A 70,898-nucleotide genomic window follows, 5' to 3' on the forward strand; every position below is an offset into this window, starting at 1 on the left:
CCTGAGCCACAATTTAAGGAAAAAAGGTTTATTTTGGCTCAGAGTTTCAGAGGCTTCAGTCCATATCACTTGGCTCCATTGTTCCTGGGATCACAAGGGAACGGGGAGGCTGCTTAGGTCGTGGTGGCTGGAAGCAGAGACAGGGGCGTTGCCAGAAGACTGTGCCTCTGGACTCCGCCTCCTCCTGCTTTTGTCCACCCTGGAACCACCCTTGCAGACATGCCCATCGGTAAAGTGTGCTTTACTTCCCTGGGCTTCTTCATCCCCCAAGTTGAGAATTAAAATCAATCATTACAGCAGGGGTGGACATGTGTCCGAGAGTAGGCCCAGGCCGCTCTGCCTGGCCTCCCCACCCTTCAGATAGCCCAGTCTATGACACAGATCCCACAGCTGTAGGGAGGCCATCACCCTCTGCGAGGGGGGACAGATGGACTGAGCACCAAACCATTCTGCGCAGGACACAACAACCCCGCCCCAGCTACGGCTCCCACTACCAGCCTGGCTGCTGTTGGTTGTCATGGCAGCATGTGGAACAGAGGAGTCACCAGCAGCCTCTCTAGCCAGCTGACCATGGTGGGGATACCAGCCACCCCAAAATCTGCTGACTGTGACATCTGCCAGGCTATGGAGAATGAAGAGTTTGGAGGACTGAGAGGAGCAGAGGGGGTGAGCATTGCCCCCTGGATGGTCAGGATTCTAGACAGGCCAGGTCCTTCCCCCACAGGGGCTGAAATGTATGCCTCTCTGCACCCCCAAGAACCACTTCCAGCTGAGTGGAGGACGTTCAACCATGCTGAAGTCACACCCAAGACACCTCCAAAACTAACCACTCCTGGACACAGCGCCCTTAAGATAATGACATCTTAACTTGTCACAGGTCTGCTTCTCTGCAAGTCTCATCTGGGAATTGGTATCCCGTAGAGGTCTCAAGTGTTCCTGCTGACAGGTCTGAGTCCTTGTCCTCCTTTGCCCTCCTTTGTTCCCCCAGAGGACCCTGGGAGTGTCTGGGCAGCAGAACGGCCTGGGCTTCCTTACTGCATGGCAGCGGCTTGGGGAAGACAGAGGGAAGCAACCATCTCTTAAGGGCTGAGCCTGGACCCCGAGTAGTGTCACTTCCACTGCATTCTGGTCCACACAGGTCACAAGGCCCAGCCAGACGGACACCTCTGGATGGCAGGAGTGGTGAAGACTCCCTGGCTACCCAACCCACCTGAGAGACCCACGCCATCAGGAAAGTCGGGACAGAGCCAGGCTGCCTGGTGGAGACGTGGGGGGTTAGACAGGGGCAAGACCAGTGGCATCAGCTCCAGCCTGTGACTTTCTCTGTCCTTCACTCACAGTGGCCTCGGAGGCCTGGTCCATGGTAGGAACGGTGGGGCAGAGCTGGATGGGAGCTGGAGGAATGGGTGGTCTGTGTCCCAGCTGCAGAAGCGCTGAGATCGGTCTGGGGATGGCCGCTTGGCTGTGGGATGTGGCATGGGTGTCACTCATACTGCGAGGCCCCGCTGTCCTCTGATTTAGCCCTTTGACAAAGGTGTGGCGGCACCTGTGAGATCCCAGATTTGCCCCTGGAGATGAGTCTGGTTAATAAAGTGAGACAGGAAGTTCCTGTCCTCTGGGAGCCCAGGGCCAGGCTGGGGGTGTTTATGGGCTGTCCCTGTGTCCCTTAGCTTGTGGTCGCATGGCTGAGATCTTTAGGAGTAGGGAGGGAGATCGACCTTCCAGGTCACACCCCTAGTGTCCGACTCCTCCAACAGCACGTTCATCCCTGGATTAAACACCTCCCAAAAGGCCTGCCTCTGAGCACCTAAGGGTTTTATGTCACTCTTGACCTAAATTATATCAGGGTGCCAGGGTAGGGCAGGGAGATCAGGTAGCATTGTTAAGTAGGGTAGTCAAGGAAGGCCTCACTGAGACAGTGGTATCTGAACAAAGACCTTGAGGTGGTGGCTGAGCCATGATGGTGTCTGGGAGAATAGCATCCAAGCAGAAGGGACAAAGAAGGCCGTGCAAAGGTCCTGCAGCAGGCATGTGTCCAGCACACCTGAGAAATGGGGAGGGTAGAGGGGAGCGGTAAGGAGCAGGATGGTAGTGGGGTGCGATCACAAGGGACCTCACAGGTCACAATAGGGACTTTTTGCCTTGATATTGAGAGATGTAAGAGTCAAGGGGACAGGAAGTGACTTTTTCTGGCTTCTGGGTTGGGCACAGAGGCAGCACTTGACGCTAACTCAGCTGCCGAGCGTTGGCCCACCCAGGCTACCCACGAGCAGCAGGCCCCCCGCGTGGAGAGGCGCTTACCCACAGGGCTCAGGTTTCCTCGAGTCAGCGCTTGGTGCCCACCAGGCCCTGGGAAAGTCAGCTTTCCGGAAAGATGTCGTCATTTTCCATTCGCTGCTGCCCATCTGTCCCGCCCCTGCAGCCGCACTGAGCAAGAAGCCCCAAGACCTGGGGCTCACTGGGGTCCCTGGGGACCCAGGGACCCACAGTCATAGGCCTCTGCCTGGAGAGCTGGGCACTATGGCTGGTGTGGGCCCCAGGGCTCCCTGGAAAGGCCGACCGCCATGGGAACCAAGCTTCTACCGCCGATGCTAAGGGAAGGGGACAATTCCTTTAGTGCCAGTGCTGTAATGGTCCGTGTTCCCATAACCACAGAGGCCGTCACCATGAACATGAGTGTCTGCAGAGGCTGCCTGGCCCCACAGCCCCTTGGCGTTTGTGGATTCTTCTGTTCCTCCGGAGGCCTGCACCCCTGCACAATGGTCGGTTGCTAGAAAAGACCCTCTCTCTGCCCACACCTGCTCAGCCCTCCCCATGCTCCCTGGGGTTCCCCAAGTATCCACAGGACTTTTCCCCCAAGGCCCTGAGACCTGGACCTCTGAAAAGCTCAACAAAAATCTCTGTGCTCTCCAGTGGAGCCCCCCATAGGCCTTGCACAAGCTGAGGTGTGTGTGGAAGGCTCCGTCCCCGAGGACACACAGGGCCACCCCTCCCCAGCTGCAGCCCTGGAGAGAAAGCCAGGCCTCTGTTACTCCTTGTTATTGGCTTTAGTCTCCAGTTTCTGAGGCTCAGTGTCCTCATCATGAAACATGACAGTGGTGAGAGTTCCCTGATGTTCCAGGTGAGAGGACACTCTGTTACAGCCAAATAGCAGCTGGTGTCACTTACCTCGAGGAGGCATGGGGCATCGAGAGGACAGAGCTGCATCCTCTTTAGACCAAGGCTCCCCAAGGACAGGATTCAGCCCCAGGAGACACAGCCCAGGCCTCCTGCAGCCCCTGGGAGACCAGAAGGAAACCCAGCTCCCATGACTTCCAGCTTTGACCACCTCGGCCCCTATCAGGGACGAAGGGCAAGAAGTCCCTGGGCCACCTTTTGCCTGGGGCACCCCCCACTCACCCCAGGGGTGGCCAGGCCATTGCTGGGAGGGGAGGGAGCTGACCAGTCCCCAATCCAGCTTACCTTTGGCAAGCAGACCCCTCCAATCACTGTTGGCCCAGCTAACCTAGGACTCTGCTAAGGTACGCTCACTCCTTTGCCATGTAAGGGACCTCAGAGTGGCTTCCCTTGCCCAGACACTGACAGGGCTGGGGTTCCTGGGGGAGAGGGGGCTTTGGAGCCCTGTAAGCTGCCCCCCTGTACTGTTTCAGCAGCCTGCTCTGAGGCCCAGGATGAGAAGGGACAGGAAGTGGGGCCCCTAGGCCCAAGAGACAGCTGTGTATGGGCAGGACGTTCTCCAGGACTCCCTCCACCCCGTGTCCCCACCCACCAGGCCCTGGGCCTCCCCACAGCTCCCCCCCACCTGGCTCCCCCATGTCCCTGCTACTCTCCCATCCAGAAACCATGCCACCCCAAGTCCACGATGTCCAGGGCACAGTTCAGAGGGTCCACCACAAGCTGTGCCTTAGAGGACAGTGGGAAACCCTTGTGTGTGAGGATGGCGATCTGGTTACAGGGGAATCCGCTTTGGTGCTTTAGAACTGTGTTCGGAAGTGATCAGGGTGACGGGGAACAGGGTCGGAAATTTTTAAAAACTTGAGCACAAAGGCAATAGAGCAAAGCTGGCAAAATGTCTGTGGTTCTATACTGGTAATGGATACTTGCACGTTCATTGCATTGTTCTGTTTGTTTGAATGTTTACATTTTCTCATAATAAAATTCTTTTTTAAAAAAGGAAAACATTGTCCTAACCATTGTGCTAACTCTTCCACCTCCTCACTGCGTGACCTCAGAGGAGTCTCTCTGGGCTTCCCTCTCTCTCCCATTACGTGGCTCAACTTTACTCTTAATGGTGGGCCATGAGGCTTGACCGGCATAGCACGATGCCTCGAACATAGCAAGTGCTCGGGTAAACATGATCATTTGTGAAATGGATGGAGAGTGAGCTGTGTGGGGGGAACTCTTCTCAGACTCTGAGCCCCAGATTCTCTGTCAGCAGTAATCAGTAGCAAATGATGTCACGTGGGACCCCAGCCTCAGGGTTGTGCTGGACGTGGGGAGAGGGAAGGCTGGGGAACACAGGGCCCCCCTAATGGGGACAGGAACGCCCTCTCTGCCTCCAGCCCTGGGCCACCTTCTGACAGCAGCCGAGGAAAGTTGCAGCGAAGGTCAGTCCCCTCCACCGGGGACAAGGGCAGTGGGGTGTGCACCGTAACGGGAGAAGGCCAGCCCTTCCTATTTTGGGAGGCGGAGGCAGCAGGTGGTGGCTGGTGCTTGGGACATGTGAACCCTCCAACAGGGGCCATGTGGCCGGCGGCAGGGCAGCCGGGCACTGCCAGGCCCCCAAGAACCCCCACCAGACTCACTTGCAGCCACGGGAAGGCAGATCTATTTTCTCCACACCAGGGACACCTCTGTGACACAGCAGGAGGGGACACTTCCCAAATTCACAAAGGCAGCTCCAGGGGCTGGGTGGGGAGCTGCAGCAGTGCTCGTCCGGGACTTGAGGGACAGAGTGGGCTGGGGCGCCCTGCTGGACTGATGGCCACCTGCGATGGTTCAGGTCCCGGCAGCAGCTGGGTTATTTTGGGGTATGCAGGAGATTTCCCAGACCAAAATATCCCTTCCTGGGTGTCATTCCTGAGACAAGCTGGTTCTCAGCAGCATGCCCATCACATGGCTGAGTGCCCGCCGCCTTGCCCAGGCCAGGTGGGCAGTGCCAGAAAGGCAGCCAGGACAGGGCCCTGGGGGGCAGAGAGGAGCCTTGCTTCCTAATCAGGACAGCATGGGGACAAAGCTCCTGTCTCCAGGGCCATTCAGGGCTGCCTGACACCTGCCTGACTCCTCCTTCCCAAAGGCTATGAAGCCCTCGGGCTCCACCTGCCTCCCTCTGGGGGGACAGTCGGGCTCCCTTAGGATGGGACTGTGTCCCCACCAGGCCGGAAAAAGGCCAGTTCTCTCACCCCGTGTTTCTGGTGCAATGCAAAATGTTGACAGAATGTTGCGGACTCTGGCACCTCCCCCTAACACAGATCCCCAGAGTGGGGGGTGCTTTGCCCACAGATCCAGATCCAAACCGCAGCCTGGGCACTGCCAGCTCCCTTCACCTCCGCCATTTCCTTTGGGTCGGGGGGAGTTATCATGGCCCTTGGAAGCCCATGGCTTCCACGAGACTATGTGGAGCCTAGGGGAGACCTGGGGGGAGGGGAACAGTCCTCGGGCACTCACATGTGACCATCAAGGCTGGGGCTAGAGGGACTCAGGTCACTGGGACTAGGACTCCAGCCGGCAGCTCTAGGAACAGAGCACAGAGGAGCTCTCCCTGGTGGCCCTGTTCCCCTCCCCTGCTGCCATTCCCACAGCCCTGATCCCTCAGACACCAGCTGCACGGTCTCTCTGGTCCCTGTCCCCACTCCCACGCCCATCATCACATAGCGAGACCCAGACGCCTTGCTCACATGATGTCCAACGTGGTCTGACCCTTTCGAGCTGGCAGGGGACCCAGCCAGCCCCAGACAACATAAACACATCTCAGTCATTTACATTGTGGGGCCAGGAGCATGCAAAAGCTTCTGTTTCTTCCTGGGGTTCATGGCTGGGTGCAGCAGAGGAGAAAGGGGGGAGGGCGAGGGTCCTGGGGAAGCTCCAGCTGTGTGGACATCAATGGACATCGGCGTGTGAAGGATCCTGGGAGAGGAAGCCTACCAGGCTCCCCTGCCCTGTCCCTGCTCTGAGTCCCATCTCCCTGGCCCAAAGCCCAGCCCTAACCCAGCTCGGGGCTCAGTGTCCCTCCGAGCTCAGGCGGAGCGACCGCCTGGGTCGGTCACTGCTAAGGCTGCCCAGGAATGCATCCACTTCCCGCTGCTCAGCGCCCTCTCCAGTGGCCCTCAGAAAAGGCTGTGGCAGAGTTGTCCTTTGTCTGTGAGACAGTAGGACTCCGAAGGTGGTGCTGGCCCCAAGCCATGTGTGCTCTGAGTTCAAGATCACACTCAGCGAAGCCAGCAGGGATGACGGCCTCTCACGCCTGCCCAGTGACCCACTCGGCTGCCACTCGGCCCACAGGTGACATCAGGAGCTCTGTGTGGTTCTGACTTCCCCCACGTGTCCCTTCCCTGCCACAGCCCACCTGAGCCTGAAGCAGGGAATCACCTTCCTCCCCATGAGATGCTGGAAGGCCCGTGGGCACACACAATGTTACTGTTCACCACAGGAAAAAGTCCTGGCCAGCCTCGGACCAGCAGAGGGACAGGGCCATCACTGTGGATCTGAGCACTCAGGACGTCAGGGACACTGTCTGGGGACCTTGACACAGCTCTATAAGACCTGGTATCAAAAGGAAATCCAGGGGCCCAGGGATTTAGCTCAGTGGTTCCTCGGCCTGCCTCGCAAGTGCAAGGTCCCGAGTTCGATCCCCCGTACCCCCCAAAAAGGAAATCCAATTGCTGGCTCAGGAAACCGAGGCACCCAGAGGGAAGGTGACCTGTCCAAGGTCAGAGCTAGCAGCAGAGCTGGGACCTGAACCCAGAGCCCCCGTGCCATGGGCAGAAGAAAGGGGTGGAGGCCGACTCTGCAGACCAGGGAGGACTGAAGAAAGGGGTGTGGACTCAAAGGAAGCAAAGTGGGACAGGACATATCCCCAGGGGCCACTCACATGACCTTGACCTTTCGGGCTGTGGGGCAGTGTTCTTGGGGTGACTGAGTGTCGGTGGGGGGTTGTGACAGCAGAGACAGGGAGGGTGCCGAGTGGTGGTGACAGAGGGCTGTGGAGCGGTGGCCGGGTGACAGCGCAGGTGTCAGTGGCACTGTGAGGGTGACGAAGATGGAGAGAAAGGCCCAGACCTAAACCGCACCACTGAGCTGCTCTTCACAGTCCCTCACAGCGCACGTCACACACCCTCACCCTCGCAGCCACCGTCATGGGCATTTTTGTCCTCGTCGTACAAAGGATGACATTGAGCCCCAAATAGGTCAAATCTGCTTGTCCATGGTCACGAGGCCAGAAAGCAGCAGAAACCCGCTTGGCCAGGCTCTCTGCCCTCCGGGCCAGAGGTTCTCAGCTTCCTCTCCATGAGGATCAAGCGCCAGGCAGCGTCACCAGGCGTCATAGGCGTGGGGCAGGCAGTGGCCTGGCTGGGGTGGGGAGGAGACGCTGCCTCTGGGACAGGAAGCAGTCCTGACCCCGCCCTGCCCACGTGCTGTGGGACCTGCCCTGGGTGGCCGCCAATGTGACGTCAGCTGCCAGGTGACAGCAGCCTGCTGGGAAGGGCCTGGCGGGAGCCACACACGCCAAAGGGATGAAGTCAGGGTGGGAAATAATCCGGGGTCATAGGAAGGCTTCCTTTGGGTGGCATTCCTGGAAAGCACTGCTGTGATTGGCCCAAGCCTTCCCAGTCAGGACCAAGTTTATTAATAACCTGCGCTGCCTGGGGGAGGAGCCAGGCTGCTAGAGCTCCTGCACCCCGGGGAGCTGGGGACATGGGGCTGTGCCCTGGAGCTAGGTAGGGGAAGCAAATACCCTGCACCCCAGAACAATCCCACCCCTGAAGCCCCAGCGTGGACTCTACTTCAGCCACAGCTTGGGGTTTAGAAGACAGGGCCACAGGCTGGGTGGCGCGTGTGTGTGCCTGCTTGGACTCCCACCTTGTGCATGGCTGAGTGTGCAAACCGGAGCTCCAGGTCGGGCTGTGAGGGGGTGGTGGACTCTGGGGACCCAAGGTCAAGGTGTTGTGCTGGCAGCTGGGGCCATGGGTGTAAGTGTGGTAAAGCCCTAGGGGTACCAGCCCCCACCCTAGCCCTTACCTTTCTGGGGACATAGGGCTGGAGACAGACAAAGGACCCTTCTTAGCCTCCAGTGCCAAGTCCCTGGGAGAGGAGGGAAAGTCCTGGGGCAGGGAGGGGTGAGGGACACAGAATTTAATATTGTCCTGGGGCTGTGGCTTATTACACCTGCCACCTTGGCCCTGTCATATGACCCAGCTCCTGCTAGGGAGGCATGGGCAGGGCAGGAACACCTGGTCCGGGTCACCCTGCTCCCAGCCCCTCTGTCCACCCTCAGGTGCAGCCCCTCCTGCCGGTCCTCCTGAGAAGGGGCAGGGTCCGGACATCTCCTACTCGGGGTGGCCCTGGCATGGTTCAGCTGGCTGACACTGACACCCCGGTGGTCCAACCAGGAAAGGCAAAAGAGGGCAGGGCTTCCCCTCAACTCCAGCATGGCCACCCAGGGACAAGCTTTCTTTGATCTTCACCCTCCCTGCCATCCTCCCTGCCCCCAGACAATGGTCCCAAATTGTGGCACACCTGGAGGGGGGCCCTGGGCTCAGCCCCCGGGGGACAGCCAGACAGGAAAGGAGACAGGGTGGCCAGGCTGGCTGGAAAACAATGGGACGGTAGGAAAGCAAACACTAGGTCAGCCCCTCCTTCAGGCACCCAGAGTCCCTCACCCTCAGGTGGGGACATGACCTGTCCTCAGGGAGCCCCTGCCCTGCTACCGAGTACCTTGCATGACTTGGGGTTTTGCCTGATGCCTCAGAGTCTCAGTTTTCTTGCCTGTGAAATGGCAACATGCCATATACCCCAACGATGCTTGGAGCATACGTGCCACTTCTCAACATGGCATAAAAAGCAGCTTTTCCTTTTCAAGTGAGTTTTTGTTTTGAGAAAAAAACCATTGCACTCGCTCTTTCATGGGGAAGAAGACTGCTGCTGGCTCTTGCCCACCTCTCTTTCCATCAGAAGATCCACCTCAGCCAGGGGGCAGCCCCGGGCTGGACAACGGCCATCGACAAATGTCATGAGAAGTCAGCCGTGGGAAGGATCCCAGGCCCTGCTGCCACCAGGGGTGTGGAGAGGGAGGGAAGAGGAAGGCCCTTGTCTTCAGATATCTGCCACCATGCCACTACTTTCGGTGGGCCAGGGGGACCCTGCAGCCTCAGGCCCAGCCTGGTGGGGCCCAGAGTCCATGCCCAGTAAAGCCTGCCCCTGTGAGCAAGGTGGGAACGGGGAAGGGGTGTGTGTGTGCGCGCGCGCGTGCGTGGATCTCCTCCCATATCCCTTGCAAGATGCTGTATAATGTGTCCCAGGGACTGAGCCTTCCCTGCCCTAGGGAGCCCTTACCTGAGCTGCAGATGTCCTCAGAGAATTCCATCCAGGGGCTTCTAGCTGTGAACTTCCTGGGCACCCCATTTTTAACTTTTACTTTTTACTGAGGGGTCAGATTTGGTGCGTCAAATTGCACACATCTTAAGGACACGGCGTATTGGATTTTTCCTATGTGGACACCACATGCCCACTACCAGTATCCAACATGGAACACTTCCAGCCCCCTGGATGTTTCCCCGAGCACCTCCCAGTCAATCTCATCCCTGGAGGCAACTGCTATTCCTACTTGTATTCACACAGACCTATTTTCTTCTGTTTTCTGTTTTTGTGGTACTGGGGTGTTGAACCCAGGGCCTTTGCACTGAGCTCCTTTCCTAGCCCCTTTCTTTTGCTTAAATTCTTTTATTGGTACATTTTAGGTATACAATACGTTTACATTTCTCATTGGGTGCTTGTATCTGTACATGATGTATCTTGGTTCTTATTTTTTCCCCCATTTCCTGTGCGCCCTTCACCCCCTCCACCCTTCCCTATTTACATAGATTTCGTTTCCATTTTTTTTCCTTTCTCATAATTTTTCCTTTCCCTTCTTTCCTTTCCCCATCTCCTCCCACCACCCCTACCCCTTTGGACCTTTTCCTATTTCAAAGTATCAATTATTAGTTATTAATCCTTTTAATCCTTATTTAGACTCTCAGTTTCTCACACTAGAGAAACTATTCGGTATTTACACATGTGTGTCCTATTTACTTCACTTAAGAGTATGGCCTCAATATGCATCCATTTAGCTATAAATGTCTCTAGTTTCTCATTCTTCATGGCTGAGTAGTACTCCATTTTATTAAAAAACCACACCTTCGTTATCCGGTTTCCAGTTGATGGGCACTTGGGCTGTTTCCAATCTTTAGCTATTACAAACTGTGCCACTATAAACATGGGTGGACATATATCTCCCTGCTGGGCATTTTCCCAAAAGAATTAAAAGAATCATCCCAGCCCTTTTTATTTTAACTTTTTTTATTTTGACACGGGGTCTCCATAAGTCACTAAGTTCCCAGGCTGGGCTCAAACTTTCATTCCTCCTGCCTCACCTCCCAGAATGCTGGGATTCCGGGTGTGCACCATCAGGCCCTGCTCACATAGGTCTGTTTTACCTGCTCTTGGACCTCATATGAAGGGAATCAGACAGTCTGTACCCATTTGTCAGCCTCATGTTGTTGGCACATGAGGTTCATCTCTGTTGCTCATGCCGCCCTCCTTTTTCACTGAATAGTATCTCTTTGAGTGGATTTGTCACGGCCTATGTATGGCCATTTAGATTGTTTCCTGGTGTTAATTAATATGGCTAGAGCAGCTGGCACCTTCTTGCGCATGTATTGATGCACAAAACCATGGCAATACGTCCTGGGAAGCAGATTTTGAGGGAGATGTCTGGTGAAGAACTCCAGGAAGGATTAAACATTATGAGCTTCTCCTCTGGGCCATGAGCTGTTTTGGATCTGCTGGACCATTCACAAGAGAAAGAGGCAGAGAACCCACCCGCATCACCCTGAGCCAGGGCTGGCCGTGTGTGTGTGTGTGTGATTGTTCCCCGAGCTGCCATACAAATTGCCACGTACTCGGGGGCTCGAAGCAACACAAATGCATTCGCTCCCAGTTCAGCAGCTGGAAGTCTGAGCCCAAGCTGTTTCAAAGGCTGAGAATCTACCAGTCCTCAGCATTCATGGACTTGTGGCTGTTGCTCTAATCTCTGCCATCTTCATGTCTCCAGATCTCCAGATCTCTCCACCCCACCCCCTAGGACCAGGCACTGGCTTTAAGGCCTGCTCCACCCCAGTGAGGGCTCATTGTAATTGATCACCTTTTAAAGTGCCCTTTTCCAAGTACGGTCCAATTCCTGGGCACTGGAGATTAGGACACCGACATACCTTGCAGGGGGCACAGCAGTGATTCCACCTGCTCCCCCGTGCATGTGCATGGAACCCGAGTGGCCGTGTGCAGTGGGCCCAGCCTAAGGGCACACACATTGGTGCTGCAGTCTCACTGGGGCCTCTGTGGCCAAGGGTATGTTCACCTGTGTGTGTGTGTACGTGTGCTCCTTGTGCAGGGTGTGGAGACCCTGCTGGACAGGCTGAGAAGGGTGGCAATTCAGGGTGGTGGTAGCAGGGGAAAGAGAGACTTGGGCCCAGCCTGGAGGCTGCACTAAGAAGCAAGGTCCAGAGCATCTGCTGAGCTGCGGTACCAGCCCTGGTGGTGGCTCCCACGGCAGCCAGTGCGCAAGTCCCCTTCCAGGAATGTTCCTCAAAAGCCCCTGAACCCAGGCTCTTGTCTTTTCCCTCCACTTGCCTGGTCTGGGAGGCACTGGCTGACTCCCCTTCTCCCAGGGCTGGGAGCCAGGGCCCAGCTTCCTGTCATACCAGCCTTGGAGGGTGAGGCGGTCGGCGGCCCAGCTTCCAGGGGAGCGGCACCCAGCACACCTTACGCCACCACACCTCTCAGCCTGTGCCCCACATCTTGAATGTCAGTAACCAAAGAAAGGTGGGTGAGCACCCAGCACGGGGGGTGGAGAGGCTGCACATCTTCCTGCAAATGCACCACCTGCGACAGCACCCGGGGAGGATCCCCAGTAGTGGTATAGGTTTGGGACCTGTGTGGGCCAGGGCGGGGGGGGGGGGTCTCATGTAAACCTCACTCCCAAGTTTAAATGGCACTTTCAGTTCCCCTGGGCCAATGGGATTGCTGGGACTTGGGAACCACACATCAGTTTACATATGTTGGATTGTTTTTGTTCTTTGTTTTTTGAGACAGGCCCTTACTGCATAGTTCAGGCTGACCTTGAACTCACTATGAAGCCCAGGCTAGCCTTGAACTCAATACTCCTGCCTCAGCTTCCTGAGAGCTGGGATCACAGGTGCACACCACTATGCCCAGCTTGGATCTTTTTCTCTCTGGAATCACATCTTCCACCCCACCCCTAACTTGGAACACAGTGACCGTCCACAGCCTACCCATCCACTCAGACCCTTGAAGAGCTCTGCCTGTCTCTGCCTCCCCAGGAGGAAGACTCCAGGTCAGGGAGGTGGCCTGCCCTTCTGGTTCCTCTGTGGGGTCCTGCTTAGGAGTAGCCCTGAACTTACTGCCTCTGGGTCAGGGAGGGGGAGGGGCTGGGAAGGGCACCCAGTGCTGGCACACATGGGATGAGTTTGGGGAGGGGCATCCCCACAGACTCGGACCTGTTCCCCAGGTAAGGGCCTGCTGACAACTGCCTGCAACTGGGGACAGGGGTATCTGAGTCTCCAGCCCTGCCCAGGCTGGGTAGCCAGTACCCTTGAGCCAGCACTGGCCCGCCCAGGCATGGCATGGGGTGACGGGGGAGGAGGCAGCCTCAACTCCCAGCTCCCCAGATGGGCGCTCATTACCCGGCCTCGGCGGTTTCAGGAGGGGGCATCTCGCCAGGACTTGGCACTGACTACAAAGGGTAGGGGGCACCCCCAGCACTCCTGCCAGTGCCGCCGGCTGGAGGAGGGGCTGTGACGTTTGGTGGCCTCATGTGGCCAGGAGGAAACAGCTAATTGCCGACCTGATGACTGGCGGCCTGAGATGTGGGGTGATGGTGTCTCAGGCGGCAGTGGCAGGCGCTGGGGCTGAGGAGGGGCCACTGTGCTGGGGTGGGCACACATCGCCAAGGGCAAGACTAGGGCGCGAGGGCCAGGGGAGGAGAGCGTGGGGCTGCGACCGTGGGAACGGGCTTTCCCAGGCTTTCCTCAGCTTCCGGGAGAGAGGTCAAAGCTCAGAGGGGCGAGGGGACAGGGAGGCGGCTGCAGGGCCTGGGGGGGTGCCTGCCCCCACTCCCTCCACCTACCCACACCTACCTCCTCGAGTCCCCCTCCGCCCTTTCCCCCTCTTTGTTCCCGGGGGCCAGGTCAGTGAAGAAGGAGGGAATAGATAGGGTTCTTCTTACCAGAAGGCCCTTGGCACAAGCAGCACCCCCTGATGAGGGCCAGAGTGTTGGGAAGAAGACCAGGCTCCGGGGGGAAGAGGGACAGGGGTCACAGTCTTGGGGACCAGCAATGCTGGAGGAGGATGGCACTGCAGGCTGTGGCTACTGAAGAGGAGGCAGCCAAGACCTTCTGCATCTGTCCCTTCCTGGTGGAAACCAAGGCCACAGCTTCTGGACCAGGCCGACATAGCCTTCAACTGCCCAAGCAAGGCCAGCACTGGGTGGGGAGGCTCACAGGATGAGGAGCCCTCCCTTAAACTCCCACAGCACAGGCACCCAGCAACCAGGCCCATCCATCTGCAAGTCTGTCCTCTGGGCCCTGGCGCCCCCTGTGGGCAGAGAGCCATGACTGGGCCAGGCCTGCCTCAGGGAAGCCCGGACAGGGACCTGGGGAGTCCAGTGTTCAGGTGACAATCCACCCGGTCCTTGGAAGGTGGCTGCCTCAGGGAAGAGGCTCAGGGTGCCTGTCTGAGGGAAGAGACCCGACTCTGCCCACGTGGACTCTCAAATGTGGAGACACACTGGATTTTCAGGAGCATTTGGTCTATTTGGGGCCACAGATTAGACATTTCAGCTGCCCCCAGGGCTGCCAGAAACAAATAATGCAAAGCACCCAGTTAAGTTGGATAGCAGGGGGACAACAAATCATGTTTCACCTAAGGGTAGCCCACACGGAGGTATTTGAGGTATACTTACACTTTTTAAAAGTACTCAGTTCCACTGGAAGTCCTGTTTTATTGGCAGATCTGGCCCCCTAGGCAGCCCCCATGGGAGGGACGAAGGGGTCTCCCATGGGAAAGCAGGCAGCACGCCTGTGTTTGGGGCTGGGAGGAGGGTCCCCAGTGGCTCAGCCCCAGCAGTTTAAAATTCCTTCCAGGCCGGATCCCTAATCCTCCCGCGCACAAAGGCCGCCTTCTCCTGCCCTCCCAAGGGCTGTGGCAGTGCCACCAGGGCCTCTCTAAGCCCCTTTGAAGCCTCCGAGACCGCGCTGCAGGGGGCCCCGCCGCTATGCCAGCCACGCCAGCTATGTCGCCGGCCACAGCACCCCCCACTAATGCTGGCTAATCTGACTAATAAACTCCCTCTGGGCACACAGGCCCCACCAACTTCTACCCAATCCCCTTGCTGATCTGGGGCGCGCTAGAGCCAGGAGCCCCTCCACCCCATTCCCTGTTGCAATGTGTGTGGGGGGAGTCTGTTCCACATACCATATCTGGACCTCTCTGTCCCAGGGATCCACGGGAGGGTTAGGACCTGGGACTGGTCCCCAGGACCTGCAGCAGGTCGCTGGGACCCTTGGTCTGCGCAGCGCCCCCTGGAGGACAGACGAGGCAGAGTCCCGGAGCCCTGGGGCAGGCGACTCCCTCTGGCAACCAGGAGTCCCTTCTGCAAGGCCTCTGCCACCCCTTGTGTCCCCACCTGAGCTTCTGAGTCTGTGACACAGCCCAGCTGGCATCACTTCTGATGCACTAATAATCGCCCACCCTTTGGCACCAGGCTACTTGCCAGAACCAGGCCACCCCTCCTGGGCGCAGAGCCTGCCTCCTGGCTCTGTCACAGGGGGGCACCCACTCCCTGTGGCCCCCAGGATTGCCCCAAACACCCACCTCCTTGACTGGGACTGAGGTCTGCAGGCAGGGTGGCTGCTGAGGGCCAGTATGCAGGGCAACAAGACCACACAACTCCCAGGTCATCTCCCTTAACGTGGCTTTCTGGCCAGGCTGCCCCATGGCAGGGGTTACCTTCCTGTGGAGAAAGGCAGCCCCCACCCTAGGTCTGCAGCCCTTCTAGCTGACCAGCTAAGACTTACCAGCTCCGGGGCCATGTCGAGGGCCAGGAGAAGGCCTCATGAAAACACAGAAGCCAGGAGCCAGGGCATGTGGCCACAGAGTCCTTCCCCAGTGCAGCCCTGGTCTCTCCTCCTTCTCAGCTCTTGCCTGGGATGGGCCCAGGTGGGTCTCCGGGGATGTTGTGCAGGGGAGGCAAGAGCCTGGGTTTGCAGGGATCGCAAAGCCCTCCAACCAGTCCCCTGAGAGGAAGACAGAGCTGGACCCCAAAGCCCTGGGCATCTGACCCTCAGGCTGAGACCTCCCACACCAGCACCACCTCTGCATCCTGCAGATGCCTGGCTGTGTCCTTGTCCCTGGGGACCCTTCTTCTCTGTCATCTTCCTGTGTCCACAGGTGGTGGCAAGGGGTCACACATGTCACCAGATACCACTCTGCACCCCTATTTAACATCCTGGAGGGTGATTGTGCCTGAGGTCTGAACAGTTCTCAGGAGGGACAGCAGCACCACCCCACCCACCCCTTTCCTGTAATGTAGATTGAACCCAGGGCCTTCAGGATGAGCTATGTTGCCACCCCTTTATATTTAGTTTTTTGTGGGTTTTTTTGGTACCAAGGATCGAACTCAGGTCCTTGAGCTTTCGCAGCAGGTGGCGAAACCACTGAGCTAAATCCCTGGCCCTTATATTTAGTTTTTAATTTTTATTTTTGAGACAAGGTCTTTCTAAGTCAATAAATTGCCCAGGCTGGGCTTGAATTTTCAATCCTCCTGCCTCAGCCTCCCAGAATGCTGGGATCACAGGTGTTCACCACCATGGCCTACTTCTTTTTCTTTGCTGACCTGAGGTTCTTGAGGGCAAGACCAGATCTCTGCTTAGTCTGGTACCTCCTGGAGGCCTAGGAAAGCCATGGTGAGTCTACTGTGTCACGGGGAGCTCCCAGGATCTGCACTGTGCCACCTCTTTTCAGCAGGGTTCCCCAAGGTCAGGGCTGTGTCCCCCTCAGACCGGAGTCCCTGAAGGCAATGGCTCCTGCCCATAGACAAGAATCACACCCCCACACACACTGGCTCCCCTGGCACCAAGGCATTCCATGCAGGACACCGTCTGTCACCCTCTGATGAATGAAGCCTGCTAAGAATAACTCAGTGCTCACAGCCTCTAAAGGACATAGGTAGGGAGGCCAGGGCTGGGCCAGGGAGGATGGGCTTGACCCGTTCATTCAGCTGCACCTCCTGGGTGCCCTCTGGGCACTGGAGGAGATGTGGGGAGCCCCTCAGAGCCCCCTGTTCTGCCATCCCTGCTGTTAACAGCCAGAGAGTGTCCCTGAGACCCTTGGGACAGAAAGGTCAGCTCCCTCCATGCATGGGCTGAAGGTCCTTCCCCTCTGGAGCAGAGACTTGGAAATCGGGTGCTTGGCTGGAGGGCTGCTTCTGTGGGTCCCAGTGGTTAGTCTGTGACACACATGTACACACACATATGCAGACACATGTGCACATGATTCCATTCTGGGGCCTCGGACCCCAGAATGCTCTCCTTGTCATGCAATCTGGTGCCCCAAGGGCCAGTAGCCCAGAACTGGGGTGCTGACAGCTCAAAGGCAGGCAGGGACTGTGAGCTCCTGAGGCCGGGGGAGGGGGGTGAGAGCTGGAGCTGAGGACCTTAAACCTGCGTGCAAGCCAGGCGTGCTGGTGAGTGTCTGTAATCCCAGCAATTGGGAGGCTAAAACAGGAGAATCACTGTGAATTCAAGGCCAGCCTGGACTACTTAGTGAGTGTGGGCTGGCCTGGTCTACACAGCCAGACCCTGCCTCAAAAAAACCAAAAATCTAGATCCAAAGGTGCAGTTCACCCCCTCCCTGATGGAAGCCAGGGGGCTCATGGGGAGCAGGAGGCTGGGAGTCTCTGGGGGTCTTCCCTGGAGTCCCTCCCCATGCCCGGGACAAGGGCAGAGCAGGAGTGAAGGCCAGGGCAGCGCCCCCAGGGAGACCCAGGGATGCTCACCTACCTGGAAAGGGCTGGGTATGTAGCTTAGTGCAAAGGCCCTGAGTTCAAACCCCAGTTCTGAGTGCAAAACAAGCAAAAAATAGTAAAACATGGTCATGATGTGGCCCGGGCAGCCTCAGAGACTATGAGCTTCTGGTTTAAGCTGGTCCAAGAGGAGCTGGTTTTGGAGGTGCTGTTGCTGAATGAATGAATGAATGAATGAATGAATATATGAATGAATGGCTGGATAGATGTGTGAATGAATGAATGCATGAAACATGACCCATGAGTACAACAGAGAATGTCACATGCTGAGCAGACGGCTGGAGACCTTTGACCTCGTCTCAGAACTGACTGTGACCCTGGCACTATGCCAGAAGTTCTGCAGACAATGAACCCAGGGCCTGCTCCCAAGGGCAGCACACACCCACACAGGAAAGTACCTTTGAATCACCCAGTCAGCCGCCAGGTGGGCATGTCACACGGGGTGACACTTGGGGCAGCAGGAGATGTGTCTGGAAGGCACTCACCCTAACCCCATCCAACACTGTCTTTGGGTCTCTTGCTGGGAGTGACCCCATCTGAGAGGCTCCTCCTGGGGTCTTGGGTGGGGTTGACCTGTGCCTCCTTTGACACTGGGCTGCCTACAGCGACTGGTTCTGAGCCCTTGTGGGCAGGTCCAGAAGCCTAGATGCATGCCTAGCCCATGCCCAGCAGGCTCGCCCCCACCTTGCCTGCCTCAGCTTCCCTCTGCTAGTGCTTGGGAATGTGAGCTGGGCAGCAGTATGTTGGGTTGGTTGAGCCACTCTAGATGGGGTACTGTGTGCAGGGAGATGGCAGAAGGGGGTAGGAGTGCCCAGGAGAGGTAAGGAGAGCACACAGTCCCCCTGGAAGTCCCCAGCCTGATCCCAGGTCTGACATGTCTTCATCCATACTGAAGTCCTGCCCCGCCTCCAGCAGCCCGCTGTGGCCACTGACCCATCAGTGACTCATAGCCAGCTGCGGGCATGGAGAGGAGAAAGCGGCCCCCGTTGAGCTCATGCAATTAGCCCAGACACCCCCTCACCACAGAGCACCTCCCGGCTTCACACACGCATGTCCCAGGCTGCCCTTCCCGACCACAGCGTGGCTCCCGCTGCTTATTTTAGACTGCTGCTGCCTCCTGAAATGCCAGCAGAGCGGCCCAGCCAGGGATCACCCAGTTCACCCTGTTCATTTAACCCAGGGCCCAGGGGACTCCAGAGAGTGTGAGCGATGTCTCATATCACACAGCACCTTATCAGGGTGGCTGGAAAGTGACAGCAGGCTTCTGGAACTGAAATCCAGCCATCCTCAGCTCCAGGACAGTTAGTTAGCTCCAGACAGCCCTTCCCTGGGAGCCTCTGGAACTCACATAGATCTGAACCCTGGTTTATGAGTTATTCACCCTGTCCGGCTCCATTCCCCATCTCTAAGACAGGCTGATTGGCATCCTCCCGGGCAGCTATGAGCGTTGGCTGAGTTAACGTGGGTGCGTGGCTGCAAGCAGAGTGAGGACATGACCACACTCAGATGTGCCAGCTGGCACACCAGGTGTTTGGTGGAGCCCTCCAGACTGGGCGTTTGGGGTGCAAAGTTCAGAAATTTGATTTTATCAGTTTCCTCACAGTGGGGACCAGATCTCTAAGCAGACTTCTGGAAAAGCAGTGTGATCCCCCAGGGGGACAGATGTGGCAGCTTCCACCTGAGACCCACAGAGGGCAGAGATGGCAGCGAGGACTACTGGAGATGGGAGGAGCCTGGAGAAATACCCTCTGACTCATGAGTTGTGCCTCTATTTGCTCATCTGCAAAATAGGGGTCCCAGTCTCTAGCTCACCAGGCAGCTGTGTACATTAGCTCAGGTGACACTGGCTGGCAGCTCTCTCCAGCCCCATCCTCCCCTCTGCCAGGGGCCAGCTGTTTCAGGCACAGCAGCTTCCCCTGCATCCAGCTGACAAATTCCTCCCCTTCTAATTCTTCCTTTCTCAGTCACAGTGCTCTGACCCTCACATTCAATGAGCTGTGGCCCCAGGACACGTACAGGGTTGGGGTAGTCTCATTCCAGCCAGGGATGCTGGACAATGACTCAGTGATTTAACACATGGACTGATTCCCAGAACTCAGCCTGAGCTCTCATCGTGGAGCAGCCCTCCAGTGTCTCTCAAGCCCCGCCTCACCTCTGAGGATGGCTCCTCTGCTCTGCAGTGTCCCATTGCCCTTGCCATCTTTGGACACCCTCCCTGACATGGGCTGCTCCCCACCCCATCCCACCTCCATCCGGCGGTCTAGACAGCCAGCTGCAATCACAGCCTCCCCAGCAGGAGCATTCTCACAAACGTTCTGCTGCCGTAACCACAGCAGGTGCTTCTGGTATTCCAGCTGGAGCCCTCTCCCGCTTCTGGGTCACAGCTGTCCCCTTCCCACCCACCCTAGCCCTTGCTGGTATAAATTGACCCTTCTTGCCCCTGGCCATGGCCAAGTCTCCAGCAGACCCACCAGGGTCCTGCGTCTACTCTTCACATTGCACATCTGTCCACACCTGGGTTGTGCCCATTGGAGAAAAGCATTCTGACAGGATGGTCCCAGTGCCACCCGGCCCCTTGTTGTCCAGCTGATGGCTGGGAAACTGGACAAGAGTTCTGGCCTCAGGTGCTGGGACACAGCTTGGACATTTGTGTCCTTGGTTCCAACTTCTCCTCCATCAGACCCCTATGTGGTCCCTGCGTGCCACCTGGAGGGTTCTAAGCCAGAAGCATCTCAGGAAGCACCAGTCTGGAGGAGATGGTCTGAAACATAGTGTGCTCTGAAACACAGAGTGCTTTGAAACATAGTGGTGACTTTTCAATGAGGGAAGCTAGCACTGGGTGCCAGGGGCCCACGATGATAACTGGCCCCTGGTACAGGCAGTTTGCCCAGGAAGAATTGTACTGCACCCTCCTGGGGGCACTGATTCCAGCCCAAGCACTCACTGTGCACTCACAGAAGCCAAGAGCCAAGGCAGGAAAGGATTAGTCCAAGGTGGCACAGAAAATTTGTCTTCCTGCATTCCAGTAAGGGGGCCCAGAGGTATGGATTCTTGAGGACTTCAAAGGCATCTGTCCTTAAAGTCCATCGCCAAAGTCTGTGGCATCTGGAAGAGGGAACAGGTGAGACCACAGCGTCATGGAGGCATCACCTCAGCTAAACGCTGAGGAAGGCATGGGCTCCTGGTGGTAGGGGGACATGGGGGCAGTGGAAGAAGGAAGTCAGGTGCCCAGGAGAGGAGTTGGCTGAGAAGCAAGAGCAGGATTTGGGAAGCAGAGCATTCAGGGTGCCCAAGGAGGACCCAAACTTCAGTTCTGGGGCTCTGCGTGTCTGGCTGAGCATCAGGGTTTCTGCTCCTGACTCTGGAGCAGAAAAAATCCAGAGGATGGATTTTATCCTGCCAGTTCCTGCTGAACTCAGTCTGTTAGAGGTCTCAGGAGGAAGGGGAGTACAGAGAATACCTCTGAGTTCTTCCCAGGGAGCAGAAGCTGGGAAGGATTGCTGAGTCCAGCATGCTCACACCCAGGAGCGGGCTCTGGAGCCAGGAAGAGCCCTGGAGTCTCTGCCTGCAACTGAAGCCAGCAGGTAGCTGTGCAGGAATGTGGCAAGTGCAGATGAGGCAGGCAGGAACAGCACCTGCAACACGTGTTCTTTACTTATGAGAGGAGTGAGTTAGCCGAGTGGCTTCCTGCCTAAACCCAACTCCCCAAGGGAACCCGACAGAGTATCTCAGAGAGGACCCCAACACTAAAATGCCTTGCTCTTAGGACCCCAGGAAGTCAGAGAAGGAAGTAGAACAATATGTTTCTGTTGATTTTTCCTTTATATATTTTGTGGTCAAGTTATCAGGTGCATAGAGATACAGTGAGTATGTCTTCATGGGGAGCTGAACTTTATATCATTATGAACTATCTATACAGGGTAATGCTTTTGCTTTACTATTTAGTCTATTTTAACATAGCTCTTGTTAGCATTGCGTGTTAGAGCTTTCCCCATCCCTTATCTGTCCTCATCTCTATATTTCAGGTACCTCTATGTAAACAAGTAGTCAGATTTTGTTCTTATCCAAAATAGGTCTGAAAATCTGAAAACTTTTGTTTTAATGGGAAAATGTAGTCATTTTATATATAATGAAATTGCTTTTGTATTTGGATTTTTAAAAACCTGTCATCTTAATACATACTTTCTAAATGTCCTACTTGCCTGTGTTCTTTTTTCTCTTCCTTCTTTGCCTTCTCTTGGAAGTAGGTTATTCAATTATCCCTCTCTATTCATTTGGAAGTTACTTACTTCTTTATAATTTTTAATAACTGCCCAGAGATTACAGCATGCATTTAAAACAAAGCTGACTTCCTTAAAATGCGTGGCAGAACCTCTGAACCTGAAGTCCCCCAAAACCATCATTATTATTACTATATATGTAGCCAATATTATTTGATATTTACCCATATGTTTGTCATTTCATTGTCCTTCCTATGTCTCTGAACTTCCATTCAGGATTGTTCTTCCCTCAAAATCACCCTATTAATATGAGTCTGCTAGTAATGAATTCTCTTAGATTTTTAAAAATTATTTTTCAATTGAGGCAGGGTCTTGCTATGTTGCCCAGCCTGGTCATGAACTCCTAGGGTTCAAGTGATCCTCCTGCCTCAGCCTCCCAAGTATCTGGGACTATAGGTGCACACTGCCATGCCCAGATTCTCTCAGGTTTTACTTGTCTGAAAAAAGAATGTTTTATTTATCTAAAAAACATTTCACCTTCATTTTTGGATAATGTTTTCTGAGTAGTAAATTATAAGATATTTATTTTGTCCAGTCCTTATGCTATTTTGATTTGTAATAAGAACTGTTTTTGGCCCAGTTTCCTGACACGCAGCTCCTAAGACCCTTGAAGTCACTTAGGCAATGCATTTTCCTGGGTGCTAACAAGATGAGGGTGGCTGGGGGCTTCTAGGTAGCGTCAGGATGGATGCCAGTTTCCAGGAGAGCCTACTACGGGATTGGTTGGGGGGTTGGAACTTGCAGTCCACCCCATCCCCCACCTCCAGGAAGGTGAGCAGAAGGGCTGAAAGGGGTCAAGTTCATCACATGGACAATAATGCAATCAATGGCACCTAAATAATGAACCATCAACCCCAAAGTACTGGATTTAGAGTTTCTGGGCTGCCAAACATGTAGGTTCCAGAGGCTGGTTTGTCCAGAGAGGGCATGAACGTGTTGTGCCCTTTCCCACACATCTTGTTCTGTGAAATCTCTTCTTCTGGATATTCACATGTAGCCTCTCAAATATCCCTTGTATTAAGTTGAATATAAAATCAAGTTCTACCCTGAGTTCTAGGAGCCTCTCTGGCAAAGGAATTGAACCTGAGGAGGGGGTGCTGGGAGCCCCTCAGTTAACAGCTACCAGATCACAGATAGCGCTGGGGAGCAGCATGGTGAGGTAAATAAGCCAGACTCAGAAAGACAAATACCACATACTCCCAAATACGTGGAATCTAAAAAAAATGTGACATAAAAGTAGGAGGGAGACTATTATTAGATAAAAGGAAGGGAAGAGAGGGAGTGGAAGGATATAATAGGGGAGATGGATATGATCAAAATATGTTATACACACTGGAACTCAATGTTTTGTAAAATTAATAGGCACTAATTATAAAAGGGAAACATTTTTTTAAAGAACGGAAAAAACAATAGTTAAATGTTGAATCTTGATGGTTCACCCTGGTGGAGTTCACTCTAGGCCACAAAGAACACAAAAAATGAAAAGGTCATAGTTAGAAAAAAAAATTGATTGATCAGTCACCGTCTGGACCTACAATTGGCAGCTGAAGGGGGCTCAGCCTCTTTATCTAAGGGGTCCACACTGACTCGGGTTAGTGTCAGAATTAGGTTATACTGCGGGGCAGACTGTTCGTAAAGGAAATATCCACACATCTGACTCGTTGCTTATCCTCTCTTGCAGAGCCCCTAAACGGTTCTATCTCCCCTGGCTTCCACTGTTTCCCCGAAGAAGTCAGCTTTCTAAGTATCCATGGCCCCATTGAAGATAATCTGTGTTTTTCTCCGGTTCTATTTTAATCTCTTTGTCTTTGGGCACACTCTGATGGTGAAACGTGTGTACCTTTTCACCTGTGCTGCTGTAGGTTCTTGGGGCTCACTGCACATACAGACTGACCGCTCCTTGGTTTTAGGAAGATCTCAGCCATTGTCCCTCCACACGTTACTTTTTGCCCAGTCCTCTTCCACCTTCCACAGTCTTCTTCATGTTCCTTCAACTCTTTTTCGTATTCTCCATCCTTTTACCTTTTCACCTTGCATTCTGATATTGTTTTCTGATCTATCTTCTAACTCATTAGCTCATTTGCTATTAAACCTATAATTTGAGTGCTTGGTTTCAGATAATTTTTCTAGAACTTCCATATTTTAAAGAAAGTTTTCCTTCTCTACCAAAATTCTCAGTAACTCTTATCTCCATCATGTGTTTTATTCCCTTATAAGCATTTAAGAATTTTTAAAATATTCATCTGATGATTCCAACATCCAGCACTCCTGTTGTATTTGTTTTGTTTTGTGGTACTGGGGAATGAACCCAGAGCCTTCACACTGAACTATATTCACAGGCCTCTTTTTTACATTTTATTTTGAGAAAGAGTCTCACTAAGTTGCTAAGTTGCCCAGGATGGGCTCAAACTTGCGATTCTCCTGGCTCAACCTCCCCAAGTACTGAGATTAGAGGTGTGCACCACATCCCATTTGTATTTTCTTTTATGTTTTATTTCTGTTGTCTGTTCTCATCATATGTCTCCTCTTTATTTTTTGGTTTCATACTTTGCTTGGGTGTGTGTGTATTTTTATTCTTTCATGGGTTGTGTTTTGTTGTTTTATTGTCTTATTTTTGGGGCCCTGGACATCGTAGTTGCAAAATTGTTTCTGGAACTCATCTGACAGAGGATGGTGTCTTCTTGCAGAGAAGAGTTATGGGAACTGGAGGGCACCAGCAACCATGGATCCCCCTAATCTGGGGCAGGAACTGAGATCAGCCAAGGCTGCAAGTCCTGCAAACCTGCCTTCTTCCAGTTCACCCTCTGTTACCACAGCAGGACTTTGCAGTCTTCACCCAAACCAACAAACGCCCCTCCTGTAGTCTCATGAGACTAAATCCTCTCTGTAAGAAGACACCATCCCTCATTCAGCTTCAACCACTTCCTCCATTCCTGATGGAAACGCCTAGGCTCACCTCCTTGTCTCAGTCCCCTCTGCATCCTGGCTCAGGAATTCCCTGTGGCTAGGTTTATCTCATTAATGCTGTAAACAGTCTGCTTTATTATATTTATTGTATTTTATTTTCAGTGCCGAGGATTGAACCCAGGGCCTTCACACTGAGCTACATTCCCCAGCCTTTTTATATTTTTTATTTTGAGATAAGGTCTTGCTAAATTGCACAGGTTGGGCTGGACCTTGCAATCCTCCTGCCTCAGCCCCCCAGAGTGCTGGGATTACAGGTGTCTACCACCATGCCCAGCTTCCCAGTCCACTAAAATACACAGCTCTTCTAGTTGCCCTCAGCAGGAAGTGGATCCCCACATCCCAAGCTGCTGTTACTGAAAGGGAGCAGACATCTGCACTCTCGCCAGGGATACTTGCATCAGTGTCTCAAAGGCATTTTGGTTTTTTAAAGCTAACAGTTTATACAACACAGATTAATATATGATGGATCATCCTAACAGAGTTTATTTTTCTGAGTTAAAAAAAGATTCAAGATTTATATAATTTATTGGCATTAATACCAAAGAGGATTAATCAGGATAATAGCTTTTTTAAAATGCAAAGTTAAATGATGAGCTGGTTTCATGGTTTGAAAATAAAATTAAATTCTATGTTCCTCTTAAGAGAATCATGGCAAGGGGATTGGAGGACCAGTGGGTGGGAGGGAGAGGGCTTGTGAGATGTTGGGCCCAGGAGAGCAGGTGGATCTAGGAAGAACCTGAGGGGATCAGGGCCATGCACCCCCATTTAAGAAATTGGAGAGGCCCCAGCTGGGTGCCAGCTCTGAGCGGACCGACCTGCTGCCTGCTGTGGCCAGGCTGGAATTGGAACCCAAAGCTAGACCCCAGCAATGGTCACATGTGGAGAGGAGAGGCTGTTGGAGCATCAACCTCCAGAGGCCTTGAGCAAGGGGCCCCAATGAGGGCAGAAGGAGTTCTGCTGCGGGGTCCTGGAGGCCTTGCGGAAAAGCCATGATGGCCTTAGACCAAATTCCTCCCCACACACACCCCAGGAAATTGAGGCTGAGCCGTGGCTTGGAGAGCCATGCTTCCGGCTTCCTTCTGCGGCATTGGGAACCCGGGGAGCCGAGGGCAAGGGAGGGAGGGAGTGGGTGCAGGAAGCAGGGGCAGTAGGCACAGAGTCTGTGATTTTAGGATGTGGGGGCTCCAAAGGAAGGATGGAGTTGGTGATTCAGGCAAGAGCCCACGGGAACGGCAGGAGGAAGTCTGTGGGCAGAGCAAAGGACTCAGAGCAGACAGAGGATTGAAGCAGTCCCCAAACTGGGGCAGAACTGAGGGGTCAGTGGCCTGCCCGGAGTGCTGGGTTCTGAGCCTGGAATGCCACCACTTGCTCACATTAGTCTCATGTTTCCAATAGGAAAGTGGGAGTTGGAGAGGTGGCTTGCCCAGGTGACTGCAGGGGAGCTGTGAAGCCCACCTTGGCCAGCCCTCCTCCTCAGTGCTCATCAAGGTTTTGGTGTTTCCATGACCTCTGACGACCCCTTCACACCACACTGTCGCCGACATCATGCCCACCATGGCTACCACTGTGACCTCCTCCATCGCTGCCCACCACACCACAATTACACTTGCCAACATGAGACTTCCTGCTGGATGCTGCAGGCTCCGGCTTTAGGGGTCGCCTGCTGTGAGGACAGGAGAAGAGCAACACAGACCAGCACTGGGGGCCCGGCCTGGGGCTGGTGGCCGGTGGCCTGTCAGGGCTGCGCTGTACAGATCAGGAGCGGGGGTGCCCTCTGTCCAACTCCATGGGGCTCCCCAGCCCTATCCCCGCCCCCTCCACCATTCATCATCTCCCAGCTGGGAACATGAAGCAGATTTTTTTCCACGGAAAATCCTTAAGGAAGAGAGTGTGAGCAAGGGATTAGGGGCTGGCTGGGATCCAGTCACTCCTGGTCCTCTTGGCTTCCCCACAGGGACATGATCCCCATCAGTGCTCTTCCTGGGCATGAGCGGGGTGGGCAACCCGGGGTGCAGCCTGGCCCTGATGTCCGCTGGCCCACAGCCCCAACCCAGTCTGGATTGCTGGAGGTCTGAGGTATAGAGGGAGCCAGGCAGGGCAGGCTGGGGAGCCTGGAGAACGTTTCCATGCCGAGCAGCTGCTGTGAGCCCTGCCAATTCCCCTCTCACTAATCCCAGGATTAGAGAAACAGAGTCCGGGAATACAGGAGCCCAACTCAGCCAGTGGTGCAGGGAGCAGCCGAGTGCAGCTGGGCTGTGGTCCCTGCCCAGGGTCCTCGGTCAGAGCAGGACACAGCACCCAGGGCCCAGGGCCCAGCAGTGAGGAAGGGCCCTCTCCTTACCCCCACGCAGCACCCCTGGCATCTTGAGCCCGGGGAAGTCATGAGACTCCATGGAGAGTGGGCAGGCTTCAAACCTGTGAGAGCAGCCATGACTGTCCCACTGTGGTGTCCCTGGTAGATGCATTGAGTCACCCCAAGGGCCACATCCAGCGCTGCATGAGGGTGATCACAGGTGAAGCGAGCGCAGCATCTGCTGCCTTACCCTGCATCCTGTGCCTCTATCTAAGCCTGTGAGCCCGGGCCCCTGGCTCCATCTTCCATCCTCTTTGGGGACAGATAGGGCTGCCTCACCCGTTTTTTGCCACACCTTTTGGTCCCCTCCTCCTAAACTACTTTCTCCTGCACTGTCCTTGCTCAGGTGCCTTCTATGGCTTCTGCTGGGCACTCCAGACCCCTGTCACTGAGTCCTGACTCGGCCCTGGTTGACCCCACTTCCCACATGTCCCCACATGGCCTCCTCTTGCCTCCTCCCTAGACTTCCAAGCAGCTGGCCCATCCATCTCCCTCCCAGCGGATGTAACAAGTCACAAACAAACCCAATCTCCAGCTGTGGCTGAGAGGAGCCCAATCAATAATGGCCCTAACATGGTTACGGCAGACTGGCTTGGGAAAGAAGCAGGTAATCGAATCTGCCCCTCCGGGCACCATCTGTCTCCACTGCGCCCGCTCCGTGCCACCTGCTTCCAGGTGGCCAGGCAAGAGGTCTCGGTCACAGGGCCCTTCCAGGACAGGGAGTGTGGGTCCTCTGGGGACAAGGAGACGTTCTCAGAAGGACGAGAGGGAGGACGGGGCCAAGGTCAGGAGGGCGTGAAGACAAGAGCAACGCCCACCCTCACATGCACGTGAGCAAGAGTGGAGGCTCAGAGGCAGCCACTAGGGCTCCCTGTCCCCCTGATGCGCACCTGCGGGTGGAGGGTCCTCAGCCCCATCCTGTCCCTTGGGGTACAGTGCCAATGGGAGGAGCAGTGGCAGCTGCGGTGGCGCACATGCTAAGAGAGCTGTGGTCCAACGTGCACATTTTCAGCAGTGACCGCCCACCATGATTAACCGTCACCCACAGCTCTCAAGGCTACACCATGTTGCAGAATGTGGGTAGCATTAGTCATTCCTCTACTGCTGGGGACTTCCTTTTTCCTGGCCTCAGAGGCTCAACCCAGTAGTGCTTGTTTTCCTCACAGAGGATAGGGAGCCAAGGCTGGGCCTTTATGTCCGTGCTGTTGTCTGTGGCCCCGATTTCCTCTAACTTTCCATCCCCCTAACCCCAGCATATGGCTTTCCCCCCTCATGCTCATAAGATGGCTGCTAGGCCTCCAGTCATCACAAGCACATTCTAGAAGAAAAAGAGCAGAGCATGGTGCCAGCTGGAAATTCCCTCCTTTAAATCAGGAACACCACCAGTTGATATTCATTGACGTCTGATTGCCAGACTCATGTGCCAAAGCCCACCCTAGTTGCCAAGGAGCCAGGAGAGCGGGGCTTTTTCTGTGCACGCTGTTGCCTGAAGAATTAGGATTGCAGTGGGCCTGATGCTGTCTGTGACCCATGATCACCTTTGTCCCACAAAATGACAGACAGCATGGGGCCTGGGTGTCTCAGTCTGGATCCATGGCCTGAGATACTCACATAGGTGAGCTGGAGACTTGGCCAGAGTTGCTGAGAAGATTTAAACTAGAGTCACCAGGAGGCGGCAAAGGGCTCTCCAGCCTTAGAGACAGGGAGGGAGAGGCTGCAGCCCCAGCCAGGTTATCATCCAAGGCTGATTTCTTGGAAAAAGCAGTATGAATAGGAGTCTTGGGCTGACACTTCACTCTGCCTCTCATGTGTGACTAGGAGCAGATTCCTAAACTTTCTGAGCCTCAGATTCCTCTACTATAAAATGAGAAGAAGATAAACGGAGTGTGGTGATGCATGCTTATAACCCAGCACTCCGGGAGGCTGAGGCAGGAAGATTGAAAATTCTACCCCAGCCCGGACAACTTAGTAGCTTAACGAGATCCTGTCTTAAAATAAAAAATAAAAAAGGCTAGGGATGCACCTCAGTGCGAAGGCCATGGGTTTGATCCCCAGTACCGGAAATTAATTAGTATCAAATGGGCAAAAACTAGCTTCCAATTATTTAGTGATGAACACAAGTCTGGGGCTATGTGATCATTTGCATGAAGTACTTCGTTGAATTCTGACCACATCCCTGTGGGTTGGTGTCGGTCATCTCCCCAGTTTTACAGGTGCAGGGTCCACGGGACAGAGGGCTGTTGGCGGGACAGAGCCTGGGAAGTGCAGTGAGCACTCTGAGAACTGTACTGTGCTGCATGCGAAGCCCTCACTGAACAGTCCACCAGGCTCTGCACCGAAGGTGAAGGGCAACGCCAAGGTCATCTCCATATTCCCAGCCTTCTCTCTGGTGCCCACTGTCCCCCAGGGTCCCGTGGGGGCTGCGTCAGACCAAATACAGTTGCCCACCTGCGGATATGGAGTGGCATGGGAGAGGGGTGTGTCAGGGAGGGGAGGAGTGGCTGCACAGGTGCGAGAGTGGGGTTGTGCCGCTCTCACCAAGGACACTGCACCCACCTGAAGGAGAGGAGAGTGAGAGGGTGCTGAGCTGAGCGGGGCTGCGCCTGGGCCCCTCGGCACTGCTGGGCCCAGCAGAGCCCGAGGGCTGCTGCAGGAAGTCAACTAGGGAGGACACCAGCCGGGGCCTGGGGGGAGGGCGGGGCTGGGGATACAGGAGGCACCGATACAGGAGTGTGCAAGGATTGCTCCCTGAGTGGACAGAGTGTGGGAGAGGAGGGAGGGAGGACGCTTTGGGGGTGGGGCAGAGGGTGGGGGAGGCAGGTGTGCGAAGGAAAGTCAGGCCTCAGAGTGGGACTTGCTCGGGGTTTTTGTTCTGTTTTTTGTTTTGTTCTGCAGTCCTGGATATTGAACCCAAGGCCTTCACACTGAGCCACATCCCCGGCCCTTTTTATTTTTCATTTTGAAATAGAGTCTAAGTTGCCCAGGCTGGCCTTGAACTTGCAATCCCCGGCCTCAGCCTCCCAAGGAGCTGGGATCACAGGCACGTGTCACCATGCCCAGTGGTACATGCTGATTTTTATATTCCCTTTAGATACTGGGGTAGAGGTGTGAAGCAGGCCATGTTATTATCCTGCCTAGAGTTCCTGAGATATAAAATAAAGGGTCAATGGCAGTGACCAGTATTTAAGGTACTGACAGCAAGTTGCTCACTCAGGGAAAAGTATAGATGAGAAGGAGAAGATACGCAAGGGCTGAGCTGTGGGGTTTAAAAGCACAAAACAGAGGAAGAATCTTGATATCTAATGATGGGTTGGTTAAATAAACTATGATGCATTCATGCGCTGGGTGAGCCAGCAGCTGCCCACACCCATGTTTTGATGGCCGCTGAACACCTATGGACAGGTTGTATCGTAATCTCTTAGTAAGTGAAAGCAAGCAGGTTATGAATTGTTCGATCAGTGAGGTCCCTGCATCAGCGCATTAGAGGCATGGAAACTGCTTCAGGTATTTCAAGCAGAAAGGGGTTTAGTGCAGGGGGCTGGATATTTGCAGAGCTGGGAAAAGGCCAGCCTGGGGTGTGGATAGCTATCTGAGCGCAGAAAATACTTGGAGATGTCCGCAAACCCTGGGAGAGGGGGCTGGAGCCCACACATCCACTTGCAGCTGCCCAGGCAAACGGCACTGAACGGTGCTTCTCTTCCATCTAAGCCTGCGGATGTGCCTTTCCTGGCTGGCAGGGATCCGGGCTCTGTAGTTCTCTGGCTTCCAGCCCCGACCAGGGAGGGTACCACAGCACAGAGCAGACCAAGGGAGGGAAATGACACAGGGTTGCCAGCAGACAGCACTGCACACGTTTACAAATATTTCCTTACAAAGATAATGAGCCTGGAGAGCAGATTGAATGTATAAACATGGTGGTAGCCAAATAACGCCCCTCCTCCCACAAAGATGTCCACGCCCCAGTGCCAGGAACGCACCAATGAGTTCTGTTACCAGGCAAAGGGGACTTTGGCAGAGATGATTTAGGTTGCAGCCCTTAACGTCAATCGGGGGTCTTTCCTGGGCCACCCCCCAGGCTGACCTGACCTCATCTCCAGAGACCCTAAGTTTTTTGCTCTCTGACACACACACACACACACACACACACACACACACACACACGCCGCCATGTCTCCTCAGTCTTCCTCTCCTGATGGATCCTGCTCTGCTTCTGGCATGCTTTGGAAAGGGTACCTCCAAGCCCAGGGTCCCTGGTCCCAGGAGGAGAGAGTAGGGCCTCTGGTCTCTCCATGAGGCCAACACCGGGGTGTCTGCCCACAGCGGGAGGCTTTTCTGGGGAAATCAGATTGTTTTCTCACCAACCAGTCACCTCACCCTCTTGGCCCCGTCTCCTGCAGCACATCTGGGATGCGTTTACTAGAAGTTTCCCCCAAGGCATGGGCCTGGTGCAGAAATTGAGAAGGCTGGAAATGAGTAAGACTCATGCCAGGGCACTAAACCGGGCCCACCAGTGGCACCTACTGCTCCACAGGAAGCCACATCAGTCAGGAATCTGCCGAGTATCGCAAGCCTGTTCCAGGGAAAGCCCTCCTGGCTGTGGCTGTGTCGGGGGAGGTGGCACAGATGCTCTGGGCTCCCTCCGCGCCCTGCTGCACACCTTCCTGTTCCTGGGATCCAGTCTTCCTCATCCGAGTCCAGAGCCAACCCCTGGGGCCCGTCTTACCTTTCCTGTCCAAATCCCCATCCTGAGTGCCCACGCAGGGTCCTGAACCCCCAAAGCTGTTGTCCTGGCTCTTGCCTTTCTGCCTGAGTCCCAGTTGGATGGCAGAGGCCCTGTCCTGCTGGCCAGACATCTCCGGCCACGGAGAAACAAGGTGAGCTCCAGATGTCCCCATGTGGATGCACCAAAAGCAGCAGGAAACACCTCGAGAATCCTTCAGTGGTGGCACACACCTGTAATCCCACAGTCCTGGGAGGCTGAGACAAGAGATTTGCAAGTTCAACTCAGCAATGTAGCAAGATCCTGTCTCAAAATTAGAAAATAAAAAAGGCTGGGGATGTAGCTCAGTGCAGAGGTCCTGGTTTCAATTCCCAGTATGGCAAAAAAAAAAAAAGAATCCTTTAATGGTCAAAGTACAGCCTGCATCCTGGGTCAGGAACCAGGAGCCCGTCTCTTTCCTCTGTTGGCTGCCTGTCTGCGACCAACCACACTCCCCCTCACTCTGTGTGGGACTCAGTTTACCCAACATCTGTGTCCTCTTAGTCTTCTCTGGTGAGAAAAGAGGAGGAAGGTGTCACCTCCTCAGGTAACAGAAACATGGCTGTTAAGTGGCTGCCCCACCTCACAGCCCGGGGACTTCAGGGTAACAGGGGTTTGTGCTTGGGTCTGTGCTGAGGTCTGGCTCCCATTCCCCTGTGGATGACCGCTGTGGGCAGGACAGGCACTCAGAGAAGATACTCTCTGGCCACCTGGCCGTGGCCCACCCCTCACACAGGTGCCCTCTGCCACCACCAGCCCCTGCACCTGCCATGGCCACCCTGGAAAATTCCCTCCTCCCTGCTGCCACCTCGGCCATAGAGCCCTGATGCTGCCACCTCCCTTCCCGGCAAGGACCAGCCACCTGCACCCGGTGAGACCCAAGGCTCCAGTCATCCTCCTCCCAGACTGGGCTCAAGGTCACCTTGAGGTCGGCTCTTCAGTGGACAAGTAGAAAGGCCCAGTTTTTAGGCCTGCATCCCTGTCCTGGTGCCCCCACTTCTAGGAGGAGGTCTCTGAGGAGGTCTGGACAGCTGTCCCCTCACCGCCTGTGAGTCCAAGGCTTAGCCCCAGCCCATGGTGCTACTGAGGTGTGGCTTTAAAGGGGATGCTGGCCCCTTCCCCTCTCCCTGTTTCCAGCCCCTGAGAGGTGAGCTGGCACCTCCACCACACGTTCCTGTACTGAGGTGGCCCAAAGGCGTGGGGCCAGGTGGCATGGACGACCGTCTCTGAAGCCATAGCCAAAGGAAACCTTCCCTCCTTCCAGGCTGATTATCTCGGGCCTTTTGTCACCATGACGGGATGCTGCCTACACAGGAAGTGAGACCGGATCGGGACTGCATTAGCGAGAGACTCGTCAGGACTGAGGAGGCCCTCACAGAAGGGTGAGAAAGCTGAACTGAGGGAAACCAACCACCGCCTGCTGATTAATATGGAAAATAAAGGCATAGATTTTCCCCAACGTGTTTAGTGGGGAAACTCTGAAGTAATCCTATTAAAGTCAATATTCACTGTCACCATGAACTACCACCACCGTATTGAACCTTGCTGTGGAATTTTTACTCAAATCCAATTAGATAAGAGGATAAAATAAGAAGTATACATATTGTAGAAAGCAAAGTTATTATCATGGGATGATATTATTCTCTTTTGTTTTTAGAATTTTTTGATTTGGTTTGGTTTTTTGGTTTTTTGTTGTTTTTTGGGGGGGTTTTTTGGTACTGGGGATCAAACTCAGCACCTTGCACTTCCAAGGCAGGTGACAGCACCACTGAGCTAAATCCCCAGCCCCGGTTTTGTTTTTTGAGACAGGGTTTCAGGCTGACCTTGAACTCACGGTGAAATCCTCCAGCCTCAGCCTCCTGAGTGCTGGGATCACAGGCATACATCACTGTGCATGCTGGGATGATTTTATTCTATACTTGAATATTCCAAGACAATCAGCTAAAGAACTTTTAGCATTAATCCTAGAATTTAGCAAAGCAGCTAGTTTAAAAACAAGATTTCCTAAATACGAAAAGTAGTAATAATTGAAGAATATATTTAAAAGGTCCTATTCATGAAAACAAAAACAAAACTCATTTTTAAATGTGCAGACAGATGTGGAAATAGCTATAAAACCCAAATGGGGAGCTTAAAGATTGACTTCAATAAACAGAGACTGTTAATAATATTGTGAGCATATCAGTATCACCATAATTAAACTATAAATTCAATAGCCTTCTGTATAAAATCTCAGTGGCTTTTTCTGGGATAACTCGACAAAGTCACTTCAAATTCATCTGGGAAAATAATATAAAAGAATATCCAGAAATTTCTGGGATGAAAAAAAAAGTAAAATAACAAAGCAGGAGTGACCCTATAAAGGATTCTTCACAATATTACACAGCTACAGTAATCGAAGGAGCATGGGACCACTACCCGCAGACAGCTCAGTTTTAAAGAATAAAGACATTGATCTTAAAGAGACCCAAATAAACATGAGAACTCAATTCAATAAACTGAGTCACCGGCCAGATATTTGGATCAAAAGTAAATAAATCTGGATTCTCTACCTCACTCCTACACTGAAATAAATTCCAACAGGATCAAAGATTTAAAGTAAGAAAAACATTTGAAAACTAAAACCATAAAAGCACCAGGGGAAAAAAAGCTATGTGTAAATGTTCTTATGATTCTGGAGTAACAACTTTCTTAGTCATGAAACAAAACAGAAGATCAATAATGTAACTACAAAGACATTAAAGGAAGATCTCCAGAAACAAAATCAAAGACCAGAGTAAGAGAAAAATACCTGTAAGGTGGATGAGAGTGAGCTGATTTGCCTAATTTTAAATGGTCATATTTTTCAAACAATAAAGAAAAGACCAATGATTGAATGGAAAAATATAAGCAAAGAATGTAAAGGCATCAACAAAAAACACAACCAGCTAATAAAAATACACACAATGTTCAGTCTCACTAATAATTTTAGATGCAAGTTAAAACAAGATGTAATGTTTGCTTATCAACTTGGCAAAGAGTAGGAAGGTTTATAACAACAGGCCGCCTCTCACCGAGATAATGGGAGGAAAATTAATGCCCACTGAGCAGCAATTAGCCCTATCTACTTACTACATTTTCAATGCCCATACCCTGGGACTTACCAGTTTAACATCTAGGATTTTATCTTACAAAACCATTTATGTAAATCCCCAAGGATATATGTATGTACAAAGATGTTCATTCCAGCATTATCTATGTTTTTTTTAGCAGAAAAGGAAAACAAGTTTCATTTATAGGGGATTAAATTATGGACCATTCATAGAGTAAACTGCTGTGCTGTTATAAAAAGAATAAGGAAGCCGGTGTGGTGGTGCATGCCTGTAATCCCAGCACTTAGAAGGCTGAGGCAGAAGGATCACTGTGAGTTCGAGGCCAGCCTGGGCTACACAGTGAGTTTGAGGCCAGCCTGAGCTACATAACAAGACCCTGTCTCCAAAACACAAAACCAAAAAGAAAGAAAGAAAGAGAGAAAAAGAAAAAAAGAATTAGGAAACTTTCTGTCTATACTATTGTGGACAGATGGCTGGAGTAGGTGAACAAACAAGTTTCTGAATTTACATATCATATGACTTACATTTGTAAAACAAAATTTCAAGGAATGTGACTTAATCATGCCTTTTCCCCGCCTCCACTCCTCAGAAATCTCAGAAGAAGCTTAAAATACAAAATAGCAGTAAAGAAAGGCAGATATCACTTTCCTGCTCCATCAGAGAGCCCAGGGGGCAGGACAGAGGCCCAGGGCTGCATCCCCTCAGCCGTCCACCTGTCACCCACCTGGGCCACACCCCCTCTGCCCGGGTGCCACAGCCAGGTGCTCTGCGTAGAAGCACCCACCCTCAAGTGCTTCGAGGGCACGGAGACAGGCAGGGGAAGAGGTGACCGCGCCCAGGTCGGAGGACTCCCGGATGATGGCGTGGAGGGGAGCCAGGATTGCGACAGCTGGCAAGTGGGTTTGTGGTGGGCAGCAGCCTGCGGTGGGAGGGGCCAGGAGGGGAGGTTTATGGGAAGCACAGTGGGCAGAATTAGCCTGCCTTCGGGCACCAGCAGCCTGGGGGAGGGGACCCTCTCCCCTTGCCTACTCCCCCAGGTCATCCCAGGCACAACTGGCCCCTCCAGGCTTTCACTCACTTCCTGTGGTTTTCTTTTCCCCAGGTAGTTCCTGACTCACAGGCTCCTCTCCTTCCTGTCCCTCTGTGACTCAGAAGCAAGGTGACCCTCCTGTCTCAGCCTCTCTGGCCCTGACACTGCGGCCCAGCTTCAGGGACACTGGGTCCAAAGCTTACCTTAGTGGATCCTTCTGAGTCCCCCCAGCAACTTGAAAGAGGGAGGCAACGGTGCCCAGACTCCCAACTCCAGCCCTGCCCCATCCAGAACCCTAACCCTGCTCAGCATCCTGCACACCAACAAACCCCCAAGGGTTAAACATAAACCTTCCTCCAGTAAGGGTCTTGCAATTAAATCGGAGCTAATCTCACTTCCCGGAGTGCTAGCTGCAGGGCCTGCAGGGTAAACATAGCAGTGGGGTCTCCGCCCGGGATGCCCTTCTCCACAGCCCAAGGACTAGGCACAGCCTCTCCCTCCCCAAGCAGGCAAGGAAGCCTCAATGGCCCTAACAACAGTTGAGAAAGAAATGAACATGTAGCCTAATCCTGACTAATGAGAAGTGGGGGCAAGTTTTCTGGGTTTACCTCAAGGAAAAGTTTTCTTAATCTTAAAAATAGCCCCAAAGAAAAAGATCGCACCTCTTCAGCCTCTAAACATATGTCTGGATGTGATGTCTGGAACCTCCGCAGCTCTCTTATAACCATGAGGGCAGCTATTGCACTTGAGGAACAAACCAATACCCTGAAGAGAGTGGAGCAAAAAGACAGATGGGACTTGAGTCTGAAAATGTAAATCCACTCAGTTCCCCTCCCAGCAGTCATCATACCTCAGGCTTTGTTTATGAAATAAAAACTCCCTGAATTGTCTGAACCATTTTGAATTTGGGTTTCTGTTACTCACAGCCCACAGTTGCTCATGATACAGCTGGGCATTTGAGAACCAGATGAGTAGTTACGGACTAAGTAGGGGGTCAGGTCATCTTTTCCTCCTCCCCTCCATTCTCATCCCTGGCCAGCTCCTTCTCTCTTCCCTGTCTCCCTCTGGGGATGACACTCAAGCCTCACTGGGTACTCCTCCTGCCCCAGAACTGACTCTGACATGGTTCTCAAAGACTCCTGTTCCCATGGCCCTGGTGGCCCCTGCTGTCCCTGCTGCCTTGGCCAGGGGCTGGCCGCCTGGGACCCTGGCTTTGCAGATGCTGCTTCTCTGCCTGAATCCCCCTTCCCAGACTCCAAGTCCTGTCTTCCACCAGAAACCAGTGTAGGCACAAGTGGAGGAAGCAGCCAGTCCCTGGGGGCCCAGCAGGAGACTGGCGCTAAATGCGCTCTCCTAGGGGGCTGTGAAGGAAGAGCCCTGCTTGGAGACTGCAGTGGCCTCTCTGATGTCATCACAGGGGAGCTGGGCCAAGTCACCCACTACCACAGGGGCTCAGTAGGCAAGAGGGGACCCTTCGGCTTTTCTCTGAGGTGTGCTCTCCAGTCATGGACCAGCTAGGCCTTTCCCATCTCTGTCCCCAGTGCCAGGCCCAGGACAGCACAGGGTGGGTGCCTGCAACATGTTTAGGGCATGTTAAAGAGAGGGACTCTGTGCACCAAGATCCCAGGCCGCAGACAGGCTGGGCCAGGGACAGGGGAGGGGAGCTGCTGGAGGCCACAGAGATGGCCAAGGAACTTTCTTGGGGCTTGGGGGTGGCCGAGCCCCCAGGGTGGCCAGAGCTGGGGCTTGAGTCCCCACGGGATCCGGGCACAGGAAGCAGAGATAACCCCTCCACCCACCCTGCAAGGCAGAGCGAAGCCTCAGCCATTCCCCAGCCTGGCATGCATGGCTGGCAAGCGAAGAATCGGGAAGCTGGGAGTTTCCATGAGTGAGTCTTTCCATCCTCAAACCAAAGCCTCTGTCCTCAGCCCAGCAACAAAACGACCACTTCCTCTTCAGAGTGGCCCAGCCTGGGAAGGCCCTGGGAAAAGCCCAGGGTGTCCGCACTTCTGCACAGGGTCAGCCTGGGGTCCCCTGCCTGCTTCATTAGGGTCACCCCAAGCATGCTTTCCCTTCCGGGGCTGAGTTCCTCAAGTAGGAAACAGGAGCCCTAATTCAGACACGGGTATGGGTGGCTGCCTGGCTGGCCCAGTATTCACTCTGAAGGCTGACACCAGAAGAGGCTTCAGTGACAGCGCCAGTGGGGCACCCATGGGCCTAGTAACACCCAACACCTGGTCCTTGAGGGAGCAAGTGGTCCCCTTGGGTTTCACCCTGTGCTTCAGCAGTCCTCTTCCCAGTTCCCTATGTGAGACGTGGTCAACTGAATGCACTCTAGGTTTCTTCCTGTGGCCCATGACCCACACTTCTCCCTCAGGGCCCTGGCGAGTCCTGGGAGGCAGCGGTAAGCGAAGCCTAATCTCCAAGCAAGGATTTCTGAGGAGGGCTGTTTAGCTCCAGGGGCTCCTCCTTCGGGCCAGGACGTCTGCGTACAGGGCTACGAGAGGGCTGAGCGGGTAGCAAACAAGGCACTTCACCTGGAAAGTGTCCCTCCAACGACAGTCCCCACCTCTGGTACGGTGTAGATTTCATCCACCTGGGGCCAAGAAAACTGTCACTGTCCTGCCCAGTAGGGCTGGCAGGTCCAGCAGCTCTCCTCGCCCCCGGGCCTGCTACCTGGAATTCTGTCAACTGCTGCATGAGCTCTTCTTGCTCTTTGCTGTTGGTGAGCGGGGGCAGGATGTTCAAGAAGACTTTGAGGAGGTCCAGACTCTCCCCAGACACGCTGGACAGCGTGAAGATGGGGGTGACACTGCACGGGAAGGCACAGAAGGGGCAGGGGAGGGAAGGCTGGCAGGAAATAGAGGCCAGGCCCCACATGGAGAGGGGAGCTTTTCTCAGGGAAGCCAAGGGAAACAGCAACATCTCCAGGGTCCCCAGCGTCAGGAAATCTCCAGGTAGGCTTGGGATGGGGTCAAAAGCCCTTCACAGGAACTCCTGAAGTCCCAAGCTGGAAAGGCCGCAGAACTGGGTCATAGCTGGCCTGGCCCCGGAGGGGTCCCCCTGCTCCTGGGCCCCAGGCAACCTCCCCTGTGGGTCAGGGCTTCCTCCCCACTGTAGGGTGTGGGACAAGTCTGGAGGCCTCTCCATGCCAGACTGGAAGTTCCTCGGCTCTCCCTGGCCACACGATGAAGGGCCAGGGCGGCCTTAGTGGTGGGGTAGGACTTGGAGGCTGAGGAAGGGGCACATGCAGGGTAAGAGCTGAGGGCCAGGGAAAGAGTAGGGCTGAGGCTGGACACTAAGAGGTGAGCGGATCCTCAGTTGGCCGGCACTGGGGGCGTGGCAGCTAACCAGCACTCCAGCCCAAGGTCAAGTTTAATGACCTTATGGACTTGAACTCATAGAATTCTCAGGACAAAATTACCATGGCAGCGCACCCAGTCACAGATAGGGAAACTGAGCCCCAGAGAGGTTGCCTGACCTACCCAACTTCATTCCCCTGGAAAGTGGCTGAACCAGGATTCGAACCTGGCATAATGTGGCTTGAGCTGAGGGCTGTTCATGGCAGGACCAAAGAGAGCCAAGGTCAGGAGCCCAGATCAGGAGGACACCCCTGGCTAGAAGGCCTTGCCCTTTCAGGGGGGGGCCTCTGCCAGGGAGGAGGAGCAGCTCCCCCAGTCGCTCCCTCTCCTTGGGCTGGGTTGGCCGGGGCCCAGGGGCTGTGCCTGCAATGACAGGGGCCTGAGCCAATGGCGGGGCCACAGGGAACCCCTCCCTCAAGTTTCTATTATCTCAGGAGAAAGCAAGGAGGGAAGAGGAACTGGCTGGAGAGCAGACTGAGCCAGTCACCCTCTGTCCCGAGGGAAACCAGGCCAGGCCACGGCCGAGAACAGTGGAGCTTGGGCCCACAGCCCCCACCTCCAGCTCCCTGCTGGGGTCCTGTTGACCCCTCCCCTGGCACCCACAGGGTCCCCCATGCCCCGTCTGGGTGGTGAGGTGGGGGTGCCAGGTCTTTCCCAGCTCTTGCAGGAGGAGGAGGTCCTCAGAGATGGTGCTGCCTCTTCCACCCTGGCCTCAAGGCTGGATGGGAGGGGGTGGTCCTGGGCACACACTCACACTCATGCGTGCCCATGTACACCACCTGTGTGTGCACACTGGCACGCTCATTTGCACACTCAGACACACACTCTTGTATACACCCTGAGGCCACACACACACACACACTCCCGAAGGGCCCCAAGGAGTTCGGCCCGGCTGGAAGCTGCCAAGGGCTGGGCAGAAGCCTGAGCCAGGCAGGGAGCCCAGGAGGCAGGGCTGGGGCACCACTGTCCCCTGCCACCTCCAGCTAAGCAGCCCCCATGCTGCATTGTCTGGGCACCTTGGGCATGGCTCCAAACTTGGGGGTGGCCCTGCCCTCCCCTCAGGCTGGCCTTTGGTGAGAGCAGTCTGTGTCCCTCTCAAACCAGGGAGCCTCCTCCCCTCTCCCTGCCACTGCCACCATCACTATGGCTGGCCCCAGCCAGAGAAAGGGACCAGCCATGCCCCAGAGCCCGGCCTCCTTTAAGGAGACCTGGACCATACCCCCTGTATCAGAAGGCCTCTGTGCTGCCTCCATGGTGGCTCTTCCCAGGCCTACAGCTGAGCCAAAGAGGATTCTTCAAGCCACAAACTGGGCCCCATCCAGTCCTTGCTGGAGCCCTCGAGAGTTTCTGGAGCCCTGTGGGGTTTCCTTGGGCACCCCGAGGACCTGCGCTCCACCTCATCTCCACTGCCCTTTTGTGATGCTCTTCACCCACAGAAAGGGCCCCCCAACCCTGGCCATCCTGGGGCTTCCTCTCCTCCCACCTACTCCTGTCTTGCAGGCCTCAATCCCCCCTAGAAGCTGGCAGTGTGCGGGTGACCAGCCAGTGTCAGCCTCCCTGTCCCTCACGAGCCCAGGAACATTTCTGTCTTCCTGTCCTGAGCTCAGACTCACATAGCCTGACACAAGGAGGTGCTGGGCAAATGGAAACAAATCAACCAACCAACCAGCAGCCAGGACTAAGGGCCCTGTGCGTGCCTTGTCCCCTCCAGCCCTCACATGTCCCCTGGTTATGGCTCATGTCTAGATGTATCCCCAGAGCCTCATGTGGTCATAGGTGGGACTTTTTCAGAGGTAACTGGATGTGGAGTGTGTGATGCTACAATTAAAGCTGTGTGACTGCTAAATCAGTCCACTGACTGGTTTGGCACCGTGCTAATCCTGGTAGCCTAGATAGAGTCTACAGGACAGAAAGAAGCTGCTAAGGTCCCTTGCTTGCTTTGCTATCTTATACTCACCATGAATTATTTCTCCTCTGCAAGGCCTGTATGCCATGCCACCCTGCCTTGGAGCCAGAAAACTATGAACTGTGAGCCAAATAAACCTTTCCCTCTTTAACTTTGGGTGTTGGGTATTTTGTCTCAGCAGAGAAAAGTAACTAAGACACCCCAACCACCTGCTGCTTCTGCACACACATTGGCCTCCAATGGAGTCCCTGCCCCCCCATCACCTGATCCAAGCTCTCCCCCTCTAGGTCACCAACACTTCAGTCCTCATCCACAGGAGTCAGAGGACACCATGTGCATGCTGAGTGTGCCAAAGAGCCTGGCGTGATGGGGAGGGGGTCTTTGCACACTGCACACACACCAAGCTCACCAGGCCCTGAGATGAATCAGGAGCCCCTGACAAGGAGAGGACGTAAGGGCAGGGTCTGAGAAGATCATCTAGCTCCCTGGTGCCTGCAAACAGGTTTCTGGAGGCCATCGCTGTTGTGGCTGTTGACCCTGGTAGATGAAGCCTGCCATCTCCTCTCTCTGTAGGATCCCCGCTCAGCAACCTCAGTGGCCCCCTTTGCCTATGGGACAAAGACCACATATTGGTCTCGAGATCCATTTTCCAATTTGATCTCCCTGATGCTTTGTCCCCTGGTCCTTTCCGAGTGCCCCCAACCCACCCCATATTTGGCCTTCCTGCTTCTGCAGCTCCCTCCCAGAATGCTCCCAACACTACCTACCACACTTCCCCATCCTCTGAGACCAAAGCAGTTACCAGTCCCCCGAGCAGCCCTGTCCTTGTTGAGCAGAAATGCTCTCTCCCTCCCTGGGAGGATTCTGTTTACAACAAACGCCACCACGGCTACCGGCACAGAACTGGTCCTCAAGAAATGAAAGTTATGATGACCACGCCCTGACTGACTCATTCAATCCTCATCATTCCCATTGTAGGTCTGTCAGCATCCTCTCTCCACAGCAGGGAAACCGGAAACCGAGGCACAGAGAGGCCAGGTACGGTGTCCAAGTGCGCCTCAGACCAGGGTCTGAGCCTGCTCCTGCCCCCCGGTGCGGCAGGGCAGAACATCTGCACATTCACCCACATCACCCTCTGCCTAGGGCAGGCCTGGCTCACACAGGGCTGGTTGCAGCACTCACAGCTGCGCCAGGAGCCCCTAAGGCCAGGCCTGGCGGCCAAATGATGCCACTCTTCTGATCCACAAAAGTTCCTGTGCATGGAATGCAAGACCAATGCTAAGGAGGCAGCTGCCCACTGGGACATTCCCAGCCAGTCAGTGATGACCCTGCCTGCTGCAGCCATGACAGGGTGTTGGGGACCCCAGAAAATTGACGCCTGGTGGGTGGAATGACTCTGGGATGAAGCATGGGAGACACCAGCATCTGGCCTCCCCTCAGAGAATTGGAGATCCCCCCACTCCCCTTGAAGCCCGGTACCTAGATGTCCCTGCTCTTCAGTGACCCCAGCCCTCAATGCAGGGTGCCCTCTGACAGCGTCCCCTGCCCGTGCCCAGCCTGCAGCTGGCTGGCAAGAGCCCAGGAAGGAAGCTGGGAGAGGGCCAGACACTAACTGGGGGACATAAATCAGGGCCATCCACACCAGGCGCTGAGGAGACCATGTCATCTTTTGTTCCTGCTACTTGAGCTACCCGAGCTTCATTGCTCCCTGAAAGCCCCGAGTCATATGAGTCACACAGACACCAAGACGGTGTGTGGTGGTGGGGCCACTGCTGTGTGGTTTACTGAGTGGTTTGAGGGTGGCAAGGGGTCTCAGAGAGGCGGCCAGCTGAGGAGGGCGCTGACCGCAGGAGGGCCCAGGACAAAACTGTCCTCTAGTGATCACCACCTGTGGCTCAGACACTGGGAGCCATGCGAAGCTATGGATTCTTCCCAAATCACAAGCAGCTTCAGAAGGGGGCCGAGATATGGATCTGATCATTTAACCCTGGGAAGGTTTATTGCGAGACAAGGCCGCCCTCATCTCTGACCCAGAGCCTCCCAAAAACCAGGCTGTGCTGGCTCCCCGAGGATGGGGCCACTTTCCCAAGGCCAGGTGAGATGCATTTCCCTGTAAGATTAGGGGCTCCTTGATGCATGGTCTCTCCATTAAGTCAGCTCCACCCAACACCTGGACCTGGATGGTAGGGCAGAGACCTGCGGCCACCCATCACCAGGGAGGCTGTGGGGCCCTTGTCAGTCTGAGGAGGGTTAGGGGACAGCCTGAAAGCCACAGCTCCCAGGGCACCTCCTTGTGAGCTGCCCTCCCCACCCTGCCTGCTGCCAGTGCTGGGCTGGCCTCTGATGGGTTCCAGCTGACAGCTGGGCCTCCTCCATTCTTACCCTGGGGCAGCAGTGTCCTGTAATGACCCCACCAGTTCCCCTCAGCCACTCACGCCAAGGACAGCTGGCATTGGGCTGCAGCAGGATGAGGCAAGTGGGCAGTGCCCCCTTGGGGAGAACCCAGAGCACAAGGGATGCAAGAGAGGACGTGGGGACAGTGGCTGCTTTGGCCACGTAGATGCCCAGGGTGGGGAGACAGGGCTGCCCCAATCCATGGGCCTTGGGGAAGGGATCCTGGCCTGTGGCCTGGATGGCACCCCCAATATGTGTCAGCCCACACCTCATGCAGCAGAGAGCAGAGGATACTGCAACACTGGCTGCCGGCCGGTCCGGTGTGCAGGAGGACGTGGACTCTGGTTCCAAAACACCAGCTCCTTCCTCAGCCTCATCATTACCCTGGAAGCTCCCTGCTCTTCTCCATACCCTGGGCACTGTGGGCACCTTCATTTCCTGTCCTCCTCGTTTCTGAGTTAAACAAGGAACTAAAACAGGCAGCAAGACTCAGGGGTTTTTTTATTTTTTTATTTTTTTTTTGTACCAGGGATTGAACTCGGGTCCTTCCACTTGCAAGGCAGGCAGCAGAACCGAGACTCAGTTTATTCTTTTCCATGCTCCCAGCCCCAACTTCAGCCCTGCAGCAAGAGCGGCCCAAAGCAGACTCCAAAGGTGAATGTGGTGGAGTTGAGTGCAAACCTCAGACTCTGGTAATGGCACCTGCTGCTCCTGGCTGTTTCCCTGCCCCTGGCAAAGACTCCTGCTCAGAGTGGCTGTCTCGGGCCACCTTGCCAAGGACCCGTACACCGCACACCAAGGACATGCCAGTCACAGTGGCCATGGGGCAGTGAGTGACAGAGGACAGGAGGCTTCTGTGCCCCCCTTGCTCCACCGAAAGTCTTCTGGAAGCTTAGGGCCAAGTGAGCGGGGCATGGAGGCCTGGCTGTCCACGTCCGTTTCACCTCTGCCAGGCGCCTCCCCAGACCGCAGAGACACGAAGAGCTGTAAACACATGGCCCGGGCTCCTCCACTGCACTGAAGGTTCCCAGTGACTTTGGCTCTCCCAACAGGTGTGCTTTCCTGAGGCCACAGGACAGACAGAGAGATGGTGGAGAGATGGATGGATGGACAGAAGGCTGGGGTCCCACAGCTCCTGTGCTGGCTGGGCCAGGTGTGGGTGCTATGGCTGCCACTGATCTGCTGAGTCCTGAGGAGAGGTGATAGTGACGGTTGTGGCTGTCCCTCCCCTCGGGTGAGATGCAGTGGGTGTCAAGAGTGTGTCAGCGTCCAGTGGCACCGCAGGGAGCTCCTGGAGCTGGTGACCTCCAAAAGGTAACTCTGATGAGTTAGCAGTGACATCCAGGCCCCACACATGAAAAAGCGAAGGGGGAAGTGCTGGGCGGGGGCGCTGGTGTTGCTTGCCATGGTACACACTGCATGGGGACTCACATACCTGAACGGAAAGGAACTGAGGTGCTTCCTTCTTGGGGCAGCCTGGGGCTTACCCAGCCATGGACTCCAGACACAGCTACAAAGCCCTAATGCCACTACAGATCCTGACACTACCCACCAATCACCCTAATGTTTTCAATTCCCTGAGCTGAAGTGAATGCCCAGCTCTGCCAGGGAGAGTCCTCCCCTTATGCAGGTCCTGCTCCCAACAGTGCTGGGCATGCAGTAAGCACCACATAAGCCAGCGATCCGTGGAGAATGCCGGGATTGCTCAGCGTGACCTCACTGGCCACCACTTCCCTCTCCCATGCTCGGCGCCTGCCCATTCCCGTACAGACACCTCTGCTGACACCAACTTCTGCCTCCCAAAGCTCCAGGAAGCCCCACACAATGGGACACCCTGCATCCCTGAGTCACCACCCCACCCACCCCAGGCTGCTGCACGGTGTGCTGCTCTCCGGGATTCCCAGGCTCCCACGAGGGGACCATCCTCCCGGAATGACAGCGGTCAGGGTGGGTAGTGAGCCCTTTTCCAGAGAAGAAAACCACCCCACTGGAGCCCCCACTCTGGGCTCTTCCTCTGCCACCACTGCTTCCGCTAAGGGGAAACAGATGGTGTGGTTAATCGGGGTGCTGCGGCGGGCTGTACCCTCATTAAGGCTGAGGGTGGGGACAGGAGTGATTTACTGGGTCATCAACGGCAGCATCAGGGCAGGCACCCTTTTGCCCACAGCCCAGGACATGAAGCTGCAGGCTGGGCCCTCGAGGTCAGGCTGAAGACCGAGGTGCCCCACCTCTGCCTGACTACTGGGCACCGGGCCCAGCGACTGTGCCTGGGGTGTCCAGACACTCACAGCTGGAGAAAGGAGACTTGAGCAGGGAGCAGAGACAGGGCAGGAGGCGGCAGCCACAGAGGAGGCAAAGGCGCCCAGGAAGTGTGGACAGGAGTGGCTGGGGTTGGGGAAGTCCCCAAAGGCCCAGCCCAGCCCCAAAGCCCCCACAGAGGGGTGACACCCAGCCATCCCCTCCCCAGGGACCTTGTGCCATTGAGAGGTCTGGCCTAGGAGCCAGGGTACTAGCCAGCCCTGACAGTCACCAACCATGTGAGCCTGGGCAGCTCTGTGCCTCAGTTTCCCCATCTATAAAACAGTAGCATCTGTTCTCAAGAACTGCACTCATTAGCAGCCTCAGGGCCACATCAGGCACACCGAGCCATGCATGTAGGTTAGGTAATCACTTTCCAAGGCAAGGGGCCCATGCTGGAGCCCTAGGGCACTCCTACCCAACCCTGTCACAAACCTCCTTGGCACTGTCCCCTTACCTCACCCCAAGCAATCAGAGGGAGGAGGCTCTATCCCTGCCCAGAAGGTGGGTGACAACTTAGGACAGCCATTACTACACTCTCTCCCCAGCCCCACTGAGCATCCAAGTTGAGTGTCACTGTCCCATTATACAGAGGAGAGGAGAAGGCTGAAGCCGGCATCACCCCAAGAGCAAGCAGACAGGCTGAGTCTGAGCTCAGGACTTACTGGCTCCAGAATCTGAGCTCTGGCCTCAACACAAAGTGTGACCCTTGGCCATCGATGTCACCAACACAGAGGGGCCTTTTCTAAAGCCAGATCCTCCCCAGACTTAGAGAATCAGTTTTGTGCCTGGAACCCAAGAGTCCCCTGAGATAAGAAGCCCTGGACCGGGCCCTTCTCTGACCGCACAGCCTCTCTTGCACACCATGGACCCCCTCGGAGGAGAAGAGAGGTACCATCCACCTGCACAGTCACTGTGAGCCATGGCTGAGCACCGCCTCTGTGCCCCTTCAGTCCTCAGCCCACTCGCTCTTCCCTGGAACCTGTGGCCTCAATCGGAAGTGGGGCGAGGGAGAAGAAAACTTCTTCAAAACTTGGGGTGGCCAGAGCTCAGGAGGATGGGATCCCCAGGGCCCATGGGATCCACTGCCTGTATCCACTGGGAGTGCACAGGAAATGCAGGGATCTCATGCCCTGAATGGTGCCCAGTGGTCCCATCAGCTGGGGGTGGAAGACCAGGCCTGGGAGCAGGGGAGATTTTTAGACTGCCCTCTCCACCTTCAGCACATGGGGACCTGCTGTCCCCTGGGACATCTGCCCCAGACACCCTGAATGGGACCAAGCCACCCGGACTCCTGTGCCTTGGAGCATCTGTGCTGGTCCCTGTTGGGGTGTGGAGAGGGATTGGCACACAGTACATCACACCCGGCATGGCCCTGATTGGTGGGCAGAGTGCCACCCTGTTGGTGAGCTGTCTCCCTCAAGAGCCTTCATGGGCAGGGGAGGGGCTGCCAGGGAGACAAGTGGCAGCTACCAGGAGGACACAGCCCTGGAGGACCCCTGAGCAGCCCACCTGCCCCAGGCCTCACCTTGCCCTGGCCCACCAGAGCTGGCTGCAGAGAGGGAGGAAGAGAAGGACACCAAGGCCTGGATGGATTCCAGGCTGGGCCAGCAGAAGCAAAGAATCAAGTCCAAGAGATCTATAGGCCTGAGGATCCAGCCCCTGCTCCTTCTAGATGTGGAGCCAAGTTGGGGGTGTGGGGAGGGAGGGAGAGACAGAATACTACACCATGGGCCCCCGAGCCCATCACAAACCCAGATTTACCTGGCCTCCTGAAGTCAGGTAGAGAAGAGGGAGCTCGGGGCCCGAAGGTGGGACACTTCCTGCTGCCTGGGACCTCACAGTCTCAGGGCAGACGTGGCCACTGCCTCCAGAACTCCATCCTCCCAGTCTCCTCCTTGTCCCCTGGCAGGACCGACTGTCATACTCCGCCCCGTCCTAGTCCCAGTCTGCCAGACACCAGTCACTACGCCAGGGCCTTCCTAGAGCGCCGCACAGCCCGAGTCTCCACCCCAGCCCACTTAAAACAATGAATTTGGTGGACAGACAGATCCCAGTGGCCTGCAGAGAAGTTCCATCTCCCAGATGCCACCTGTACCAGAGGCCTGGGCCAAGGTCTTGGGCATGTAAACAGGAGACACAGTCAGGCATGCAAGTGGTTTCTGGTTCACAGGCACCAGGATGGACCAAACGGGTGCTGTATCGAACTGGCATTGAAATGGTATCTTCTGGACATTGTGTGCAGTGTGTGTGTGTGTGTGTGTGTGTGTGTGTGTCCAGCTGGGCATGAGCTCACCTGAGACATCAGACCCTCTCTAAATTAACTCCCTGGAATATTCTCCCAGATGCCCCTCAAATTCCCCTCCCAGCACACATTGCAGGCTGTAATTCCTTTTATTTGTGGCTGTTTGCTCGGTCTCCCCTTCCCCACCAAATGAATGAATGAATGAATGAACGATGGGATGGAAGCCTGCATCCCCACCCCACCCTTGCCCCCAGAACAGACTCTGCAGGTGCTCTGGGCCCGGGACTCTAGACCAACCCCAGAGTGATCCTGAGGCAGAAACCAAAGGAGCCTTCCCAGAAGAGGAGGGCAAGGAGTGAGGGGGCTTCCAGCCTGGCCTCTGATCTTCCTGCTCACCCTGTCTCTGCCCAGAACCCCAGGCAGAGGGCAGAGGTTACATCCGGGCCATCGCCAGCACACCCCACCACCCACTGCCAGCTGCGACTCAGGATGCATGAGCCTGTCCTCTTGGCCCGGGACCAGCAATGCTGCGTAACATCACTAACCACAGCAAGGAAGCAGCCGAGACCTCACTTACGCGCAGAGCCCCTCCCCCACCCGGCCAGCCGGCAGTGACCTCACCCTGGGGGGTCAGCGGCAGCAAGGACTGTCCTGCCCACGAGGCAGGGGCGTAACCTTGATGGCCCCACTCCTCTTTGGGAACTGGTTTCACAATGCCATCCTCTTTCCCACCAAGCAGCCTTCACCGCCTGGTGAGCTGGAGGGAGATAAGGGAAGTGCCACAGGCAGCCCCTGCCTGCCCTTCCCCTCCACGGCAGTTCGGATGCTGGGGAAAGTGGCGCCCAGTGGTGTGGCTGCTGTGGCTGGTGGCTGGCGCCAGCAGAAATCCCCAAGCCCGTCAGCAGACCCTGTCCAGACGCGTCCTCCGCTGGCCTTGGCACTGAGTCAGTGCCAAGGAGGCACCTGTGACGGGCCCCACCCAGCCTGCCTCTCTCCCAGAGCGGCCCCTCCTTGGCCGGGCCCAGTGCTGTTCCTCTCATCCAACCACAGCGAAGGCCTGGGAAAAGGAGCCCAACTGCGTGCTCTTAGGCAAATGATCCGGCCTCTTTGGGCCTCAATTTCCCCAACTGTAAAATGGGGCTAAGACCAGCTACCTGCTGGGCTGTCATGAGAATAAGTAGGTACACAGGCCCAGCTCTGCAGAGAACAGACAGCAGACAAAGGCAGCCAGGCTTGGCGCTGCGCTGCCACCCTTAACAGCTCCAGGGAGCAAATGCCAGTATCAAGAAACAGGCCTCAGCAAAGGGAGAGCACCAGGGCTGCAGGAAGCAGGGAGCCGGCAAAGCTCTCTGCACTCTCTCCTATTGCATCTAAGGGAGAAAAGGGGCCTTGTGACAAGCACTGCCTCCTGCACCCATTTTTTTCTTTCTTCTCCAAATTTTAACTGGAGGCCCATAGAATAAAACTCTATTACCCACCTTCCCGTGCAGCTTGGTGTGTGTGGGGGGGGGGGGGGGTACATGGGTCAGTGGCTAAATTCTGGCCAACGGGATGTAAGAGGTGTGTGTGACTTCCAGGAAGTTCCCTCAAGGGAAGGGGCATGCCTTTGAGGTTCTCTTCCTCCTTCCACTGCCTGGAGCTCCAGCAGCCATATTGGGCAATGAGATGACCTCAGAAATGGAAATCACAACCCTTCAGATCAATAAGACAGAAGGAACCTGGGTCCCTGACAACATGTGTCATCAAATAATCTGGAATGTTTACTCCCAGGGGTCAAGTACATGAGCAGAAAATACACATGTACCTTATGTAACAGACACAGGCTTCTACTCTGGTGGACACTTCAAAATCCATGTGGCAGTGTGGGAAGGAATGGATTAGGTGCCTGGAAACGAAGGGTGGCCAGCAACAGAACATCTCTACCAGGAAAACTTCCTTTGACATGCTCAGGGGACCAGGAGAAGCCTGTTAGGAGGACTTAGCCCCAGGAGGTGCGGGGGATTGATGGATGGAAGAGGGGGGAGGAAGGAAAGAAGAAAGGAAGGTTAAATGGATGCATGGATGGATGTGTAGATGGATGGGTGGATAGACTGAAGGAAGCAAGGAGGGATAGGTCAATGTATGGAAGGAAGGAAGGAAAGGAGGGAGGAAGGAAGGAAGGACTTCCTCACCTGGATCAACATCCCAGCCCTTAGGGACCCAAAACACCAAATCACCATCAGCATCCTCTGGGCACAGGGTGGAGTAAGGGTGGGGAGCTGGCAGGGTTCAGCGGCCAAGGTGTGACCTGCCAACCTTCTGTCCAGGACTCTCCTGGAGGGACAGCTGTCAGGTCAGTCCTGAGCCCTGAGCCCTGAACCCTCCTGCTCAGTCAAGCCAGGCCCACACTGGGTCACACAGAGCTGGCATGAGGCCAGGCAGAGCCAGCACAACCTGAGAGGATGCAGAAGGGATGGTCAGGTGACCTCTGTACCATCTGCAGTAGTTTGAGATAATGCACAGAGGTGCTCATCCAAAAAGTCCTCAGAAAAAGACAGGTGTTATGTTCAGATCTAAAATGTCCGCCAAAATCTCATGTGCTCAGAGACAGGGATTTGGGAAGGGGATTAGAGACGCCATGCTCATCAGTGGATTGAGCTCTTGCTAGGTTCATATCTGAATGTGCCATTGGGAGGTGGGGCTAAGCAAGAGGAGGAGGTCACTGGGGTTGTGACCCTGGACGGTGGATTCTTGTCCCCAGCTCCTCCCTTCTCTCTCTCCTTCCTGGCCACCATGATAAGAGCCCCTCTCCTCTGCCAGGCCCTTCTACCATAACATTTCTGCCTTGGAGCCAGCCAACCATGCACTGGGTCCCCCAGAACCATGAACAACAATAAAATGTCTCCTCCTTTAAATTGCAGGTGTCGGGTGTTTTGCCCCGAGAGCAGGAAAGCTGATAGATAATAATGATGAGCAGGGACTTTAAGGAGAAAATGAGGGGCTGTTAATATCTCCCTGGCGCATTGAAGGGGAAGAAATGGCCTTATGTTAATGTCAGTGAGACTCGGGGCATTGGAGGGAGAACTTGGACGCAAGCTCCTGGTGTGGAGGGAGCTGTGAGGAGAGAGACATGGGCCAGGCTCAGTGTCCGGGTCCTGAACCCTCCCCAGGACTAGCTGCAGCCTCTAGTGCTCAGCTCTGCCAAGCTGGACTCTGGGATGAGTGTGTGAGTGTGTGTGTGTGTGTGTGTAGTTTGGAATAAAGACCAGTGAGTTTGAACCTGCTTTGGGCCAGTTACCTAACTTTTCTGTGCCTTTATCTCTCCTTCTGTTTAAAGAAAAAAAATACCAGAGGGCTCGGGAAGATTAATTCAGCGGATGCCAGCTTAGAGCCTGGCACCCAGGACAAGCTTCTCCTGCCTGGGCAAAGATTGGACTGAGAAATCTCTGTGTTCTTTTCAAGTCTAGATTCCTTGATTCCACAATCCTGTGATTCACCAATTGGGATTGTGAGACCCAAGGACGGGACACCTGTCTGCCTAGCTCTGCCCCATGGAGCCCTCGCCCAGCACCTGGACACAGTCCAGCCTGAAGCCGCCGTATTTTATTTCCACAAGCGGGCTTTCCTTGCCCATCATGTGCCCTCAGCCCCATGGGCAGCTCATGGTCACCGGTGGCCCTGGCAGCTCTTGCTGACCTCTGCCTTGTGTCCTTACCTGGAGGTGAGGTGGCACGAGCCCTCCAGCTGAGTCCTTCCTCACACCTACAGTCCCCTGACAGTGTCACATGCCGTGGCAGTTGGCAGTTGACACAGGGACCACAAATGCCAACACAAACACCATTCCTGTGGAAGGGAAAGAGCCCGTGGGAGTTATTTTTAACCTGAGGATCAGAGCCCGCAGCTCTAAGCCTGGGGACCTGGAGTGGGGGGCTCTGCAGGGAAGGGAGGTGGCAGGCCACACCTCAAGGACTCCCAAGGTCATAGGCTGCAGGGACCCCAGCCTTCCCTCATTTTGCTCCCCTCCCACTTCCCACAGGGACTGAGCCCGGTCAGGAGGAATGCAGCTGGCAGGAGCCATGGGACCCTCAGCCTAGAGATGGATCCTCTGTGGTCCCCACCTGGTGCAGCCAAGGAAACTGAGCCCTGAGACAGGGCCCAAGGTCACAGCGCTGGTCCACACCAGGCTCCTCCCCCTCGTCCACCTGTCCTCCTGGTGGACAAGGCACACATGGACATTTCAGTGACGCTCTCTCCCAGGCTGCCCCCTCCAAGGGCTGAGCCCCTGCAACCGCACAATGAGACGCCCCCACCCAGCCCTGGCTCACCCTGCAAGCCCTTCCTGGGTGCCCAAGCAGTGCCCCCTAGAGGCCAGCAGCAGCCATGGCCAGCTCTGTTGTGGCTAGAGGCCCAGGCCAGGGCGTGCGGGCTGGGGCATGCCTGCGTGGGGGGAATGGGACCAGCTTATGCCAAAGGCCCGCAGGTGCTGAGCATGTGGCCATGGCGGGGGTGGGCAGATAATGGACCCCACAGCTCCGTCCTGGCCTTGGCCCTGTGTGCTGTGCTAGCAGCGCCTCCACGGGCCCTCACGTAGCCCACGTCCTGCCATTCCAAGTGGCCCTTATCACTGGTACGTGCCAGGAGCCCACACTGCAGTGAGGAGGGAGCTGGGGGCCTGACAGACAGGACTGCAGGGAAAGGAGGTTTCCAGGCCCCCCCCCAGCTCTCAAGGATAGATCTGGGGTGCCCTTCGCACTCTTTGACAAGCCCCCATCCCCAGAGAGACCCCAGCCCGACATGGCCAAGCCCAACTCAGCTGGACTGATGGGTTGGGGTTCAGGAGAAGGAAAGGAGAGGTCACACCTCCCTAGGGACGCTCTGGGTGTTTAGGTCATGAATACCAGATTCTATAACAGGGGGTCTTGTGCCATACCTGGGGAAACAGAGGCGCAGAGGCTGAGTCAGTTAGTCACAACTACACAGTGGGTAGGGAGCTCAGCTGCTTTCCAGTGGGTCTCATAGAATGAGACCGTGGCGACCTAAGACCGAAGACATGGAGCAAGAAACAGAGGTGAGGCAAGGAGGGCACCGAGGGTCCCCCCATCCTGGGGACGGGGCCGAGGGTTGAGCCACTGGCCCCCTGGAATCTGTGGGACTTTGCCCTGGAGTAAAGTCGCCACAGGACACAGGCGAGACCTTCTCTCCCAGGCAATCGTGTCCCCCGCCCCAGACTTGTGGGAGGGGCCCCTCGATGGCTTCCTTCAGACCCTCCAGTCTCAGGGAGCTCCCGTCAGATGAGGAGAAAGCTAGTACTGCCTCAGAGCATGCCCAAAATGATGGGGGAGATTCATTCCTGTCCCTAGACACAGCCCCCATCCTCAGGGAGCCAACTGGGGGCACAGGGGGACACGAGGCCCTGTTCTAGCTCTCGGGGTTTCGCCTGCTCCCTCCCCCCTTGCTGGTAGCTAATCCCCCCAGTGAAGGAGCCCCTCAGTTGGTCTCAGGGCCAAGTCTTCCACAGAAGTGTTCTGGGGACCTGGGAGACAGGGATGGGGACACAAGTGCCACCACATCTGGCCCAGGGTGCCTGGGCTCACAGCCCTGAGCAGCTGGGCCGCATCTGACCTCCAGACACCATGTTCTGGTCTGTGATTCACCCGGCCTCCTATGACTGCTGGAGCAGGCAAGGCCGCACACGCTCTCCCACACTGGCAAAGTCTGGCTGGGGCCAGGAGGGAGCAGGACCTTTGTTCCTCTCGGCCCTTCTGTCACCCCAGTTGCTGAGAGGGCTCCCGTCCAGCCCTGAGTCACCATGACTGATCTCCCCTGGACCTCACACTCAGGCTTCAGAGGCTCTGAGCAGGTCTGGTGAGTAGGCTGGGGGTCAGCAGAGGGGAGCTGAGGGGCACTGGGAGGGAACTTCAGAGAGCAAAGGATGGCGCCCAGGGAAAGAGACAGGAACTAGGGCGCAGGGCATTTCCTGTCAAGTGGGAGTTCCCTGAGGACAGGGCTATGACTGTATGGGGCTGAGTCTCCTCCCTCAAACCAAGGCTCTCCCAGGACAGGGTCAGCTCCTCCCTCAGACTGAATTCCACGACAAGGGCTGTGTCTACCCATCAAACTGGGTCAGAATCGGACCTCCTCTAGCATCTAACAGAGATGACTCATCCACATCATCCGGGGTTTTCAGCTGGCTGTGGGTGGGGATCCCAGTGAGGGACAACATGCTCCCAGCCCACTCCTCAGCACAGCCTGCTCCTGTCCACCCACTGCCCCTCTGGGTGGTCCCTCCCCCGGCCTCACCCGACTCTCACACAAAGTCACCCTGGGTGGCTGGGCAGTGTCCTGAAGCAGCCCAGGCCTGGTGGTAGGGATCCAGCAGAGAGCACAGGCATCTTCTGACTCCCCTGGGCCCGGCTGCCCTCAGTGGAGGCATCTGCAGCCATCTGGGCCTGGGTGTCCATGGCAGCAGCTTGGGGAAGTGGAGCAGGGTGGGGACCTGCAACCTTGAGACTAGGTCCACACAGGAAATGGGTTCGGAGCCCCATTGGCTTTTCCTTATCCTATGCAACAGTCCCTGAAGAGAGGAGAGGGAGGGAGCCTCTTACCCCAGTGACTCAGGATACACCTCCCCTCTCCCTGATCACCTTCTAGGACCAGGTTGTCCCCTCCTCTACTCCCATTGTGCCTCTTTCAGGGAAATAAAAGAAAGCAAGGGAGCTCTGAGCTGGTGAGGCCCTCCCCCAGGAAAGGAAGGACTTTGTGTACTTGTAGTGCTGGGGATGTAACAAGGGCTTTGCTCAGGACAGGCAAGCGCTCACCACCAAGATGCACCTCCAGCCCCCAAAGGAAAGACGCTGGCCCTTCTTTGCTCCAGGGACAACCCCATCCTCAGGGTGGCCAGGTAGGAGTGGGTGCCCCATGGCTGAGGGCACCCTGAGATATCAACCCCGCTGCACAGAGAGGGAGACTGGGGCCTAGAGAGTCAGGCAGATCCTGCCCCAGAGTGACCCACCGAGTGTGAGGACACCCACACTGCCTGAGTCAGGGGGCCCTTCTCCCGAGTCCCAGCTCCATCTACGGAGTTTGTGGGTTAGGGGACTGAATGGAGCAGGCCGAGCACCGGGCCTGGGCTGACCTGGGGGATCCCAAAGCCAGCAAGCTCAGTGCCTCCTCCTCTCTGGGCTCCTCTTTGGCTACAAGCCCCCCTGCTTGGCCCCTGGCAGAACCAGACTCCTGGTACCTGGACAAGGAGGGCATCCAGGGGCACGAGCAGCTTGCATAGGGCCAGAATGGGCCACCTAGAGAAGTCCCCAGAACCTGGGGCAGGTGGCCTCTCCTCCAGCTGGCAGAAGGGCAGCAGAGCCTGCTTGTTAGCTCCTGCCTCAGGAGCCCCACTTGGCCAGATCCCCCCGAACACACACACACACAGTGGCATCATCTCAAGTACTGTGTTGCCCCAGCCAGAGGTACTGGCACAGACTTATCCCGAAGAAACTCATGTCCTCCTCACAGATTTCTGTGAGGCCACTGGGCAGAGGCCTGGCGCTCCTAGGGGAGCCAGAAGGTATAGGCAGAGGCCACAGCAGAGAACAATGATATGCTAACCTAGCATGACTGTCTTCCAGGAAGTCACCCAAACCACCCTCCTATCTATCCCCAACGGCAGCCTGTGTCACCTCTCCAGGCAGCAAGTTCATTGGTCTGCAGCCCATCATGGACAGGGATGGGCCTTTCTCCTATGGGACTCTAGGACATTCTGCAGCTCAGTTCTGCAGGAAGCACTGTCCTGGAGCCCAGCCCTGGACTGCAGTGCAGGCACTCATGGAACCCGTGGCTTCCTCCCTCACTCCACTCCACATGTGGTTTGGTTTGGCAGCTTTTTAAAAAAGTGTGGTAAAATACCCAGAACATAAAGTTTACTGTCTTAATCATTCCTAAGTGTACAACTCAGTGGTATCAAGCACTTTCCCATTGTTGCTCAAGCCCTTACCACCATGCATCTTCTGCTCTCTTCATCTTGCAAAACTGCAACTCTACCCACTAAACACTGCATCCTGGCAACCATGAGTCCACTCTGCCTCCATGAGTGTGACCACTCTACGTGCCTCCCGAAGGTGGACTCATCAGATATTCATTCTTCTGTGACTGGCTAATGCTGTCCTAAAGTTCACCCATATTGAAGCCTGTGTCAGAATTTCCTTTCTTTTTTCATTTTTTGTTTTGGTTTGCTTTTTTGATTGATGTGTTCTGTTTTTTGTTAGTGCTGGAGATTAAAATCAAGGTCTTCTCACTGAGCTATACCCCACACCCTTTATTTTTATTTTGTATTTTGAGACAGGGCCTTGGTAAATCTTGAAGTTGCCCAGGCTGGGCTCAAACTTTCGACCCTCCTGCTTCAGCCTCCCAGAGTACTGGGATTACAGACATGCACCACCATGCCTAGCTATGTTTTGGTTTTGTGCCACCATGCCCAGCTAGAATCTCTCTTCTTTTTAAGGCTGAAGAATATTCCATAGTATACATGGGTCATGTTCCCCATCCCATGCTGGGGATTGAACTGAGGGCTTTGCACATCCTAAGCAAGCACTCTACCCTGAACTGTGTCCCCAGCCCTGAGTAGCTTTTTACTAACTGCTCTTTTAGAAAATCAAAGTAATATATCCTCATGGTAAAAGAATCTGAAGAGTTCAGAAGCCCATAAAGTAAAAAATGAACTTGTCCCCCTCACTGAAAGCCATGTCTGGTAAATCCCTGGAGTTTTGCAGTCAGCAGGGCCGACAGGTTTATGTCCCTCTGTGACATGGCAGCACATTCCTCACAGCGCTTCTGAAGAGTCACACACAGAACGTGCAGCATCAGACAGTCTGGCCCCAGTCCTGGCTTCCTGACCCATAGTTCCAGGGGCCACAAGATATTGTAGATTCCTACCAGGCTCTGTGGGACCCTGGGGCTGCCAGAGAGCAAACCCTCATGTCTCACAGTGTCTCACCAGGGCTTTTCCGCTTTGTCAACATCAGCCACAAAGCTCAAATTCACTGCTCCAAGCTGCCATGCTTGCAGTGCATGGGACACCTGTGATGTATCTAATCAGGCCCCCATGATACACTTGGCATTGCCTCCAGGTTTTCAAGTTGGAAATAAGACTGTGATGTGCACACTTGAGACGCATATGAGACTGCATCTGATGATCTCCTAGACATGAATCCTTGAGCTACCTGTGAATCACTTCTTCTCCTGTGCATTGCCAATCCCTTCCCAGGCACAGCCGTCTTCCCCCGAGCTGTAAGGGTGCCTGTGTCCACCGCGCATGGGGGCACCCTTTTAGTTGTCGACAAACCTGGTGAGAAGAGAAGCTTCCCATTTCTTTATTTTGATCACTCAGATTCTGACTGAGTGCGAGGATTCCCACCTGATCATTAGCCATTTGTCAATCTTTCCTGTCCATATGCTTTGCCCTGTGTCCTATTAGTTTCCCTTTTCCTTTATTGTACGAGCTCATCTGTCAAATTGTTGAGAATATTTTTTAGGATATTACATTTTAATGTAGCAAATTTTCAAAATCTTTCCCTTTGTGACTCCTAGGTTTCATCATATATTTCCCCAATCTAAGAATACATACTTTTAGATTTTTTTTTTTTGCTAATGTTTTTTTCTGGTAATTTTATGGTTTCCTTTTTACATTTATGTCTTTGCTCCATCTGGGATTTATTTCAGAAATAGAGAACCAGCTTTTATTATTTTTTTTTCCTAAACAGCTAGCCAGTTATCCAATTTGATGGAATCATTCATCTTTTCTCCTCTGATCTAAAATGTCACTTTAGCGTATATTCAATTTCCATTTGTTCACGGTGTGTGTCTGAACTCAACTCTGTCCCTTTGATGTGTCTACCTTTTCTTATGCCAGGGCCCAACTATTTCATGACTGGAGCTTAATATAACATTTTCACAGCACCCGTCACCCCTTTATAATACCTCGCTTTTAGAATTTTCCAACCTCGTTCTGCATGTTTATTTCTCCAGATGAACTTTAATATAATTTGTCAAGTTCAAAAGATCTTGTTGTTTTCCACATCTTCTAACAGATGTGATTTTCTGGTCTCTCAGCTCACAGTCAAATCGTAACAGGCCAAGGAGGAGGACGAGGTAGGCTCATGGTACAGTCAGCCTGGAGCAGGCAGAAATGATGTCAGTGAAAGTGACAGCTAACAGAAAGGGAGTTAATGAAGTGATAAACTATAAAAAGTAGACACGAGAACTCTGAAAATGTAGTCATGATGGAATGGGCCTCAGATTTTCACTGTTAAAACCAGAATGGTGGGGGACACTCGTAACCACAACCCTGAGTCATAGAGACTCACATGTTCTGGAACCCCTGATTAACAAGGCCGGGAAGTGTGTAATATCCACTAGTGAGTCCTACTCCAAATATCTCTTTTTAAGGTTTCCGATATTAATGTCTGGAAAACTAGTATGAAATGGTTCATTCTTGGATGATGACATAAAGATGACATGTTACTGGTTTCTCTCCACTCAAAACCCACCTCCAGATTCCAAGGAGCCGCCAGCACTGAGATTTTAAATTCACTCCGGTGGGAACAGAGCTGTGGGCGGGCGGTGTTCCCAGCCCAAACAGTAAAAAGAAAGCTTGACCTCTCGCCCAGCATCTGCCCCAACACGTGAGGAAGCTGTCGGCAGATTCTCCTTGAATCCCCAGCACCCGGGTGGACAATGAGCTCCCATTATATAGGAAACTGAGGCTTGAGAGGTCATACAACTTGAGCATGCCCAGGTTACACAGTGTGACAAAGAGCCCTTGCCCACCTTCACCCCAACATGCCACTCCCCAGTGCCCTTACGCCACCAGTGACCCAAAAGGCAACTAGTGCTGTTCCCACAAACCTTTGCAAGGCCCTGCCACCTGCACTGCCCAATGCCCACAGCTAGGAGAGGTCTCAACCCATGCCCATAAGAGGCATGTGCAGCAGGGAGGGTGCGGTGAGGTACCAAGCTGAGCCACTTAGGGAAGGAAGGGACAGCTTCTAGGCTGCCCACCCGCCCGCCACCGAGATCAGGATTCAGGAAGTGGAGAGGGTGACCTTGGGACTCAGGAGACGTCCCCAGGATGAGGACACTGCTTGCCACAGCCTCCTCAGTTATCCCAGAGGACAGACTCAGTGCTCAACACATCACCCCTTTGCCAGCGGTGCCCAGCTGGGTCCCGGACACCCTAAGGAGCAGACGCTGTCCAGGTGACACACGGGAGGAGGTGACACGGAAAGGCACTCCCTTGGGAGTTCCCTGGCCCACAGAAGTCAAAGCTCTCCTTTGTTTTCCCTTCCCAGGACCTTATAAGGGGTTGTGTGGGTATAGGGGAGACTCCAGCTGACAGCTGGGCACCGCTGGCAAAGGGTAGGGCTCCAGGTCGTGATCTCTGCGGGCCCTCTGTGTGCCCCAGCCCGCGAAGCTGGCTGACCCCGGAGCAGCGCCCCAAGATGAAAGGGGAGCGGATGCATTCATTCCAGCCCCGCCATGCAACGCCACGCGCGCTCCGGGTTGTCGAAGGGAGCTGGCAGCTGTGGGACCCCCGAAGCAGCGCCTGTGGACGGCGCACAGGCCCCGCACGGAGGAGCCGCGCGCCCTGCAGCTCGGCACGCGCCCCGGCTGGCGCCGCACGCGCACGCGCACTCGCGCCCCTGCCCGCCCCCCCCCCCCCGCCCGGCCCCCGCGCGCGCGCGCACTCGCGGACCCGGCGCGCGGCTCCTCCATTCGCTACGTGCAGAACGGTCCGTCGGCAGCAGCTGCCGCGCCGGGAGGGGGAGGAGCAGGGGAGGGGGCGGTGCCGGGGGAGGGGCTTTTGTGCAAGCCCTGCCTGCTCCCCTTTCACGGGGTGGGGTCCCCGACTAGTGCTGCAGCCCCTCATCCAGCCCACCGCGCCGGAAAGAGGGGGGACCAAACGGACCCTGTGTCCGCGGAGAGGGGCCCTGGCAGGGTCCCCAGAACCCTAGGGAGGCTACTGAGGGTCCCCAGGTCCCTTACAAGGGAGGACGTGTCAGGGGCCTGGGCTGGCACGATCTGCCGGTTGCACGGCATGCACCATACACCTGTCTGTGAAGGACATGGGAATACAATGGCAGGGACCACTGCAGCTCTGAGACCTCAAGCAAACCAGCCTGGTCCTGCTGGGAATCCAGATGTGGCCCAGATGTCTCAGCAGCCTCTCCCACGGGTTGGGACCCTGGTTGTCCTCTGCTGCCCTCCCAGCCCTTCTTCCAGGGTCAGGGGAAGAAAGCCGGCAGCCTCCAGCACCCCTTCCCCATCCAGCCTGCTGCCGAGGACAGCGCCCTCCTCCTCCTCCTGCCAGAGGAGGCTGGGCTCACCTCCCAGGAGGCCACTAGGTCCAGCCTGTGCACTCAAAACTAGCCCTCTGCTGACAGGTCAAGTCCTGACTGCAAGGAAGGACTGTGTTCTTCTGGTCAGTCACACACACACACACCCACACACCCACGCACACGCACACGCCCAGGAGTCTGGGCTCTACCTTGTATGCAGCTGGACACAGGGAAGTGGATTCCCCAAAGCTCTCCCTAGAGGCCTCAGCCTTTGGGCAGCGCCCTCTGCTGGCCACTGCGAGGTGCAGGAAGGAACTAGAGTCCTGAAGAATCGCTCAGAGGGCCTGGGAAGGGACGAGAGAAACCAGTGGAAACCTGGAGCTTAGAGGACCAGCCTGCCGGTCACACAGAGCAGGCATGATGAAACCTTTCTGGAGGGGGAGTCTGAGACCAGCTCTCCATGAACCTAAGGGCAAGACAGGGCTTAGGACACCCCAGATGTGACCCTCCTGTGTGCCCAGGCTTCTCCTCTCCTGGATGGCTCACATGCCCCTGAAGGCCCCTGTGCTCTGCCGGGTGGGGGTAGGGGGACTTTCCCTGTCACCCTCTGCTGGGACTGGGATGAGGAGCACTGTCTGGGAGCCTGACCCTTGGGGCTGCAACAGAAGGTGACCCCAGACAGAAGCCTGTAAATGACAAGAGGCCCACTTCACAGATGCCCAGGTCCCTAACATTGAGGCACTTGAGGTGGGGTTGGGGCCTGAGTCAGCTTGGCAGGAGCTTGCCCAGTCCCTGGACAGGCCAGCTCGTCCAGAGGTGAGGCCTGGGTCAGTACCATCACCTGCCTCCTGATGCCAGGTACCTCCCCATCACATCCCCATCACGTCCCACACGTGGGGCTGGGGCGGGGTGGGGCGGGGCCAGTGCTGGGGCTTGGGCCTCAGGGCCCCAGGGGTGGAGCAGAGGCAGAGAACTGAGGGATTCTCATGGCGGCTGCCGCCCGCCCTGTGTGAGGTGTGTTAGAGAGAAGAGGGGTCAAGGAGCCCCAGGCATTTGGAATGTGTCCCTTGGGGGCTGAGGGGGAGGGAGGTCACAGGTGTCACCAAGGACTGGCGGGTTCTAGGAGCTGCTCCCACGCTGTTTCTCCTGGCAAGAAGCTCCTGGTTCTGTACAAGCAGCACAGGCCCTGGGCACAGGTCTGACCTCCAATCAGCCCCCTGTTCCCCACCTTCACAGCCACCAGACCCCCATCCCAGGCCTGACCCCAGATCTACAACCACACACCCTAGGGCCTGGCTGCTTGTACAGCTCCCCAGAAGTAAATGACTGGGTCCTGCTCTCTCTGCTTCATTCACCCTTCCACCTCTAGGCCACCTCCTCAGGACCCAGCCTGGGCCACCAGACTTCCCAGGGGCGGGGACTGAGGCCCAGGAGGGAACCCAAAGCCAGGCTCTTTAATTGGAGGTAATTAGTTAATTTACTCTAGGAGCAGCAGGGAAGCCGAGGGAGGGGACTGGGCCAGCAGGCCTCAGTGCTATCACCCTGGTGGGCCTGTTTTTGGACCAGGGCTGGCCCGCAGGCCCACCCACCTTGGAGCCTCTTTCGCCCCAGCTCAGCAAGGTGTGCTGGGTGTCTCTAGGGAGAAAGCGGTACTGTGGGGTGTCAGGAACAGAGCTCCTGAGGTTAGCAGGTGCGGCCTGGTGGGGGGTCTGAGATGGAACTGGTCCCTGTTGTTTCTGTCACCCACACCAACATCCTACCCAAGGTCACCACATTCCAGGGCTGCCCACCCTAAACCAAAGCAGGCCCTGAAAAGGAGCTTCCCCTTGTCCCACTGCAGAGAGCCATTCCAGTAACAGGAAGCCCCCCACCCCCGGGAGGTGTGTCACTGGCCCCAACACATTGCCAAGGCAGGCAGCGTGCTGGGGACTCTGGCCGACAGCCTCCCGCGCCACCGGTCTGGAGCAGCTGACCCGTTGGCGGCCCGCCAGGTCGCGGCAGCCCCGGGAGGCAGCAACGTGCGGCGCGGCATGTCTCGGGCAGGCTGGCGGGCACAGAGGCAGGGAAGTGTGGGGGCGGGCCGGCGCCTCCCCCTACCCATGCGGGCTCATTCATAAAACCCACAAGCACTGCCTGGCCTAGCAGCCCCGGACTCCTAATTGCAAACTCATTAGGGAGTTTGCATCTTATTTGCATGCAAATCATTTCCAGGCTCTAAACAGAGAAATCCCCCCCCCCCCCCCCCGTCACCACCATTCATCAGCCCCTTCTGGAGAGGAGGGGGCCTTCTCTGACTGCCCCTTCCCCAGCCCAGCCCCTGCCCCACTGGGAATGGGGAGGGCTGGAGAGCACCCACCAGCCAGGGCCCTGCCTATGCCCCAGGTGTGCTGGCCCTGCCCTAGTGGGCCCAGCGAGGGAGGCACCGGCCAAGTCATTTGCCCCCCGGCCTGGCCTTGCCCAGGGAAGGGAGGAGACGGTCTGCAGTCGGCCGTACCTGGCAGGCGTAAGGCTGGTGGGTGAGGCTGTGCCTGCCCGTCCTCACGTAGGTTCCCTGTTGCAGGCCGTGCCCCCACCCCCACACCCCTGGCCCCGAAGAACAAGCCCTCTGTGACTGGGGAACAGACACCCAGTCAGTCACCGTGCATAAAGGCAGCCACAGGGCCAGGCATCATGGTGGACCCCGCCAGGGCAGACAGCTGCCTTCGCAAGCCCTCCGTCCTCTTTGGCACCCTCATGGGGGGGAGGGGGCAGGCCTGTCCCGGGATGACTCTGAGCAAGAGGACTCACAAGAGGTTCCTGTAGGCAGCCCAGACATGACCCCCCCCCCCGCCGCCGTTCTGCAGTCCTCACTGACAGACGTCCAAGTGCTGGGCTCAGCCTGGGGACCTGCCAGGCAGGGGGCACAGCAGCCTCCCAGGAGGGGGACCCCTGAGTGCTGTCCTTCCTGTCCTAACTAAGTGTGATGGCATGACCTGGGCCGGTGTTCTGTTCCCTCTATCCTGCAACAGTGTGAAAGAGATCAGAAAATTCTCATCATCAGGGCTTAAAATAAAAAACAGAGCTAGGCATGCTGGTACACACCTGTAATCCCAGCACTTGTAGGCTGAGGCAGGAGGATTGCCAGCATGGGATACATAGTAAATTCAAGACCAGCCTAAATACATAGAGAGACCCTGCCTCAAAAAATATTATAATTAATAATAACAAGGTGGGAGTACAAACTGGCGCAACTGCCGTGGAAATCAATATGGACATACCTCAAACAACTAGGATTGGAAGTTCCATTTGACCCAGCTATTCCCCTGCTGGGTATCTTCCCAAAAGAATTAAAAGAATCATACCACAGTGATATATGTGCACCCATGTTTATAGCGGCACAGTTTGTAATAGCTAAAGCTTGGACACAGCCCAATTGCCCATCAACTGCAAACTGGATAAAGAAGATGTGGGGTTTTTTATAAAATGGAGTACTACTCAGCCATAAAGAATGAGAAACTGGAGACATTTGTAGCTAAGTGGATGCACATTGAGGCCATACTCTTAAGTGAACTAAATAGGACACACATGTGTAAATACTGACTAGTTTCTCTGGTGTGAAAAATTAGAAGTGTAAGTAAGAATCAAAATGTATCACTGATATCGTGAAATAGGAAGAAAATGTCTAAAGGAGCAGGGGAAGTGGGAGGGGTAAGGGAAAGGAAAGAAGGGAAAAGAAAAAATATGAGAAGAGGGAAAACATGGAAACAAAGTCATTGTAAATAGGGAAGGGTGGAAGGGGAGAAGGGAGGGCAGGGGAATGGGGAAAAAAATAAGAACCAAGATACATTGTATACAGGTACAAGATCCCAGTGATGAATGTACTGTACTGTGTACCTAAAATGTACCAATAAAAAAAAAATAATAAAATAAAATGTACCAATAAACTAAATGGAAAAAAAAGACAATAATAATAATCTAATAATAAAAACCAAGCTCTTGTCTAGGTTCCCTGGGCCCTCTGAAGATGTGGCCTGCTTATCACCCTGTCCATCCACACTCCCACCCACTGGGCCTGATGGAGGAAGGTGGGCACATTTCTGGGGTGCTGAGAGGAGCTGCCTTTGTGCCCCCAGCTCCTGGAGCCACTGGGGTTCGGGTGCTGTGGTGCACATGGTCTTCAATGCTGGAGTAAAGAGCTAGGACACCTATTCATTCTTCTCCTCGCTTTTGTTTAATGTGAGTGTCTTTTACAAGGTAAACAATATAAAAAATAGATTCATATTACATGGGCGGACACAACCATTTTTTATTGCTAGGGTCACCTGATCAAAAATACCACAGAGGTCACAGGTGCAGACAGGGGTGGGGGTGGGGAGTGCACAGCAGAAGGCTCATCTTTTCCCACTGAAATCTGGCCTGAAACTAGCTTGGGAGGGAGCAGGGATCAGGGCCACCCTGCTGAGGGACGAAGTCCACTCTACAGTTATCAATGAAGCAACTAGACTATCTCTGGGGTGAGGAGATCGCCCAGAGCAGGCTGTCTGAGCAGGTAGATTCTCCCATGGGTGCTCTGTCTGCAGCCGGCCGATGGCCAGCACCCAGCAACCCCAAGCCTCATCCTACCCAGGCCAGTGAGTACAGCTCCCTCTTCTGCCTGTGGGCTCCTGACTGGCACTGGAGGAGCTAAGCCACCCACCCCTCTCTCGGTACTTGGCAGGAAGCCTCCTGCAGGCTTGGCATCCTGGCACTTTGCACAAGGCGTCCTGGTGAGCCAGAGAGCATTTAGGCTCCAGACCGGAAGTGTTCTCCCAGGAGTGACCAGGGCCCAGTGCATGACCCGTGTGAGCCTAGGGTTGTCCCACCTGCAGCATGGACCACTGTGTAGGCCTGTGATGGGCACCGGGGGTCCTGCACATGTGCAGGGCCTTGGATGGTGCAGGGAACGGATTCAGTGAAATTCTCGCAGCTCTGGGTACCCGAGGCCCCCACGGGGAACCTGTGGAGTGTGACTCGGTGCCAGCAGTGGGCAGGCAGATGAGTGAGCCTTTGCAAGCAGCTTCTGATCCCGGCAGCCGGCCCTCTGCTCCCCACTCCAGAGTGGAGTGTCCTCCTGGTTTTCAACCCCACCTTCCCCTTTCGCCACAGCCTCACTTCAAGCCTGAGCCGAGGGTGACACCTGGTGGTCATTTCTATAGCTGCAAGACCCTTGCCAGTGACCCTGCAGTCCCAGCCTTGGCCCATCAGGAAGCAGGACAGGGCCACCTACCCCTACGTGTTCCTGGACCCACTGTCGGCCTCGTCTTCTTTGATTCTTATCACAGGGGTTTATTATCACTGCAGAACCAAGGCACAGGAAGGCACACAACTCCCCTTGGGACCTGCCCTTGAGGAAACGAATGCAGGTGACACTTGACAGAGCACCAGACCAGCACCCAGGGGACAGCGGAGGCAAAAAGAAGAGGCCACCACAGGAGCCTCACTTCCAACCCAACCACACCCCAATGAGCAGGGTGACCTCCACCGGTGCCTCTGCTCCCCACCCTCAGTCTCCCCAACTGTCCTTGGGGTGGGGCTGGGCAGAGTGTGATTCTCACACCAGAGAGAGAATCATTTGTGGGAATCAGCATGGGGAGCTTATGACCCATGCTCATGGGCCCTGCCAGCTGAAGACAGGTGGTTTGCAGTCTTTCTAGGTGACTGCCTGCAGCCATGGTAGAGAGGGGCCTCAGGGTTCCCACTTTCAGGTTCCTTTGCCCTCCAAGGTGAGCCCCTGGGTCCCCTGTCCCAAGGGCTGTCTGGAGAAACCGTGATTCTCAGTACACTTAGGCCCTGGACAGGCCACCTGATTACCCCAGAGCCCCTAGGGGATCCGGCCCATCATCCCAGCTTGGGCCTCCTGGGCCTCTGACCCTGGGGCAGGGAAAGGTCCACGGGGAGCTTAACCCCACAGGACACAGGCGCCATAATCAGGGTCAGGTGCTTGGCTCAGCTTCGGAAATCCCAGCTTAGCAGGAATGAGGGGCTGTGACCTGAGAGAGGGGTCAGGGTAGGCCAGGCACATGGAGACCCCAGGGCTCAAGCCCCAGTCAGCCCTGGGAAGGTGCCCTGGGGACTCCTCACAGTCCCCTCCCTCCCAGGTTACCGACCTCCTCAGAGGGAGAAAGGTCCTGCTGCTCCCTCGGGGTGGGGTGCACCAGGCTCGCCCCCAGCCCAGCAGGAGCCTTCCCAGGGCACCCTGGCTGCCCCAGCCATAATCCTAACCCCCAAGGGACAGCAGAGCAGGGAGGGCACCCTGCTGGGGAGACCCTCCAGAAGGTGGCAGCACAGAGAGAGGCCCCCTTCCCCATTGCTCCCTGTTCTTGTCCCCAAGCTTGGGCCGGATGGCCAGATGTCCCCTGCAGACCCCTACTGAGAATCCCAATGCGGCCAGGGGCCCTGCGTGGTCACCTTTGCTATCACTCATGGGGCAGGGCAGGGAACAGATTGAGAGCCAAGAACCAGCTATGGTCCCAGGGCATCACGACTGCACCAAGAAGCACTGAGCCCCACACACGTGGTGGGTCCTGCCTGCTGGGGGGCTGGGCCCAGAGCCAGCCCAGGGTGCCTCACACTGAGGAAGCAGCTGCCTCTCTCAGGAACCCCTCCAGGCTGCCCACAAAGGGCCTCTCCTCCTGGCCTCCCCATGCCCACCATGGAGGTCCCACTGGGCCTCGGCGTTGCTGCCCCTGGCTGTCCCCACACCTTGGTCCAGGACCCACCGAGGGCAGGACCATGCAGAGCAGAGGTGCCAGGGCCACTGCAAGAAGGCGTGGGAATGCAGTGGGGCCTTGGACAGGTGGCAGAGCCAGCTCAGGTCACCAGCCCTGGAAAGTCACCTAAAGGTCATCCAGTGCGGCACCCTATAAACTCCCAAATGGGGACAGCGACTTCTTTCTCTGCACCGAGGAAGTGGGCGTCTCTCGTGCATTCACTCTGTCATCGCCAGTGAACCTTGTTCCTCCTTGGAGTCCATTCCCAAGGGCACTGGCACCCTCGCTGAGTAGATCCCAGGCTCCTGGGTTGCCTCTCCCAGCTGAGGCAGTGCTACGAGGAAGTCAGGGATGCTATTCACACCCACATTTATGTGGCACGAGCGTTCACGTGTGGTTTGCACGCTCCAGCTCATTCCACACCCACAGCCGCCATCCCAGGGGTCCTGATGGCACCAGCAGGCAGGAAGGTGACATCAGATGGCCTTGCAGTGGGGACAGTCAGAGTCCCAGCCCAGCATCCATGCTCTGTGCTCACATCCAGCAGCCACAGGCTTGGGTTTCAGGATCTACCCAGGAAAGAGATAGTGCGCTGAAGCCCCGAATTAGAAAATTAATCATGGCAATGATGCGTCAGAAGCCTGCTGGGACCCCGAGTGGGGGCATAGAGCCGCCCCTCCTGCAACCAGGCCCAACAGGGTGCCACGTGCAGACACTCACGTCCCTGCATATCCCCACTCCTTCACCCTCCCCTGATAACCTGACCGGCAGGACCGGCACGTAGCCTTCAGCTGGCCACGGCTGGCATGGGGGGAACGTGCCAGGAAGCTGCCAGCGTCCCAGGCTAAGAGAGCAGCCTGCTCCAAGGCTGACCCTGCTCAGCTGCAGAAAGGGGTGGCTCCCTGGGGAGGGAGGCCCGGAGCGCTCCCAAGCCCTCCTGAAGGCCTGTGTGTGTGGAGCAGGGCACAGTGACCGCAGAACTAAGGACCCCGGAGCGTAGGAACAGGTCTTGGGGCACTGCCATCCTGCCCTGGCCTGTCCTCCCTCCCCTGTGCCCAGGCCACACCCAAGACAAGTTCCTGGTCACGCTGTACCTTGTGCCCAGAGCTGGCATTTACCGAAAGGGCAGAGACAGTAAGAAGGGCCTCCTTGTGCCATCGAGGGAGGGAGAGGAGTCAGGTTTCAAAGTGCCTGAGGGCGACAGTGACATCAGGTGTTCCCTGCGTCAAACCCTTCCAGGGCCAACGACTGTGGAGCAACAAGAGGGTGACAACTGTACCCCAAAAGTGGACAAGAGAGAGGGACCAGAGATTCCAGGAGACAAAACCCCCAAAGCTATTGAGCTCAAGAAGACATGCTGGCACCACTTTCCCTCCAGGAGACGGCAAAGCCACAAACACCAGCTGAAGGCCACGCTACAGGGGAGAGGGGACATGGGGCCCCTTGTGAAGTAGGTGGCAGCAATCAGCACACAGCGCCTTGTGACCTGGCTTCTCTACTCAGGACAACTTTCCAGGCATCTGGGGCTGGGAAAGGGGTCACAGGGCAATACTTACGGTGGGGACAGGCAGGGAAGCGTGCAGGTGCACATCCCTGTCATGGGGACCACCAGGCAGGAGGCAGCGAGTGTGCTGGGTGGGGACTCACAGCACAAGGACGCTGACTGAAGTAAAAGCTCAGTACTAACACACATTCCCAAAGCACCAGCCCTATTCTGGGGAGCCACTCAGAGCCGCCTTAAGAACTGTGGGCGGCGCAGGGGGTAGGGGGAGGAATGAGAGGAAGGGACCAGGCAGAGCAAGGGCGGGCAGGACACTGTGGAGTGACCAGAGCCCACAGGAGGGACCCAGCCCCAGCTCAAAATGTCCGTGGGCAGCGTAGTCAGACTCCCTAGGGAAGAACTAGCCCGCCTCTCTCTCTCTCTGTTAAAATGTCTTTTTCTCTTTCATTCTGGGGCTTAAACCCAGGGCCTTGCTCATGCTGGGCACGAAATGGTCATTTTTAAGGATAGAATAGTAGGAAATTAATTTTTAAATTATTCTTATAGGGCCAGGGATTTAGCTCAGTGGTTCCACCGCCTGCTTCGCAAGTGGAAGGTCCCGAGTTTGATCCTCAGTACCAAAAGAAAAAATTATTCTTATGTTCTCCAAATGACTTTTTGAAATGTTGATAAGTCCCGAGTTGGAAGAGTCTCTGTCACTGACCTAGGAGCTGGAGGAGGGCAGGGTTCTGTCCCTCCAGGTCATTCCCACGGGGCAGACGGCCAGGGCTGGAACTGAGGGTCATCTGCCTACTCCCAGGCTGTCCCCTTGCCGTGTACCTGAGGAGGTGGGGACCACAGCCCTGTCACAGCCCCTGACCACACCTGTCCCTGTGCAGAGAGCAAGTTCCTCAGAACCAGGGAGGGTCCCTCAGCCTGGCCACTGCCAGCCCCACCAAGCCCTCTCTGCATCTCTCAAGTTTGCTCAGAACATTCTTGGTCACTGTCCTACTACCTAGGGTGACACTGAGGGCTGCCCCGGGCCCCTACTCCTGCAGCAGGAAGCACCCATTCTTCACTGATATCCTGACTTTGGTTTAGGAGCAAAGCCAGGACAGAAGCCAGGTGTGGCGAAACACATCGTAATCCCAGCTGCTTGGGAAGCTGAGGAAGGAGGATTGCATGTTCAAGGCCAGCCTGAACAATTTAGCGAGATCCTGTGTCAAAATTTTAAAAACAAATTTTAAATGTAAAAAGGGCTTGGGATGCAGCCAATAGTAAAGCAACCCTGGGTTCAATCCCCAGTACCAGGAAAAAATAAGTGTCAGAGACCTGCACCTGGCCCTATGCTGGAAAATGCCAGGCTCAGCCGATTGGCACTGCGGCTGCCGGGAGACTGAGGGGTTGTGAAGGGAAAGAGAGGGTTAGATGAGGATGCAGGTGGGCAGCAGAGGCAGAGCACCGGCCACGGTGGGCCAGGGCCAGGGCCAAAGACACAGGGACTAGACCTGGCTAGCCCTGATGAGACACATGGAGGGGCAGGGGTGCCCAGGGCCAGGTGAGAGCCTATCTACCCCATGGTCTGAGGATGAAGCCACTTTCCTCCCCCACTGACCAGCTGAGGCCTGGCTACACCAGTGTCATAACCGGCGAGTGACGGATGACAACCGATTTCACGGCAAGAGCCTGTGGTGGGCACAGGGGCGTGGGACTGAAGCCTCCAGGAGCAGGGACTGTGGGGTGCTAGAGCAGAAGTCGGGGCGATGGGCAGGAAGGAGCCCTAACCAGGCCACGAGGGCCTGAGCACCCACAGGGGTCCACATTGACCCTAAGGGCAACACCAAGCCAAGCTGTGGTGGCTCAAGAGAGGCAGGGATGGGATGCATGGGGCAGCTGAAATAGGAGGGGACAGCATGTGTGGGGAGGAGGGAAGTGCAAGGGCTGCAGAGGGAGCGGAACAGGACCTTCCCCCTTTCCTGCCCAGCTCAGGCCCAGAGAGGGAGGCATCCTGTGGCCCCAGGAATGATATTCCCACCCTGCCCACTCTGCCCTCCTCCCAGTCTGGCCCTGCCCATAGCCCAGGGGCCTCCAGAGCCAGCCCAGGGCTTCCTGTCCATTTTCATAGCCCTGACCCCTGGGGATAGCAGGGCGAGGGTCATCTTTGCAAGGCCTGGTGACCCCAAAGACAGCACACAGCCTCACTCGCAAAGGGCCTAGAATGCCTGCTTTATTTTTTCTCATAGCATCCCTGTAAGGAAGGTGCTGCTGCAGGCCACAGAGGGAAACTGAGGCATGAGAGGGAGACCAGTGGACATGGACACTGGTGGTCTGGCCCATGCCTGC

The 70,898-nt window shown here is 55.5% G+C and overlaps 1 pseudogene; it reads right to left on the minus strand.

Moving 5' to 3' along the window:
• Nucleotides 1–25,283: 25,283 nt before the first annotated feature.
• LOC110349597 (uncharacterized) lies at nucleotides 25,284–54,479 on the minus strand (annotated as a pseudogene).
• Nucleotides 54,480–70,898: the final 16,419 nt, after the last annotated feature.

Source organism: Heterocephalus glaber, unplaced genomic scaffold, assembly GCF_053883595.1.
Source record: "Heterocephalus glaber isolate CG9 unplaced genomic scaffold, H.glaber_assembly_v1.0 deba00001497, whole genome shotgun sequence".
NCBI classification, from domain to species: domain Eukaryota; kingdom Metazoa; phylum Chordata; class Mammalia; order Rodentia; family Bathyergidae; genus Heterocephalus; species Heterocephalus glaber.